Source organism: Notolabrus celidotus, chromosome 23 (assembly GCF_009762535.1).
Source record: "Notolabrus celidotus isolate fNotCel1 chromosome 23, fNotCel1.pri, whole genome shotgun sequence".
Lineage (NCBI taxonomy): Eukaryota > Metazoa > Chordata > Actinopteri > Labriformes > Labridae > Notolabrus > Notolabrus celidotus.
In genome coordinates, this window is record NC_048294.1 from 12087898 (window position 1) to 12153198 (window position 65301).

The window sequence follows — 65301 nt, forward strand, 5'->3', positions numbered from 1 at the left end:
GTTTTAATGAATGTGACGAGTGATGTGATAGTTATTTCTGACTCGCAGCCTCTTAATGATGTGCTGGATAATTTTATTAGCAGGAAGATGATCTGCCATCACTGAAAAGACATGATTGATGTGTTAGTTATGACATGTAGTGTGAGTGGGTGTGGTTGTTTTGACGGGCAATGTTCAGTCTTAACATTCATGGTTATGTGTGGGTTTTAATGACCTATGCAGATCATTCCTCCATCTCTCGCCCCTCCCCCGCTCATCGCTCATTATTCTTCCAGGAAGAAATCAATATATGAAAATGCTCCTGCTGCTGCTGCGGGTCCTGCAAGGATCATCCCGTCCAATCGACCTGCTGCCCTACATTTAACATCCAAGGAGGGTGACTAGGGGGCGTTCAAATGCCTCAATCCATAGCTGCACACACACACACACACATTCTCCTGACCTTTCGACCCAGGCCTTTCCGAGTGCCGTCCAATCAGCCGTCATTATGACTATGTTCATGTACGCTCTGTTCCACTGCCTTGGAGACCAGAGGAGGAGATCCATCCAAACAAACCTCCCTCCACACACACACACACACACACACACACACACACACACACACACACACACACACACACACACACACACACACACACACACACACACACACATAAACACACCAAGTCCATCCTTCCATCACTCCCACCTACTCCAAGTGAGCCCTCACTCGCCCCTCACATAAACACATCATTCTTCTCCCATATTTAAAGCATGCATCGAGCACCAAAGCAAACAAGACGCGTGTTAGTGTTATAGCTTCAAATGGATATGTTCATTTTCAAGTCACAAGATATTTAGATACATAACAGCTGGTTTCACAGTATTAAGGGTCTACATGAGGAGACGCTTTTACCAACATAACATTATTACACGTATATCGTATCCAGTGGTGGACAGTAACAGAGTAAATTTACTGGAGTACTGTACTTAAGTACATTTTATGAGTATCTGTACTTTACTTGAGTATTATTTTTTGGGGGAATGTATTACTTTTTCTCCACTAGAGACAATTATTGTACTTTTTACTCCACCACATTTCTATCAGTGCTCTAGTTACTCACTACTTTTGCTTTGAAGTCAGCAGATTAAGTTTCTTTTCTTGTGTTTGGTTTGTCTCAATGGTGTAGCCGTACCTCGGTTGAGAGCAGATCAAATCAAACATTACTCAGATCAGTCCGTTCATTTAGTCGTGGTGATGATGGCTATGGCCGAGAAGGATGATGATTCTTTACCTACGCACCATGGCCATATTTTAAACCCATGTTTGAGGTTTTAGAAATAAAGAATGATTTGTATTGTTGTAAATCTCTGATATGTTTACCTCACAAACAAAACATCACCATATAACCTGAGAAAGCATGTGGAGGTCTGTAGCTAACACACTTGTTTTATTCCACATCAACATTTTAAACTTGTCTGTGCTTGTAGTAACTTAGTTTTTATTTCATGGTATACTTTTTAGATATGAAATCATGTTTTCTAGATAAACAGAACGTAGTAGAATGTACTCCCATGCATTCTTGACTTCACTCATGCTTTGTGAAAATAAGTTTTGAGATATTTTAAGAAGTACTTTGAATACTTAAGTATTTTTAAAATCAACTACTCCAGGACTTCAACTCAAGTAATAATTTTACAGAGCAAGTTTCACTTGTATTGGAGTAATATTTGACCAGGAGGATCTATACTTTAACTTAAGTAATGAAGATGTGTACTTTGTCTGCCACTGATCGTATCTAAATATAGCGTACATGAACACCACCATTAGAGTTTGGGTTGGATAGCCAACCTTCTCTGCGGGTTCCCCAGCCAGTCTCTCAACAAAGGGGTGGAACTGACTGAGATTCCCTCCTCATAGAAAAAAAAACTATCTCCCTTTATAGACAACAACATGAAAACATAGTAAGTAACATGTTCGGAAGCAAGCCACTTTGGGCTTCCGTAAATTGAGGTCGTGTAAGGTGAAAATAGCTTTATTTCTACATGGGAACTCCAGCTGACTTCTCCCAACAGGGCCCTGCTAGCTGTGTTCTACTGTATATGGTGCACTTACTGTTGATGAGTGCCTCATAAAACCCCATCTTAAAAAACCTGGACTATTTCTGTAATTGGTGACTTAAGTGCTCTTGTTAAACCTAAAGAATTGTGTGGACTGATGTGTGTTGATGACATTTATGTGTGGACAGTTTCACCTTTTTCATTTTACTATAAATACTTCTAAAAAAGAGAAGCTTCCCACTGCTCATACCTCTGCATGAGCTGTGCTGAGTTGTATTGGTTTATATAAAGGTCACATTCCAGTATGTTTGAGTAAATACAGTCCAGTATCAAAGGAAACTGTTCCAAGTCACAAAACAAATTCCTATTTGTCTAGGAATAGGTTTACAGAAATCAGGGTCATGCTTCTGATCCAGTGGAAAACTATGTGAGCTATGCAAACAAACTGTCTCCTTTAAGAATGTGTTTGTCTTATAAGATATCTGATACGAAGCAGCAGCTAATGCTACCTCTTGTTTTTCCGCATCGACTAAAGTAGAAAAACATTTTCTTTTCTAGGTTTCTGAAGGTTTTCCAAGACTCAATCCAAAGAAGGAATTCTGAAATCAGAAGAGAGGGCAGAAGGTAAAACATTAGCACACAGACAGAATAACTCCCCATGTTTGAAATCTAGGTCATGAAGAAGTGGCTGCCTCTGTTTTTCTAGCCAACAACTTTCTCCGTGTTCCCCTCATCTTTTATTCATCAGGTCACCATGGGGGTGCGATGTACTGTAGCGTCTCCAAGACACTATTTTGAATGTACAGATGTCATCTCTCAGCACATTGAGCCGTATAGGACTGCCGACACCTGTCAATGTGCAATGAATTCTATTGTTCAACAGAAGCTGTCCTAGAAATCTTTTTTTTGTTAGTCATATGTGAGGGAGGGGGGCAGGGGGGGTAGCTACATTGTTTTTTGGGGCAATATATAAATCTACGGAACTGAAAGTTTCCAGTCCTCTTATAAATGTATAGTTCTTTCAATTGAGGGCTCACTAAGCCAGATGCTATGCTAGAAAGCCGGGGCGTCGTTTTGGAGGAGCTCCGAGGGGAGGGGTTAGACGGCGTCCTGAGGAAACGCTACATTCAAATTCATGCTAGTTTTCCGAGACTACCAGCCCTAGCTTTAATGGCCTCAAAACATTTCCTCATGTTACCTTAGCATGCTAACCTATTACTTATAAAAAACAGAATCTTTTTAAAGACTGTTGAGCATTTGCAATGCAAGAAAAGTAGGCATATCCTTTGTTGCCGTCTGATTTGGCATTTTACTAGCTGTAGCAAATCAAGCTAACATTAGCTGCATTAATTGGCTGAAAACTTTTCATCTGGTCTAATTATTAAAACACGAATCTTTCTAAAGACTGTTATATCTGTGCTAAAAAAAACTTAGACCAATATGTTTTTTTCAGGGCTGATACCGGTTATTAGTAGGCACAGAGGCTGATAACCGATATTTGGAGCTGATATTCATTCGCGGTAAAAGGGGAAATTTTTGGCGCCAAAATTTTGAATAATATAAACTCCAACAGCATATGTTTATTAAACACCTTTTCAGATGTGCAACATGTTAAAGGTTTTTTTTATCTGAGACAATAGACATCTTTGTTTTAAAATTCTAACAAAAAGTGCAGTGAGCTCTCAGGCTCAGCAGCATATCTTCTATAGTTCAATGAAAACTTAAACAAATAAATAGCTCTAAAGTTTTCTACAGTAAATAACGTTTTCCAAAATGACAATATAACTGAAATGCTAATCTTTGTTTTATGGGGATATTTCATTTTTTTTAAGTGGGGTTGTATGAGTTTTAAATCTCTACTAATTGTAGGCGCCATAATGGATGCTGCTCAGCTCGTCCCGTGTTGAGAAACTGCAGAAGAAATGGAACACATGCTAGGCTACGGTTTCTGCAGACGGTGTCATTTCTGCAACGTGATTTAGCGAATTTTGAGCCAAAATAACCTAGTTTTAAAAAAGGCCGATGTAGATATGCATCAAAATGCCGAATATCAGCGCCAATAATCGTCCTATCCCTAATAGGAAGTATGATGTAATGATGTTGCTTGTATGAACTTTTCCAAACTCTGTTCTTGAACTTCAAAAAGAAAAAAAGTTCCTTGGAGGATTTTCAGAAAACACAGAAAAGCCTTAAACACTCCTCAAACCCTTTCGCCCTTTGGGTTTGATAAGTCGAGGGTGAAATTCTCATCCAGGCTCTCGATCAATACCTCAAAGCCAACAAGTGGATGGTCAGAGCAGATAACACTCTTTGTGGGCTTCCACTCACAGAGTGTCGTACTTACTGTACCTGCAGGAGACCCCACTTCATCTCCTCCTCTCCAACCTCCCCCCTTCACCTCCTCAGACCTGGGTGACTCTCAGAGATAAGGGGGTTATCTGCGGTCTCTCTAGCTGTCCTACCTGGTGCTCCCTCAGTGTGACATTTCATGAACCAAACCCTGCAGAGAGAGAGAGAGAGAGAGAGAGAGAGGGAGAGGGAGAGAGAGGGAGAGAGGGAGAGAGGGAGAGAGGGAGAGAGAGGGAGAGAGGGAGAGAGAGAGAGAGAGCTAGAGGGGGCTTGTTTGCGGGTATTTCCATTTGACATTTAATTTGAAATTCAAAAAAGTTTGCCGTCGTGCAACACCAGTGGAGAGCTGCCAAACATGGATAGCACCTCTTCTTGCTGGAAATAGACAATACACGCACATTTCAGCTTCGACCCAACTCTCTTATTAACACTGCGTTAAAATTAGAACTTAATTAATGAGTGCAAATATAAAGCTGTCAGATCTCAAAGTATCCATTTATTAAACCTGAACTAGGAGAAATCTATTCCAACTGAAGTCTGATTAACATAAAACCATAACAATTCCTTACCGGCTGATCAAAATATGGCTTTGCCGCCACTTGTGAGCCAACAAACTGAATTAATATTGGATGAGGTTTAAATCTAATACCGTGTTATGTGTTAAATCGAACGCCTCACACCGTGCGAACTCCCACTCTCCTTCTTCTACTTTCCTTTCCCACACCGCTAATCTGATCAGAATATAGATTCCTTCTTCATGCACTCTTCATATTGCTGCCTCTTTGATATTTCATTTGCATGTAAACACTGAGGGATGAGGAGGACACATTTTCAGCAGTAGAAGGCTTCAAATTTCCTTCACCTGAGTGAACTCTGGTGGTTGCATAGCCACAGGTTCTGCTTTGAATGTCTGTCGACTGTGCATATTGGTGCTGCAGTAAACTTTGAAAGGTTTGTAAAACAGTCGGTTGTAGCTTAATGTGTAATGAAATTTCAACATATAACCAGCTTAGCAACTTACTCAGACATGCACATTTTACATGGATACTGCCATTTTGCACCATCGTGTTTCTACCATAGCACAGAACAGACAAATTACTAACATATGCATTATTAAATTTGTGGTTTTGCAAACTAATTTTTTATTGCTCAAAGTTTTTGATGGTAAAAACTTGACACATGGAGGATCATACTTATTATGCATCACATGAGCTTCTTGTCCTCAAAGGCCACCATCGTTTCACCGATTCAAGGGGTGAGCAAAGGTGTGTTTCAATCTACAAGCAGACTGCTAGATATTGCTAATATTTCTATTTCTACACAGTTCCTTAATAAAAAAAAAAATACAGACCTGCATTGAATACTCGATTCTGATTGGTCAAAACCCCATAGCAATGGTAATGAATTCTCAACAGTAGACGGGAGGAAAGGAACAATCTGATCACACTCGTTATATCAACTCAATCCATGGAAAGGAGTCTGGCACATTTCACGGCTCAAGTAACTTTTACCTTGAAATAAGCAAAAAAATCTGCCAATAGAAAAAGTGAAAATTTGCTTGGTTAGATTTCTTAAAATAAGACGTAATATTTAGAAAACTGTGATCTTAAAATTAGCAGGGAAAACTTATTTTAAGCAATATTTTACCAGTATTTTAAAGCTTAGTGTCTCAGAATAAGACAGGAATTCTAACAATTAGTATTTTTTCACTTTTGCACTAATAAATTTAATGTCAACTTCTTCATTTGAGATATATTCACCTTAATTTGAGTTGTATCATAGCAGCACTTCTCTAGGTTTAAGACAATCTTGTAAAAAGTAGGTGTTGCATTGTGTGCATGTAGTTTGTGGATGTATAAGAAGAAACAGAGCCTGAAAACTGTAACCCACCCTTAAAAAAACAACAAATTTTCTTTCTTTCTTTTTCTTTTATCAATGGAGCTGTTTTCTGATAGATTCTCCATTAAAATGCATTTACTTAAATCAAGATTATCCACCTTCTACAAATAAGATCTCAGCTTGAAAAATGTATGAAATGTAAAATAAACCTTGTTTCTTCTAAATTACAACTCAAAACAAGATCATTTCAAGATAGTTTGACTTAACAAGATATTTAAGAAGTATTAAAACAAGTCCCTCTATCTTGCTCAAATGTTACTTGTTAAGTAAATTTATCTTAAATTAAGTGGGTTAAGACATTATGACTAAAAAATGAGACAATTTCACTTGGTGAGATTTTAAGTTTTAAGAGAGGTTGGTATTGCAAAGAAATGAGTAGCTCTAACAACTTGGACATCAGTATGTCTGATATTCTGCAAATCATTCCTCTAAAAGCATTATTCTTTATTTAACTTTTCAAAAAGTAGTTTGAATTCTGTTTAAAAATTAATAACTGTCTGCCAGACTTTGTCTGAGGATGTGTGAAAATTGTGAAAAACAGTGACATGTACAAAATGTCCTTTCAGAAGAACACTTACTAAAAGTGTCTGCTGCTGGCTGAGCCGGCTCATTAACGTCTTGTTGTGCAATCTCCTTCCCCAATCAATTAATCACATTTACTTCCTTTAAATCAGGGGTTCAAGAGCATTTTGGCTGCAGTTAGTGGCTCACAGGAATCAACTTTAAACATTCCCTTTTTCTGTTTCCAGTAACATGGCATAATGCCACATAAAGATCTTCAGTATTTTAGTTTTAGCAGTTCATCATCATCATCATCATCATCTGAAGTGCAGTGAGCATCCATCACAGACAAGTAAACACCTCTGTCAACAGATTTATCAAAGTAAAAAAAAAGACCTGACCACCGTTGGAGCAATGTGACTGGATGTGAAGTGAAAATAGGGGTTACCACAGAGGCAGACCTGAGAGGGTGTCGTTACCATAGGCGACAGGCCGAGGTGACCCAGATGCTACAAAATCAGCTGAGACTACTGGACCACCGTGCTGTGACAACATCAGTCAGTCTGTCACTGTATCACCCCAGAGGCTTGTTGTCAAATCATTGACATGTCACAGATTGAACAGACTGTACTGTTACATGATGGATGACCCATCATGCATTTAGATTATGCATTTAGACTTTCAGTGTGTGTGTGTGTGTGTGTGTGTGTGTGTGTTTTCTTGTACATCGGCATCTCCTGCATACAAGGAGAATATTTGAACTATTCAAAATGTGTGGCTGATTTATTTACCTTAATGCTTGTGCTGCAGTAAGATTACATGAGAGCTTCAGTGTAAACATAAAGACCTGTAAAGGATGGTTTTGTGACAGTGGTAAATGTGCTTTTTTGTAGAGTTAGACCAGGAGAGCAACACCATCCTCGTGTCTTTGAATCATTGACTGTGCATGTAAAATCCTCCCTGTGATTCCTCCTTTAATCCCCCTAATCAGCTGCACATGACACAGCAGGAGCTGCATTTGTCTACAGAGCTGTCAATCATGGCTTTAAATCTTTTTTTCAAAATTACATTAAATAACTAATTAAACTGAACTTTTTAGAAAAAAATACATTTGGATAAAAAAATCAGCATGATGAGAAATAACTAACTACAGAAACCATGATTGAGAAAATTGTATTTGATGTGCATTTTGAATTTAAAGTGTGACCATCTGTTTAAATGGAGGATGTGTGGTTTAGGACTTACTGCAGCAAGCCAATAGAGTGAGCACTTTGTGTTCCAATTAAAAAGCAGGCTTATTATCATCTTCTTTAAGACCTCAGATTTTAATGTCTGAACTGGTCACGTATTTTGGTAGCTGTAGCTAGCTAAGGAAGCTAACATTAGCTTCATGAATTACCTGAAAAAGCTCATCTTCTGTTGCCTTAGTGGCATTCTAACCCTTTACTCATAAAACAGAGAACCTTTATAAAGACTGTCAACAGTGATGAGGATTAATATTACAGTTTTGAGTTGTAAAACCAAAACTATTTTCTAAAATACGCTAAAATGTCCACAGAGCTGTTGGGATCAGTGGAGTCTGGGATCTGATTTATGCTCTGCACTAACTATTGAGCCGACAGAGAACAGAGACCCAACATCAAGACAGGATAAGGCTTATCCCCCCTTAATCCATCATGAGCATTGCACATCGCAATATTTAGCTAGTTACAGCGGCGAGGAAAAACTTCCTTCAACAGGCAGAAACCTCAGGCAGAACCAGACTCATGTTAGACAGCCATCATGCCTCGACCGAGTTGGGTCTGAAGAGAGGGATAGAGGAGACTAAGAGACAGAGGGATCGGTGATCGTTATGAGAAGAGTAGTAGCTGTTGCCACTGGAGTCCAGCACGTCTGTATCAGCTGGAGTCCAGCACGTCCGCAGCAGGAGGATGAATATGGCAGCTCAGAGGAACCTACGAGACAATGGAGCTCAGAGACTCCAGAAAGGTCTATGGTTAGTAACTTTTAATGGGACAGGCAGAGTTAAAGTAAGTGTTGGGGGGTTGGGGGGAAGGGGGGAAGATAGGATCCCAGCGTGTCAGTGCTCTAGTTCCCCCGGCGGTCTAAGCCTATAGCAGCATAACTAAGAGCTGGTCCAAGCCTGAGCCAGCTCTAACTATAAGCTTTATCAAAAAGGAATGTTTTAAGCCTAATCTTAAAAGTGGAGAGGGTGTCTGCCTCCCGGACCCTGACTGGTAGATGATTCCAAAGGAGAAAGGCCTGATAACTGAAGGTTTGACCTCCCATACTTCTTTTAGAGACTTTCGGGATGACCAGCAGGCCTGCATGTTGGGAGCGTAGTGTTCTAGAGGGGTAATATGGCACAATGAGTTCTTTAAGATATAAAGGTGCCTGATTTTTAAAGGCTTTGTAGGTTAGAAGAAGGATTTTAAATTCTAGTCTAGATTTTATGGGGAGCCAGTGTAGAGAAGCTAACACTGGAAAGATGTGCTCTTTTTTCCTAGTTCTAGTCTAGGGCTAGCATGCTGGTCATAAGATAACACTCTCATCCTTGCACTGTGAGTGAACCAAGAACTAAGAAGGGAGAAGAAAGCCTCCTGTAGGTGTGTAAAACACTGAATTTCTTTCAGGCTCCTTCTCTGTGTATTACTTGTGAAAACTGAATAATGTTAAATGTTGGTGTTTTACAGATCTGTCTGAACTTGGTACACCCGCCTAAAACCAGGAAAGTCCTGGATCATCCCAGACGCTGTGCTCCTCTTCTTAACACTCTGTGGACTGGCAAAGCCAAATAAGAGTAGCAGTGCATGTCCAAGTTTATGAGGTGTGTTTCTTTGACCTTTTTCTTAATGGACACTTACTACTTACAAACCTAGCTTACTTGAGTTTGTATCTCTGAAGTTTTTACACCCCAGGTTTTTTTTTAACACTAATAGAAATGTTAAATGAAAATTGCCCATACTTAAGTGGATTTCGAACAACTCATAAAACTACACACTGTCATTTATATTTGTGGATGGAGCAAGATTGGCAGGTTCTAGCTGCTAAGTTGCCTAGCTTAAGCTAAATGAGTATGAGGCATCTATTCACTTATTTAAGTTTTGTCAAGAAAGAAAAACAAATAGTTCTCAAAAACATCAAACTATCTTTGTACATTCTATCTTCAACTGCACATTTAAGTCAGATCTACTCTGTGATTTGTACTTTGTGAGGCACTTGAGCTTAAACATATGGCTGGGCCTCACATATTCGCTACAGCATCTAGAAGATAACTTTGATTGAATATGAACCTTTCTAAATCTTGAACATAATACCGCAACACCACAGTCACATGTAGAGAACACTTTCTAATCGTGCTCTGACAGGAACGTTTGGTAGCCTCTTCTTTGCTTTTAAAGACTTGCTCTGCCTCCCCAGAGAGGGTGAGAGTGGGCGACAGCGGCTGAAAATAGCACCCGTCGAGAAAAGCTGAATCTACACTGCACCTTATGCTTAATTAAAGATTAACGAGAAATTGCTCGCTGGCGTAGAGGTTTCTCAAAGCCTCACTTTACTTTCCTGATTAGGGTTACGTAACACTTGTTAATACTGCATAGACCGAGCTGAAAAAGTAATGACATCTAGCAGTGCCGCCGAATCAATCCTGGGAACATTTTAAGCTGACGTGATTCCAAGTCATTGATTAATTGGCTCCACAGAGCTGCTAAATCACTGAAATCCGACTGATTTCTACAAACTGGGTCTGAATTAATGATGAACTCCACACGGTGGTCCCAGCTCTTCTCTTTGTCTGAAACACTCATGGATGGATGTCATGGGGGGAATTTAATGCTGCTTCAAATGACCTAAGCAGATCACGGGTTTGTATGTTTTAAAAGCTGAAAATCACATAGTTTTAATTTTTACCCAGTGTCCATATTTCCAAAACAGGAACAGAGACCGCTCCTGATGTTTCTCTTTTGGTCAGCCTCAAGCAGTTCAACCTCTTTGTGGTCAAACTTGTGCAATGAATTGAAACAAAACACACTTACCCTTTGTTCTGACCAGACAGAGGAAAATGTTGTCCTTACCTCAGATACTCAGCTTGCATAAATATACTACACAAAATAACAAACATATGACAACAAAAGCAGCGACCAAAAACAGCAAATTCAACAACAGGAGGAAAAAGATATAATCACATAAAAAAAAACCGGCAACAAAAAAGTAAACAGTAAACAGCGAGACAACAGCAACAGACAAACTACAAACAACACAACAGACAACCAACACAAAAGCATAAAGTAAAAGCAAATAGCTTTGCATCACAAACAACCAATACAAAACCACACCAAAAACAAACAATAACAAATAAAAAGACAGCAAACAAGCTAACTAGATAGACATTAAAACCAGTAATGTTGGCTTAGAGCCAAATAAACAAAAACAACTACAAAGCAATGCAGAAAAAAAACCAAGATAAACAAGAAAAAGAACAGACTATAAACAAACAATCAAACACAAAAGAGCTGAACAATGAAAACAGAGAACAACGAAAAGTTTAGGACAGAAAACAAAGCAAAAAATAAATAAACAATGAAAATCCAACAAAAATAACTACAACAAAACAAACAAAAAATGATACAAATAACAAACAAACATCAAACAACAAAAACTAAGCAATCAAAATTAAAGAATTGCAGATAAGATACATGGAAACTATAGCATAACCAAAATTAAACAACCCCCAAAACAACAAAAACCAAACAAACAAATAAAAGACCCCAAAAATAAACATTGAAACCATAGTAACAATGACCAAGAGAAGAGAACAACCAACATAAAAAAACTGTTAGCAGAATGACAGAAAATAAACAATAAAAAATAAAAAGACAGCAAACTAACTAACTAAATAGACATTAAAACCATTGCTGTTGGCCTGAACAAGCCAACATTAAATTTAGAGGCAAATAAACAAAAACAACTACAAAGCAATGCACTTTACAACTCAAATAAAACATCCACATATATAACTAAATTAAGTAAACTACGAATAGTTACGACTAAACAAATGAAAAAATATCAGAAACGAGTAAACAAACATGCAGATGATATTGTGACATTATTGCATTAAAAGTCTTCCTCCTATATGGTTAAAAATGGAATCATTATTTCATTTTTTTTACCCAGAATGGACGCCTCCTTCAGGTTCTCTAAAAACATGAACTAGTTTTTGGACACGGCCAGTGGGACTAGTTGTAGAGCGAGGAATGATAACACACTCATATACACACACTTGGGAGCTGCCTGGTACATGTGGTACAGGTACAGTCTTGTACTTCTGACCACTGAGCCATAAAGCTCACTCCTTTGATGCTTGTTTTTTTTTAAAGGGGAGGAGGAATCTTTTGTTCAATGCAACCCGGTAACTTCTCCAGGGCTTCATGGTTCCTGTTGTAACCCCAACATGTAGATGCAAGCTTCCACCAAGCAGCTTTTAACTTCTTATAAATATCCAATGGCTGTGTGCCTGTGCTGTGTCAGAAATCGTAAGGTGTCTACAGTGACTTCTTTTGTGCTTACTGACTCATGCGACTTATTTGCCATGAGTCAATGCCCTGAAGTCCACACCTTCAAGATCATCCGAGCCTGTAAAAGAAAAAAAGCGTTTAAGGATGGATGGAGCAGATGGTTGGGGATACAACTTGTTCTAGGGGAGCCAGAGTTGTGTCCTTAAGACTGATGGGTCACAGCAAAGACGAGTCCAGGATGAGTAAAAGCAGAGGTAGTGACATGCAGGCAGGACAAACTGCTGCCTTTGGGAATTCAGTTTTGGATCTTTATGTGTGTGTGTGCTGGGAAAGAGAAGAAGAGGAGTGAGTCAATGCTTAGACTGTGTGTTTTCGCAAGGCAAAACAGGGCTTGGACTGGGGGGGTGAACTGGTAAATTATAGATCCAATGTATTATATAAATTATAAAACTGCCAACAAAGCCCTGCACTACTACAACTGTCAAAACCACAATGTGCTGTATTAAACTTTGTTAAACAGTGATGATTAAGTTTATTTTTACATATTTGGTAAAAATCAATTACACAGATGTGTTACATCAGCCAAGTGTTCTGGTCTGGTTACAATAGTAACGGAGCAGATATTTTAAATTCATACAACTTAATACAATTTTATCAATGTGACACAATAATGTCATTCATCAGATACAGAAATATACAACACTACTTTGTTTTGTCTGAGAAACAAACTTTCCTGAAACCTGGGGACCAAAATCTTCCTGTTTGAAAGTTCGAAAGAGATAAATCTGATTTTATTATTTATTAGTTTATTTGACAGGGGCCATGCAAAACAAAAACTGTCAAGCCAGAGTTAGCTATAAGCTAATTTTCATCTGTGGTCCCTGGGCAGGAAGATGTAAACAAATGTACGATACAAATGATAAAAACATACTAGCATTTAAAACAGTACATACTCAACAACAGTCCATCACTAATAACACATTTAAAATTCAATTTCATTGTCTCTAGTTTGATGCATTCAGAGGATTAACTCAGTGATCACATGATTGTTTTTCCTTGAGCCATAATTTCAGTTTACTTGAGGCTTGTACAGTCTCTAGTGTGGGTAGGAGTTGAGTTCCATTTTTCTGCTGCTCTGACTGAAAATGCAGACTGTCCAAATGCAGTCTTCCTAAGTTTAGCTGAACAGTCTCCACTTGCTGATGCCCTGGTCTCCCTAAGATTGTTCCTGCAGAGTAACACACATTGTTTAAGTGGTGGTGGGGCCTGATCATGAATTAATTTGTTACATCAGACACATATCTGCATAACAAATGGCCATTGAGTTATATTTCGTAATGAAGTTACAGTGGTGGTAGTTCCTTGGTTTTTTATCTAGAGTTTTCAGTGATTGTTTGTAGAGGGTGTATAATAGTTTTAGAGTGGTTACTCCAGCCTGAGACCAGCTCGTGACACAATAAGATAAATGAGAAAAAACATTGAGTGCGTGATATAAAAGTCATGTTTCTCTGCACTGCATAGTAAAAGATGTAAAATCATGTTCGTATATTTCATCTGCCCTGAGAGGGGGAAAGAAGACCCCAAGCACTAGCAAGACTGGGACAGTAGGTAGCTTGTTTAGCTGTTAGGAAACATTTTGGGATGATAATAAGTGATTTATTTAGTATATTTTCATAAATTGGGTTGCACAATTTAACCTAAGAAGATAAATGTAACTTGGACCTAGCACTAGCACATAAAAAACATAACTGTATCTCGGTGTGAATATCCCAAAAACAAATAAAGCAAAACTAGCAGCTAATGTTAGCCAATACTTGAGAAATTCACTTTTCACTCATAGTAAGAAAGTATTATACGCTGAATGGTCAATTTGTAAAAATTGATATTCTTTTGGCTTTAGCTGTAATATCACAAAAAGTATAAAAAGGAAAAGGCTGTTTTTTAGCACTCTGTACAGTTAGCTTACTGCTGTATAAAGCTAGTTAGCCTCATACGGAGAAATTCTCAGATTGGTAAAGTTCAAACATTTCATCTTGGTTTTGAAAGAGTATTGTTCCTGCTAAAGCTGTTAGCTAGCTAGCTTTTAGCTACCTAATAAAATGCTATCTATAAATGATTGCAATTGCTATTTGACAGCAGTTTTTGTTAAGCTGATATACTTGGAGAAAATCTACACTTCTGCTTAACCTTGGCAGTTAAAATATCCTTCTTAATCTCACTGTGTGTTTGAGAATTGGTCAGTAATCCTTCAACTTCCTCTAAACTTCAAAAAAGTAAGCAGTACCTTCACAGCAATGAATAGCAATGAACATTTAGTGAGATGTACACCATGAGATCCATCTCTTTCACAGTGTGACGGTGTAATGGTACAGTGTAATTGCAGAGGGTCATTAAACTGTGGGGTTTGTTATGGATGACAGTGATGGGCTGAGTCATTTACAAGCTGCACTTTACACTGTGTATCATTCTCTGTACCAAATGCGTGGCACTTATACTAAGCCAATATGACACTTACTGTCCTTATTCCCAGTGTGCCGTTTTCTTTGCAAAGTAATGTTTGTAAAGTCTTAGGCTGTCACATTGCCACATGTTACACCACAGTGAGCGTGAAGTCTTTCACGTACAGTCACACATTAATCTCATAAAGCCATCGTGGTCCCTGCACACCACCATGTCTGAAGGGTCTGTGTCTGGTCATCACACCCTGCCTGTAAAATCCTGGTTAAGACGTGTTTTCTTCATCAGTGTGCCCGCACATTTTTTTAAGAGGCCTGCTGCAGAAGCTGTAATGCTGATGCGTCACGTGCCTGCTGGCCTGCTCTGTCTGCCCGCTGAAGCTCCGGCTGGCTTCAAAGCGCTCCTGTCGCCTAATGATAATGAATGCAGTGTGTCTGCTGGATGTGCTTAGTGGCTCCCTGTCAATCTGTTCCACTCAGACTCAGGTTACACTCTGCTCTCTCTGCACTGTGCTCGCTTTTCTGTTGGAGCGAATGCTGCCAAGAAAGACAAGTTTCTGCTGCGGTCAGGGACCTTTTGCAGCAACAATGAGTTTCTGAATTAAAGGAATGCTTCCAAAAATCCAATATAAACACTAGTGGTCACAACTTGATACAATGCTGAACTCCAGTTTCTTTTGCAAAGGCATCCAAGAGGCATGTTAATTACATTTCAAAGCTTCATCATAAAAGTCCTCGACTGTGTGAAAGGATTGATGAGGAAATCAATAAATAGGCCGGGCACAGCCTACTGGGTCATTAATAAAACACTAAAGGAGTCCTTTATGTGCTCTGTCCTCATTGGGTCAAAGCAATCTATTTATGCTGCTTCCTCACCCCTGCTATCTCTGAGTCCAGTCCTTTAGGTCTGCAGATAAAAGAGGGCTCATTGTGAACAAAGCAAAGGGTCTGACAGAGGGGTCTGGACACCTGCAGGGGGGCCAATCCGCTTTTCTCTTTTCTTTTTTTTTGCACAAGCTTGACAGAACAGAGGCTATCTGAGGATGGAAAACACCTATAGATTTTATGGCATGCAAACACAATGTGACAGGCATTAGAGGTTTAATTGCTGCAAAAATATTCCTGCAGCCTTGAAGGTTCTATAAATAGTGCACAAAAGGATTCCATTAGCTCTCTTTAAAGTGTAATTTTAAACATGCAGCAGATAATAGAGACTTCACAATCACTTTGTCCTGTAATAACAGCCCCTGTGTAAATGATATTTACTTCCACATCGAGCAAGAGATGGTGCGATAACTTCCCAGACTGAAGGGTTGCTATGGGAACATGACTCATCACAAGTCTTCCATCCTCACCTGTGGCAGCTGCACAGTACTCATGGAAGCTGTTTCCTGCCCCCCTTTTGTTTACCAACCAGCAGCGCTAAGCCTTCAATTTTCAATAACATCATATCAGATGTCTGGGAAAACACCCTGTAATACGGGTGCTACAAAGGCTTTCTGTAGCTTCTTGTTATTGGGGTTTTCTTGCAAGACATGAGTTTGAGCTTCAACAGTAATTGAGTGAATGTCAGTCAATCAATGAGTCATTTTAGACCAACAGAGAAAAACGTTTGTCAATCTACTTAGCTGAGTATGTAGAAATGCTGATTTTTTATTGTTTTTTTGGCAGATAAAATAATCACATGAGCTGAGTTATAAATGTAACTGAAGTTATTGGAGGGTTCATTACATTTTTGCAATTGGTTTTAATTGTTTCCTGCAGCATAATCACCTTGAAAACACAATTTAGATAGAGTTTATACTTCAAAGGTACTATGTTGTAAAAGTAAGGGAAATCCATAGACTTAAAGGCAATGTGTAAAATGTGCTCAAAGCAAGTATTAGTAAAGTTGATTGCACTGCATTGAACTTTGAAAGAATTTGCATTATATGCAGGTGTCAAGGAAAAAATTATGGAGGTGAATGGGCCTCTTTAGACTTCCCTGCATTAAAGCTAGGGTTGGTATTCACGGAAAACTAGCATGAATTTGACTGTAGCATTTCCTCAGGACTGCGTCTAACCTGTGTTATTATTTCAAGGAGCTTTTATAAGCCAGATAGGTATATGAATGTGAGTATTTTGAATGGATTTTTTTTTTTACAGTAGTTAGTCTAGAAACACTGAGCATTAAAAATGATTACATAGGCTACAATATAAGAGTCATATCAACCTTCTACAAATAACTGCATATTTCTAATACTAAATGTTCTGGTAGCATCACAAGAAAGAGAAGATAAAACATGTATTATTAAATACTACAATAACAAAATGTGTTCAACATTTATCTCATTCATCTCCCCCTGTCCCTCTTTCCAACCCCAACTTAGCCAAGGCAGGTAACTGTCGACCATGAGTCTGGTTCTGCTCAAGGTGTCTGCTATAGAAATGTTTTCCTTGCTAAATGCTGCAAAGAGCTCTGCTCATGGTGGATTAAGATGAGATAAGACAGAGTCCAGTCTGTAAGATGGGACTGGATCTTATCCTGTCTTGATGTTGGGTCTTTGTTAATAATTTAACATAGGCTACGGTCTAGATCTGCTCTGTTAGTCTTGTCTTGATTGATTGATTGATTGATTGATTGATTGATTGATTGATTGATTGATTGATTGATTGATAATATAATGAATGCAACTGTTACGAATAAATATGCAGAAATAACTTTAACTTTGCAAGATAATAAAAAAAAAACTTGTGCTCTAAGGTATGAAGACAACAGGCTTTAAAGTCACATTTTCTTCTTCAGTCGTGTCTGATTATCCACTGTATCACACACACACTGTTAATGTGTAGCAGATGTTTGCGCTCACTTTTGTCTCTGTGTGGATGTCCTTCTGTGTGGTGCTGCAGGTATGTTGTCAAACACTGAGCAGTGTGGAGGAGGCCCATCTGTCACACCTCCACTAACCCTGTAAACAAAATCCTGAGCTGTCATTCACTACAGGCCCACGTCTTTTTATCCTCGGCGGTTACAGCCCAGCAGGGTGAAATACAGCCGCAATAAAAAGCCGAACAAATCATAACTCACTTTGTAGGAAGTGTCCTTAGATGTGCTACATTATGATGCCTGTGATAGCAGCTGTGGTGCATTACTTCAGGTGGCCTATGAGATGGAGATTGTTTTGTAGTTTTTTTAAAGCCTCACTAACCTTAAGATCAAATATTGATCTGTACATGATTGATCATGGGAGTATAAGTCTAAACACAGCGTGCTGTAAAGGTTAATGACTCCTGACCTGGTTTTTAACCCTTTTTGTATTCCATCCTCACATTGACTCAATCTGAGCAGACATGAACAAAGTCTCATATAATTGGGTCCACATCAGTAGATACCACATTACACCAGGCTGGGTTACACAAAACAGAGGACAAGATGAAAACAATTGCTGTATTTCATCACAGATGGATTCACTGAATCAACACGTGAGAGAAGATAAGCGTGAGTAGCACGCCTCGGGGCTTCGGGGCTTTTGAAAAGTACTACCCCCCTAGCAGGGGCGAGACGCACGTAGTTCCGGGGTGAAGTTCCTCTGGTTGAAACGCCCCTGATGACTCTTTTCAGGTCTATCCCAGGGAGCAAAATCATTGTTCCAATGAGTTGCAGCCACAAGCTCAAAGGCACAGCAATGAAAGCACGAACCAGCATTTCTAACTCTGCGTGAGAAACCATGGATTTAATTTTTATGCTGTTAAAGATGGAGTAAGGTTTTTTGTGAGCTGAAGATGAGAGAGATTTATCTTTGGTGCTTTTACAACTGCAGTGACTTCATACAACAATATGCTGCTGAGAGGCTGAGGTCAGGTCTGGAAAATGTCGACATGTATGATGCAATTGACCCCCCCCCCCCCAAAAAAAAATAAAATAAAACCACTGTTATCCGATAATACATTCTATGTTCTGTTGCATTCAGAGTCCATTTGTCTCAAAGTAAGTCGGACAAAAGTTATCTTATATTGTTTTTTGGGGGGGAATTGAATCTGTGAAATTCTCATTGATGTATTTTTTTAGTAACCTAACATGGAAAATCAGTGTAAAAATCCATGGCATCCACTAGAAAATGTCTGACAGCAGCCAAAAAACACTCACACTTTGTATAAATGGGCTAAAAGACACAACATATTTGGTCTTTTGTATGAGTGAGTGGTTGATGAAGAGTAGTAAGGATCTATTCCACTCAGCTGTCCAAAGGCATCACGTTACCCCCGACTGTTTCTTTTGTTGTGACTCACAGAGAAGACAAACTAAAGCCAGGTTACCTAATGCCTAACCTGAGATCCACCCGCCCCCTCCTTACGGGCCACGGGTGTAGCTCTGTGCTCAGGGACGTCGGGGGCTGTGAATTGAAAAAGCGCAGGTACAAGCTCTGAGTGACATTCTGAGCACCTGCGGGGTACCGTTGGGGATTTCTTCCCCGTGCTGAGATCACACTTTTTCTGAACATCCAACCAAGCCTGAAGGTGACCGGGTAGTTCTTTGTGTGAAGGTCAGGCGCTGTTATGTAACAATATATGTTACAATAGAAAATGGAGAGATTTCAGATCAGGCTTTGTGATAGAGCTGAGGTCGTGAGATGCCCACAAAGATCCACTTTGCCCTGTGTTCTGTTTTGTGTCCTGTAAAAAAACACTTATTGTGCTTCTTTAATTTCCCTCTGTACACCCTCAAGACTCAATTTCATTTAACAATCTGAGTTTTCTATTAAAAGTCTGTTTGTCATCCTGAAGGAGATAGGAGTGACTGCAACACAAGATTTCTGCTCTTTTATTCCACAGTTTAGTTTATCTGTTCCTCTGTGACTTGTTCAGTCTATAGAAAGTCAGATGATATAAATATCCCAAAAAGAGAAATACAATATGCTCCCTAACATTACATCTCACATACACCCAAACAAATCTTGTTTTTTGTAACCAGATTAATTTAACCCTGACTGTATGGACAGATATCATTCCTCCAGATTCAGGGTTAGAAAGGATTAAGAAAATTGTTCCAAGCTAGGAGTTTCCAAACAAATCTAACGCCTTACGTTAGCTTTAGCGATTTGGTTTCCAAGTGAAGATGGCCAGCACAATCGTAATCTCTGACTAACATCAGTATGTGGTTGTCAATGGCAGCTGTACACCATTTAAAACAAGTGGTTTTAGCCACTCTGGAGTCACTTAATGGGTTGTGGACAATGTTTTTAAATACTCAAATTTGACGTTTTTGTTTTAGTTGGACTATACTATGAAGACATGGTGAATATGCATTGTTAGCTTTATCCTAGATGATAGGCTCCTGGTGTAGCACATTATCAAATCACAGGTAGCCACCATAGACTGTATAAAATATGGACGTAGTATCTGTGACGTCACCCATCTGTTCCTGAATGCTGTTTTGAAGCCCATCGACGGCGGCAACCATATTGGAAATGAGGAACTCAACCAGACATAGTGTGACGTAAAGAGGTGGAGTTTGAGCCTCCTAGCCAACAGTTATGTGTTCCCGACCGGGAGTCAAGTCAGTCATATCCTTATTTGGGCAAAACCTGCTAATCTTAATATCTTCTGAACCATCGCGTTAGAAAAAAATTCACCCCCATACAGTGTGTGCAGATAGAGAAATTAGTGACGTAGACCTAAGACATTTTTCGAACCCGGCTGTAAACATGTTTCTTAATGCTGCAAAGATCGTCTTTTTTTTAAATTTAATTGGTGTGTATGTGGTTTCTGGTGTTTCTGCAGCCAGCCTCAAGCGGATTCTCGATGAATTGCAGGTTATAACACTTCTGCATGGTTTTAATACCCTGCTTTATCATCATCACATTTAATTTATAGGACTTGTTTTCAGAGACTAAAACCATAAACTTATTACGAAAATGTGTCCTCAGGAAAACATTAAACTGAGAAGTCAGGAAATGTACTCATCTGGTTCCATGTAGTCCAACTTCATTTTGCAGCTAGTGCAGTTCCCTCCTGCTGGACGAATGCAGGGTTAGACTTTTCTTATTGGTTTTACATTTGGAACCAAGAAGCAATGTCCACTTCTATTGAGTAAGTATGTCAACATGCTTATGCTAGCATGCTGATGTTAGATTTAGTGAGCAGATTATTAAAATAATTCTTTTTCATGGCCTTGATGTGAAACATCGGTGCATATTAATTGTATTAAAAATATTTCCTCCTCATTGCGCCTCCATATGTAGCTTCCTGTCTATTCAGGATACCTCAGTCTACCACCTTAATTTCACTCAATGCTTGACTCTGACTTCCAATCAATTGTAATTTGTTGTTCAAACTCAAAGCTGGAAATCCAATTCTCCTGTCTCTTTCTAGTTTATTTTTGGATTAAGACACTTAAATTTAGTTTGCCGGCTTTGCTTTGTAATCTATGACATCTCGCAACATTTCAATTAATGTCCTTAAAGCGCTCCAGGTGCTTCAGGCATTTTGGAGGACACCTAAACCTGCTCTGGCTGATTACTTGACACACATGAAAGCTTCCTCTTAAAGCAATCAGTTGTAAAGCTGTGTTCAAAGCTTTGGTACTTCTGTTGGGTAATTCACCATCACTGAGTCTCATATTGGAGGTGACACCCCATCAACCCTATAAATAGCTCTGCACTCCCCCCACAGGAGCCCAGCTGGAGCTCTTCTCCCCGGCTTTTGATCACTCGTTTGTAGGGGGTACTGACATCACCCGCTGCTGCTTTGTCGCTCTGACTTTCTGACAGAAACACACAAAAGGAAACGCACATTCTCAGAGATGGAGTAGTTTCATTACAGCTGGAATACAGAAAGACGGTCATCATCTGCTGTGATTATGGTGCGTTTAAGAGCCAGTCACTTCACATTTAGTTCGCCTTAGGGCTTCCCTGAACTGCATTTGATAGTGACTCACCTAATCATTATAAACTCTTGATCGCCCCGAGCACAGCGGGTCTGAGAAGAGTGAAATTTCTGATACTTCTAACTTCTCAATAACTAAAACAGTTAATTGGAGGGGAGGGGGATTCAGGCTCAAGCCCTCACACATAGTGGGAGTATGGAGCGAATAAAAACCCTGCAGGCTGTGTCTGACCTCAGTGAGTCACTGTCTACAGCGGCTCCTCCAGAATATGACATGACTCAGAAACAAACATTTCTGAAGTGCACTTCAGCCGCTGTGTACAGTGTGTTGCTTCAGTTTGGATTAGGTCCCATTTAAATGCTCACTGTCAAGCCATGATTGAATTAAACAGTGATTTGTTTTATTTTTCAGGGCTAATTTGTTTTTGTTGTGCAATTACTTTGCAACTACTTCTTTTGGTGGACTTTTTTTTCTCCATGCTGGCGCTTGAAGAATAGGAACAACGTTACCAAAGAAACCAGAAAAACTTTTAAAAATTGTCCCCAAAAAAGTAGAGCCCATTTTTTGGGGAAAGGAGCATCTCTTCTCCTTAAAGCTCCTGTGAGGATTTGTTTAGCTGGTCATGAAACAAAGAGAAAAACATATTGATGCCACTATATTACCCCAAAAATGAAAACAAGACCATCAACAAGAAGAGCAACAGTTTCTAACTAGTTACCTTTATCGTTTGAAACCATTGGTGGGGGTAGGTGTAGGAGAGAGTGATCAACTGTATGCTGATGATACAGCCTTTTACCTCAATTCTTGGTCAGTAATACATTTGACCGTTAAAAGAGAGCAGGATGACAGTTATTCAAGAAAAACTAAGAACATAATGTACAGAACAATGGCTGCTTTGTCTACAGTGGGCGCCAAATCCACACAAGCCAAGGAGCTTTAAGTTTGTTACTATGAAAGAGAAAACAAATAAAAGGTAGTGTTTTGGTAGTTTCTTTGACATTGGTTTATTAATAATTCACTTATGTTCCAGTGAGTTATCATCGATATCAGGTTAGACTTGCCTTTCAAGAGATTGTGAAGAATGTTTTGACCAAAATGTAATGATTAACAGCTCAATAAGGTTTGGAATTTGCATACTGGGTGGATTATTGTGGGAAAATGCGAATCAGTGGCATGGTACGACAAGCCGTGTCTTTTTAAACTTCCCTTAAAAGCTATGGTTTGAACCTGTGGCCTACCAGCTCTGCATAGGATGAGTCCTAAGTTAGGATGTAAAGTCCACCCTAAACCATACTTTGAAACTAGTTAGTATGAAACCAAAACATTTATGACTGCAAAAAACAGAAAAGATAAAGAACAAACATAATGATATAGCTTCAAACTTAAATTTGCTTTTTTTTTTTAAGTGAAACTGACCATTTCCAAACTAAATTACTTGGCACAAGATCACAAATATTAACGTGGTTTTTGATGAAAGTGACACTCATCAGGAGTTAAGACACTAAAATAAAACAAGTGTTACATCTACAGTAAGTGTTGTCCTTGGTTGATATCTCTTCTTTCCTCTGTCTGCAATCCACATTTTTTACATTTTATAAAACAAAATTACATCAGCAAAACATTTTTACCAAGGCCAAAACAAATTTACATTTAAGGAAACAAATTTACAAAAGATGAAACACTTTTACCATTTCTGAAACAAACTAACATTTCATTTTTACGGAAAGGGAATCTACCAAATACTGGAAGTGATCGGGAAGTGATCGAGTGAGGGGTCATTTAGTTTGTTTTGATGGAGAGAAACCAAACAGAGATGGACATGGTTTACATATTCGGACATCCTCGGGTCTCAGAGAGAGGTGTCAGACCTCAGATGAAAAATCATAATGCCTCCGGAAAAGCTCCGTCATATCTCCGCAAAACCTTTATCATGTGTCAAAATTCAGATGAAACGGCCTCAGACCACATAACCTCAGGCTAAACGGAGTCAGGCTAAAAGGACTCAGACTTAACGGTAAAAGCGTGTAAAAGTTTGTAAAATTGTCTCCAGCTTTGTAAAAATGTTTGAGCTTTTGTAAATTTCTTTCCTTAAATGTAAATTTGTTTGGGTCTTAGTAAAAGAGTTTTTCCGAATTTAATTTTGTTTCATAAAATGTAGAAATGTTTTCCAAAATCTCTGTTTCATCTTTTGTAAATTTGTTTTGTCCTTCAGGGCCACCGTAAATACTAATAATAATTCATAGAATTTATAGAGCGCTTTTCTTAGTACTCAAAGTCGCTTTACATAAGATGAAAACTAAAGAAAGAAAATAAAACACATAAATAAAAACAAACAAAACATGGACAGAGGTGCGTAGTTAAGACACTAAAATAAAACCACAAGTGTTACATCTACAGTAAGTGTTGTCCTTTGTTAATATATCTTCTTTCCTCTGTCTGCAATCCACCAACATTTAAATCTGAGTAAACACAAATGAATAAATATAACCCTGTTTGCACTCTCCCGTAAATGACGCTCCTATTTTTGCATAGCCAACATAAATTGTGATAGTGAATCTACTGTATAGTCACGGTGGCTATAAATAATGCATTTCAGGAAAAGGGATCTATTTGCCCTCGTGCCTCTCCTGCGTTCGTGTGCACCTGCTTCCATTCGGTCACGGCAGAAGCGCCTCCAATTATCTGTGAGCACATCCCTGAATTTACCTCCAGACCCACATTGATTCCTGATGGAGGTGTGATCAATGCGCCCGACACGTGAAAGCCTCATGTGAATATATTATGCGTGAGGGGGGATTGATTTTATTTACGAGTGTGCACAAAAGAATCAAAGAGCATCTTTCAAATGTAAGAAATTTAGCTTTACTTGAGACGTTTTTGTGCCTAGGACAAGTTGTTCCCTTCTTCACGTGACATGTCAAAATGATCGTTCACTTCAGTGGGTACGCTGCTGCTCTCTGTTCTGGTCCTCCTCAGTCCCCTTCAGAACTGCTTCTGTGTGGCTGTTAGGAGGAGGTAACCGATGATGGACATACTGCACGCTCCTTGTTTCTTTTTGTAAAGGTTTTCTCCTTCAGTTAACGGATTGTAACTGGAATTAAAGACTTCATTTGACGGGAGTAATGTTGGGGGTGGCTGCTGGCTTTCAGCACTCTGGACAGCGCTCCTGAAGTTTGAGAGGACGGCGGCGCGCCAGGATCTAATTGAATTTGGATGAATTTTGGGCGCTAGTTCAGAGGTGAAAATGGTTGATTTTGAGTGTTTATTTTCAACAAAATGTGCAGGTAACCTAAGGGTGCACTTCTTGGAGTGAGACATGGACTTTGCTGAAATTATCTTCGCTTTGTTCATCGTCGTAGTCGCCGTCGTCTCACTGTTGTCAAACTTGTTGGTGCTGTTATGTTTCGTCCACAGCACCGAGATCCGCCGTCAGGTTCCCGGTGTTTTCACCATGAACTTATCCTTCTGCAACATCCTCATCACTGTCCTGAACATGCCGGCCACTCTGGTGGGGATTGTCCGGAACCAGCAGCCTTTTGGGGATTGCGTCTGCCACACGGTGAGCTTTTTGGAGACTTTCCTCACAGCCAACACCATGCTGAGCATGGCTGCTCTCAGCATAGACCGGTGGATAGCGGTGGTGTTCCCGCTCAGTTACTCCACCAAGATGCGCTACAAAGACGCTCTGATCATGGTGTGCTACTCCTGGCTGCACTCCTTTACCTTCTCCCTCACGGCGCTGCTCTTCTCCTGGGTGGACTACAGCCACGTGTACGCGTCCTGCACCTTGCAGCCACGCGATGAGGGCAGCGACAGGATTAAGTTTACAGTGTTCACGGTGGTTTTCCACGCCACGAGCTTCATGCTCTCCCTTCTCATCCTCTGTTTCACCTACCTGAAGGTGCTGAAAGTGGCCAGGTTTCACTGCAAGAGGATTGACATAATCACCATGCAGACTCTTTTCCTGCTGGTCGACATTCACCCAAGGTACAGTCCCATCATGCCTCATGTTTTAACATCTTTTTTGCATTGCCCCTTTAAATCTACAGTTCATAGAAATGTCTTTGTTGTGTCTGCCCTTTTCAGCGTGAAACAAAGATGTTTAGCTGAGCAAAAGAGGAGAAAACAAAGAGCCACAAAGAAGATCAGCATCTTCATCGGCTCCTTCATTGTCTGCTTTGCTCCTTATGTTATTACAAGGTAAGTCTAGTCACTGCAAAACTCCTGCATAGCAACCTAAGGAGATTAAACCCACATGTAATGATACAAATTCAGCATAATACAGTATCAGCATAATCTTAACTTGAATAAACATGTGAATAATTGGATTCTGATTTGGAACAAATGAAAACAAGGAGAAAACAACCTGCAGCTCATTTCCACCTAATTATTTTAATATCTCTGAACCATGAGATGCCTCATTAGTCACCTGTGTTGCCCTGTAAACAGGTGGCTTACCATGCTGCTGCCACAGACACCCTCCCTCTCTCCTCCCAGCAACCACACACACAATACAGTGCACAGGACAGCAGACACAGTCCGCATGATAAATAATGGCCCGCTGAGAATAGAAAAGCTGCTCCAGGGACCCTATTGTCAGCCAGATGTGCTGCTGATGATCCATCAGCTTGATGTGTGTTACTGCACATATGAGAAGAAAGAGGGAGGACACTTTAACAAGGAGAAGTGTCAGACAGAATTGGAGTAGCCTCCTGGCCCAGCTTACACACACAGGAAGTAACCTGAGTGACTGTTGGAACCAAAAATCCAATTAAAATAGTACCTGCTCGAATATCTGACCTGCTTTTAAATCAGCTTTATTTACATGATTTACAGACAGTGAAACATTTATCACCCTCTGTGGGGCACAAACAACATAAACAGTCATTTAATATAATATAGGTGCTCAATAGAAAGCAAATAACTTAAAGAACATAGTTGAAATACCCTTCACTTTGTTACATGGAAGATTTAAAAAGCTATCTTCAGGCATATTTTAATAATAGCAGGCTTAAGCTTTTCACTGAGCAACTGAGGAATACAATACATGTCTCACACTCTGTGATTGGATATTTTAAAATTTTATTTTGCATTCAAAAAGCTAATAATTTGGCCTTTGAAATTGTGCTTTTGTCGAATTGTCATGGCTAGCTATACAAAAAATGAAATACATATAAGAGTTAATTAAAATTTTCACTTTGTTTGAAATTGAATCTTCTATACAAATAATTAGGGATCATAAAGAATTTAATTTAATTTTTTTACAAAATCAGCTGTTGATTAATTGACATTAATGGCCTCTTTGATGCCCATATGATATATTAAATACAGTGAGGTGTGACATATGTTGGCCCAGTGTGCAGCACAATGTGTTGCCTTAAACAGGAAAAAGACGATCCAGTAGGTTGACTGACTTTTAGCAACAGTTACCCCATTGTAATGTCTTGCCCCTTGGAAAACCTTTTTCCACCATTAATATGTGTGTTAAAGATGGACAGAGCCAATTGGTTTCAAAAGTAAAAAAAAAACAGAAGTGAATTAAACCTGCATTCTTTCTAATCGCCAGCAGGGCTCAACTCCACAATTAATAAGTCGGATCCTGCAGAGGCAGAAGAGAAAATTACTGAACTTTTAAGCTGATTCATTAATTTAGTAAATAATTTCTAATGTGATATTGGTTGATATTTATGGTAAAATGGAAGATAAAACATAGCATGATTTAGGTCATGGCTATCTGTCTTTTTACCACCAGTGGCAACCTCTGGTGGTAAAAAGGCAGGCCAATGCTTGAGTACAAAGAACTGCAGTTCCTCAATTGTCCACTTGAGGTTGGCTCCAAAAGCTGAGAAATCCCTATTTAGACCCATGTTAAGATTAAATTTGAATCCAAATTTGACAAAATGTTTTTTTGGTCTGTGTGTATAATTTCTCTCTTCATACATAAAATACAAGGGCTATTGTTTTACTTTTTTATACACCTGTCTATTTTATTATGCATAATTAGGGGTGTGGCTGAGTTGTCTGAGAGGGGGTCAGATTGTAACTGTTTATTGAATCTTAGGTTGAGTCATTTCCATTATGGAGGCTGCCATCTTTGGGCATCATTACTCTTCTTTAGAAACCAATGAGTGACGCCACTGAGACTATGTCAATATTGCATGTAGTCTATGCTAATAAGTAGCTACCATAAAACAAACATGGTCACCTCTGGCTCGAATAAAAGGAGTATGCCCCCAATTATTACCACCATTAGAGACTGAGCTCAAATTATACCTGAAGGGTTAACAGAAATAAAATATAAAATCATAGCTAAGTCATTTTGTAAAAATCTCTCTGACTTCAGACAAAAGCAATAATAAAACCCCCACTCTTCCTCCAGTTAACAGTCTCTCTTTTGTCTTCCTTAATCTTCTAACCATTCTGCACTTTTATAAAAGCTGCACAACAAAAGAGCTTTGAATGCCATCTTTGAATAAAATGTACGTTTTTCATCTTTCACCTCTTCAGGCTGGCTGAGCTTCTTCCCTTCGTGGACATCAACCGCCGCTGGGGAATCATCAGTAAGTGCCTGACCTACAGCAAAGCTGCATCCGACCCCTTTGCCTACTCCCTCCTACGTCAGCAGTACAAGAAAGTCCTGGTTACTGTCGTCAACAGGCTGCTCCGTCGTGACCTGTACCCCTCATCTGGCCATAACAGCTCTCTAGACACCGAGAACGACTACTGTCTCCAGAGGATCAGCTAATGGCAAACGCACAGACATGACAGATACTCACCATGGGCCAAAAATAAAGGTTGCCTCGTGGAAGAAGGTGGGTGGAGGAGAAGAATGAAGAAAGCGACAGGGAGGAGAGGAAATTGTTAAGGAAGGAGTAAGAGAGCAGACAGGGGACAGATTTGTGGGTGGGGGTTGAAAAGAGAACTAAAATAAGAGAAACGGTGGGTGGAGAAGAATGAAAAGACGTAACAAGGGGGGAGGATGAATGGGTCAAGAAGGGGAAGACATTAAGGGAGTCAAGTGTGGAAGACATTTACCTCGGACAGTATCGGCAAACAAGTGATATGTATTTCATCAACGCACAAAACCACACGCATCTGGTGAATCAATTTCATTGAATAAGTCACGGGTTCAGCTTAATATCAAACGGAAGGCCCACACTGCTGGAGACAGACTTTAAAAGAGTTGCCTTTCGTGCTGTTCCGGCCACTTTGTAATGACTTAAAAAAAAAACACGTGTTGTGACCTTTCTACTGCCACAAAACGCAACGACACAGCCAGAAGCTGATGGTCGATAAAGGCGCTGGAGCTATGATTTTTTAAAACGCTTGTACCTTCAGTTAATGGACGTACTCTTAGGTGTGGAGACTGACCAGCTTTACATTGATGCCATGTTCTGTTTTGACAATGTTAGACTACTTTGCAGTGTCATGTCAGTCACTGAATATTGATGCACTTTGTCTGATTCTCTCAGAATGACTGTAGTTACAGGAGCCAAAGGCGGGTAACGTTTGATAATGAACTATAGTGCAGGGGATATTCTGTGTTTCTGTTATTGCCAACAATTTCCAAGAAAATAACGAAATCAATAATGTGACCTCTTGTCCCACCATTATACTCAAACTTCACAATTAAGACTATCCTTTGGAGGTTCTGTCTTTTTAAGGGTGTAAATAAAGACAAGAAAAGCAACATGAAACAGTCCTGAATCAAACCGGGAACATTGTGTTCTCACTTCATGGTATGCACCCAGACTACAAGGCAAAGAGATGCTAATAAGATGTAAATCCTAGAAACAGGTTATGGATTTATTTTTCAAATGTGGAATAAGCTTTATTAAATTTCTTTAACAGTGATTCTCAGCACTCACAACTCAAACTGGAGGATTAGAACACATTTCAGTGGACTATTTGCAGACGTGGATTAACACAGTTGGTAAATTAAAGAGAATTCATGACACCATTAAAACAGAAAATAAATTAAGGAGAAACATACCACCCTTCACCTTGTTTCACTCTTAACTCATCTGAAATGTAAGCTTGGTAAAGGCCCAATGTGTGAGGGTAAGATGCTTTGTACATGTTGGTATCGTTTCTGGTCACTAACCTTGAGCTAGTTGTTTTGTCGTGGCAGGACGTGATACATGTTACTTGACATGTGAGACATGGACGTGAAAAGCACCAATGTCTGCTTGTGGTAGCCATTGGAGACGATCAAACAAACGCAGTACTTTCATCTAAAAGACTGAATTCCATATAGGCGTGAAACCAACACTCATTGTTGAAGTCTTTGGAAAATGTTCTTCTTTTTGAAAGAGTAAGCACACTCAACGCTGGTTTATACTTTTGCATTGACCCTATGCAGGAGTGGTTGACACAGACGTAAGCATACATACTTGTGCGTCGATGTGTCCGTGTCGTGCAGCAATTCTCCACCGAAACGCTTGAGGGCTCTCTGACAGTCATGTTGCATGTTTCCAGCCCCACTTCATTCTCTGTTTACTTTTTCACAGCGATTCCGAGCATTTTATGTTCATTTAGAGCTGATACATGTTGCTGTTTATCAGCTGTTTAGACATGCCTAGCTCCATTGCATTAGCAGTACTGCATTAGTGGGAGAGTCTAAACTAAATTTTCCACTGTACACTTGGTACAACCCTAGTGCCAGTTTCTGATCGGCTAAATGAACGATTGTAAAGAGAGGAAATGTTTGACTAAAATGTAATGACTATATCTGGACTAATATTGTAGAGGGCAGGAGGTTAAAGGCCCACCTGGCCGCAAGAATTGAAGCCAATGCGGAAGTGTTAAAAACTGCAGTTCTTTGAGAGTGCGCTTGAGGCTGGCTCCGGAAATACCAGAAACCACATTCACACAAATTTAGTCAGAACAGCTCATGCCTTGATCAGCACACACTGTACAGGGGGTGGATTTTTTCATAACGCAGGAATTTCGAAGATATTAAGATTATGAGTTTTCCATTATGAGAGGCACAGCTGACTTGATTGACAGGCGGGAACTCTGAAGCTGTTGGCTAGGAGGCTCAAAGCCCGCCTCTTTACCTCACACTAGCTTGATAGCAGTTCGGTTGAGTTCAGCATTTTCAATATGGCTCCCGCCGACAATTGTCTTCAGAAACAGATGGGTGACGTCACTGATACCACATGCATTATTTATACAGACAATGATTGACATGCAAAATTAGTAGGCACAGGGTTAGAGCTTGGTATCACAAGTGTTCTTGTTTCACTTGGTCTAATAGGGGGTATTGTCTGCAAGTGCATAAGAATGCAGCTAACAGTCAAACTCCAGTCTCGCTTCTTAACCTTCTTTAACTGTCTTGTTTCATTTAATTAAATCGAACCCCCTTGAGAATGAAACCAGCTTAGAACAAGTTCAGATGGAGAAAAAATTGAGATTGCTGGTTACACAGTCAATGCCTGTCAATGGGATCAATTCATTGCTGGTTTTGGTCTTTCATGGAATTTGTTGCCATCACAGAATATCACCTGACTCCTGCTTCAGATTGTGACTTTGTAACTGAATGTACTAGAGCTAGCTCACTTTTGTACAACTGTGCTTTGTTCTGCCAGTTGACTGAAAAATGTTTCTATGTTTCTATTTAAATGATGTTATTATATATTTTGCACTGTACAGGAACAACTTTTGTCTAGATAAACAGGGAGCAATGTGATGTAGCATACGACAGCTTTCAAAGTGCTTTAAAGACACTGTTTTGTGTTTGTGCCAGATCTGAATATGTGATTTTTTCCAGCTGTACCAGAATAGCTGCTATATTATTAAAAATCTGTTTTTGGATGTAATTTACACACATTTATCATTCCTCCTGTGAGCCACTCGCTGTTTTTTTGGCAGTGTGATTAGCTTTTAGTGGAATCTGTGCAATAAAAGCTGTCAATTATAAAGCTATTTAAAATGTTCATGTTTTTAAAGCAATGTCATTGAAGCTAGGTAATAGCTTTTGGTTTCATCTGTCAGAATGTAAATTGAATTCAAGCAGCCCAGTTAAAGTCTTACATGCTAAATGGTAAATTGTAAATTGATTCAAATTATAAACTGAGTTATGGAAATATGTGAAGCAGTATTCAATATTCAGTTGATGGATACAGGGATAAATGAAAGAGAATAAAACTCTTTTGGTTGCTCACCCCTCCACCAGCTACAAGCCTTTTTCTGCATCACAATGTTTTGCTTCCATCTGACTCTTGGCCTCAATTATAATCATTGATGATACACTGTATTAAAATGACTCTGGTGTCACATGAGCAATCTCTTCTGCAGCAGCATTACAGCTGAGTGTAATTAAACACAGAGGTCAAAGGAGACTCTGTGAATTAATGATCCTGATCCATTCTGTGATTCGGTCATGTCTCAGGCTTAATTTGAGGCATGGACACAAACCAGCTGTCATTGTTTGCCACCTTAAAAGAAGAAATCTCAATTTTTGTAGGATAACTCACATCTGAATTCAAGCAGTAATTTTACTGGAGCTTGGGCTCGGCTTCATTATTGCTTTAAGTAATTAACCCCAATCACCACAGAATGATTAATGACAAAAACTGGTGATTAAAACTACTTTAATGAAAAATGTCACGAGAGCTACAGAGCCAGCATGAACCAACACTGCAAGTCTTTCTATATAACAAAATATTCTTCTGAAAATCAAGCAAATTTTCAGTATCAATTTAAGTTGAATCCCAGAGACAATTTAAAGATGTTCCTATTTTAGGGGGAAGTTACCTCAACAGGCTAAGACTAAGCGGCAACCTCTTGTCTAAAATCCAATGTGAGTCCAATATGGAAGTGCTAAAAACTGCAGTTCATGGAGGATCCACTTGAGGCTGGCTCCGGAAGTACTTGAAACCACATACACACCAATTCAAAAAAGACGATCTTTACAGCAGAAATAAACATGTTTACAGCCTGGTACAAAACACGAGTGTAATCTGGATAGCTCATTTCTCAATCGGCACACACTGTATGGGGGATGAATTTTTTTCTAATGTGGCAATTTCGAATATATTGAGATTACGAGTCGTCCAATGAGAGGCCCGGCTGACTTGATCGGCAGGCAGGAACACTGTAGCTGTTGGCTAGGAGGCTCAATGCCCGCCTCTTTACGTCACAATCGCTCGACAGCAGCAATATGTCTGCTGCTGCCAATTGGCCTCAAAACAGCGCTTCAGAAACAGATGGGTGACGTCACGGATACTACGTCCATATTCTATACAGTCTATGGTTAGGACCCATCTCTTCACTTTGAAAAGTACAGAAACACAGTGATGAGCTGATGAATTAGTATTGCTAATGTATGGAGGTGGATGACTTACAAAAATATTACTCCTGAACAATATTTGTCAACAAGAAATGTAGTCCACAGCCGTGCGATCAAACCTGTGAGGATGCAAACATTAGCATCAAATATGTGCTAAATACACACTAATGTTAGTCACTTAAAAATATTGAAATTAGTGTAATAAAAAATGCTGACATCAGCAAGCTTAAGTGTCACTAAAATATGTGATGTCAAACCAGTGAAATGTTTTCAATCTCACTTTAGGGTGCTACATTGCTAATGTTTGCTAGTTAGCAACAAAAACATGGAGATGCCATTAGTCTTCAGGTATGTGGTCATTTCATTATATGCAAAAAGTTGTTTTTTAAAGCTAGTTTATTGTTTTGTGTCCACCTGAACAAGTATTCACTCCCTTTTGCTATTTTGGTAGCACCTCCTCAGGACACAGTACCCCACTACCACCTAGCTAAATGCCAACTTTCTGTACACAGTCTGGTGTGGGTAGTACCAGCACTGTGACGTTGTCAGACCTTACTCCCTGGATATGGTGTCCTGGTGAAGCCGAAGATGATTCTGCCCATGGGGGAAATTCAATTTTTCCACTTGTATTATTTTTTTGGTCATGATATACACAGTTTTTGGTATATAGATACATTTTTTATGCACAAACATGCAGTGGAGATGCACTTAGGGAGAGATGTCAGAGTAAGGATGCTGTCATCAACCAGCGCACCCCGAGCAATTGGGGGTTTGGTGCCTTGCTCAAGGGCACCTTGGCAGTGCCCAGGCAAGTGAACCAGCACCTCTCCAGCTACCAGTCCACTTGCCAAACTTCGTCCACACTCAAACTGGCGACCCTCCGGTTCACAAGCCAAGTCCCTATGAACTAAGCTACTGCCGCCCCCAGAGAATTGAGAGAGTGAATGGCTACACAAGCATTGAACACATCAACACAAAGTATTGATTATAGCTCATGACTCTTATTCAGCGCATTTCCACTTGTTAGTGCATGTTGTATCCTGCATATTAATCTTCCCAACCTGTGTTGACAGTGTGTTTAGGGGTTAAGGCCATTAACATAAACTGTAGTTGCAGTTTGTCTTCTAATTCACACCCAGCCAGTTAAAACCAACATACTGTATGGTATGATAAAGCTCCCACTCTGCGCTGGTGTTTGTCCATCACAATAATCTGTAGGTGGTAAACAAATTCACTGACTCACTCTCATGCACACGGATGAGTGGCCTTTTTCTCCATCAAGCTAATGATCATGCAATCTTTCTCCTTTCCTACATTATACATTTCCCCTTTACTATCTTATTTATAAATTCACATCAGGATATGTCAAAGTCTTTTTTTAATGCACATATCTAATAGAGTGTCATCTCCTCTAGAAGAGTTTACATCTGTCCTCTTATTTTCTAGGCCATGTGATAATCTGCATAACAAACGACCATGTTCAGGAATAATTAGCATATCTCTGATTTAGCTGACAGAAACAGTAGTATTCTTCCTCCACTCAGGTTCACACCTCCGTCTGCTACACTCATTAGAGGGCCAAGCTGCTGTCAAGAAACTCTTTCCAGTCTTGAACCCAGGGGTCCTGCGGTTGCCTGGCTGCATGATGAATAATCATACTTTACATTATGCTAATCCAGATCAGCTCAAATACAAGAAGAGAGTCGCCTATAATTAGTTGGATGAGTAAAACAAGCTCGCTACCATCACTAATTATAAAATTAAGGTAACCAGGACATTTTATCTGTGCTTGGTAGTCTACAGGATCTTATGTGAGTGCGTGTTTGATTGTTACGGAGAACATGAAATTAGGTCAGGGGGCAATTGCCTCGGCCAAGCCTTGACGCAAATTAAGTTTCCTCTTGATAATCACAGGGTTTGCTCCATCTCATGGTTGTGTAGGTGGTCATTTTGAGAATCATTGTTCTATAATGGAGAACATTGAGGCTTAAAGGTCATGTTTGCTTGATTGACTGGTGTCTTAGCCTTTCGTAGCGGGGGGGCGGGGTGATTACAGCTCCCACCTCCCATACTGCAATCAGGGTTCCTCTCATAAAATATATTTTGACTTAGTCATCAGAAATGTCTTAACAAAACCAGACAGTGTCACCACTGTGAAACATAAAACCTTTTGAGGTACAGTATGTTACCAAGGTTACCTTTCAAATGCCAAACTATGAGAAATGTATGAACTTAAAATACAACTTAATGCTAGTATAAGTAGCAGTATAACTGAACATCAACCTGTACTGTAACGCTAAGCCCGACATCGATCTTTACTTTTATTTACTCACAATAATTTAATATTAGTTGTTTCCTCAAGATCACAATGATAAGAAAACCATCAAAACATAACAAAATAAAAAAAAAGTGGAGATCTTGAGAAAATAATGTAAGTTCATTGTTCAGGTAAAACCTAGAGCCCCTGGAGTCCACCTCAAAACATATTTGTTATATTTTGCACACAAGATAATTATCTTTTGGGCACAATATAACAAATATTTATTTTTGGGACTCCAGGGGCGCCGTGAAAACAGATGTAATATCTTGAGACAGAAAAAAGAATTGGTTAAGATCTTGAGAAACTAACTGGGAATTACTTGTTGTCCAAAGACCGGAGTAGGGCCTAATTAAGACGTATGGATGCATGCACGCTTAGAGCTTCCATACATTTGCATATATTTTGGTAATTAATATAAAAATGGAAAACTATTAAATGGGCATCTGCTAATAAACGTATTTTTATGTTGTAGTTACCGCAACAAGCACCTTAAGCAGCAATGCTCATGGTTGTCTTGATCAATCAATCAATCAAGCTTTTACTTATATAGCACCTGTCATACAAATCAAATGCAACCCAAAGTGCTTTACAGTGACTGAAAAACAAGAAAGAAGCAGAAATCAAACAATAGCATGACATATTAGGGGAAAATAATAATAATAAAAATAAAAATAGAAATAATATAAAATAAAAATAGAGACTAATGCACACCAGAAATTAAATATGTGTAATTAAAATAAGTTAAAGCACCAAAATTAAGAATACAAATAGTTAAAATAAATAGATTTAAAAAGGGTAAGGATAAGAGTTAAAAAAATAAAACTAAGGCTAAAAATATCAATAAAATTGAGTAGATAAATAAAATAAATAAATAAAAGTAGAATAAGATAACAGTTAAAATTTCTAAAATAATAAAGCAACATTTAAATCTATGTTACAGTAAAGGTAAGTAATACAATTATTAAACCCTACATAAAAGCCAGGCTGAATAAATAAGTTTTTACTTTACACTACCAGTCAAAAGTTTGGAAACACCTTCTCATTTAAGGGTTTGTATTTATTTTAATTATTTTAAACACTGTAGATTAAAATTGAAGACATCAAAGCTATGAAAGAACATATATGGAATAATTTAATTAACAAAAAAGTGTTAAACAAACCACAATATGTTTTATATTTTAGATTCTGCAAAGTAGCCCCCTTTTTCCTTCATGACAGCTTTGCACACTCTTGGTATTCTCTCAGTCTGCTTCATGAAGTGGTCTCCTGGAATGGTTTCTAATAAACATGAGCCTAGTCAAGAGTTCATTTGTAGAATGACTTGCCTTCTTAATGTGTTTGAGACCATCAGTTGTGTTGTTCAGAGGTTAGTACACAATGGATAGCCCTATTTGACTACTGTTGTAATCCATATTATGGCAAAACCAGATTATTTCATAGTTTTGATCTACAATGTTCAAAAAAAAAAAAAAAAAAATTGAATAAGAAGGTGTGTCCAAACTTTGGACTGGTAGTGTACGTTTAAAGTCTCAATATGGATGCTAATAAGTGCAATATTAGCCAATCAGGGTCATGTGACCGAAGAAAGCATGATACGGATATCAAATAAATAAGCATTATTCAGAAATATACTTACATTTTTAAAACACTTCATTCAGGGTCCAAATCTTCCTGAAACATGTTAATAATCAAGGTTACTCAAAACAAAGGGATAAAATTAAGTATGCCAACATGCTGACTTGTTACATTGATTTCAGCGTGTAAACGAGCGACGCAATGTCAGCTCAAGTTTTAATAAGTACGTATGTCCCGACTTCACCTCCGCCGCCGTTTTCCCTGTAATATGATATTTGACCGTAATACGCCTAATAAACTCGCTATGAGAGAAGTTGAAACTTTTGCACACTTTGGAAACTTGACGCACACACCCTCTTTCTCTCTGTCTGTCTGTGTGTGAGGTGCCACATCGCAACGGAATATAAACATCGGAAAAATGAGCATCATGCTGCTGTTCCTGCTGCAGGCTGTGGTCCTTGTGTCTTCTACTCCTCGACGGTGTGACCCACTTGTTAGAGGTAAAGATTTCTGGTTGTTTCATGCTAATACAAGCTTTATTATCAGATGTGCATTATGACCTGCTGCATGAATAAGACATGGCATCTTATTGTGAGCACTGTGGGTAGTTTTTAGAGAAGGAAGCTGACTTTTTTCCCCAGCAAAACATGTGCCAAATGCTCAAATGCAACTTTTTTAAAACTTTAAAGCACCAGCAAGTTCATGAATATGATCAAATAGTGGCCTACGTATTGCAAAGTAGATGCAATATTCCAGTTGTAAGCATGATTTTCATTTTACTGATTAATATTCATAATCCTGTAAATAAAACGGCAAGCTGCGGTGATTTATGAGACTTTGCAGACAGACAGGCGTTTCAGAAAGCTGCTGAAGCAAGACCAGAGGTTTACCAAGCACAGTTTTTCTAGGCCACATTCGGGCTTTTACAGAAACCACTCCTGCCATCTAGTGTCTGCCACAGTGTCAGCTAATGACATGCTGCTGATGTGTCTTACAGGACTGTGCAGGCCAACAGTGGAAGAAAAACGTAAGTACCCTTTGGGCTTGGACTGAGGAAGGGCTGTGTCTTGTATGAGCATGTTATAAAAGCTGATCATCTCTTTGGCTTATTTGATTCACACATAGAGGCTTTTATTGTGACTGTGTACCCCTGAAACCCACTCAGTTTTCACCCTAAAGCTCTAAATCTTGGGTTAGTCGAGTTACGTCCTTGAGGATTTGGGCTGAGTCTGTGTTTCGACAACAGAAAGGATGAGATCATGGAAGTCACACAGGCTGTACTCTTAATGGAGTCTGAGCAAAAAGCAATAAGACCATCGTGTGTATTTTTAGATGATCAATGACGCTATGAAATATTCAGATTCTAATTTCCAGAGATAATAGAAATATTTGGGGCTGGTAATTAGGTGTGTGACAGATGGAGATACATGCTTCGACCCTTCAAAATAAGACTGATACATTTAGATCCTTCATGAGTGAGCCCTTTAATTTGAATTTCTTTTATCCACCTCAGCAAAATGCACAGATCTGGTACTCTCCTACTGCGAAGACATGCCCTACACTCAGACCATGTTCCCAAACACCCTTGGACACAAGACCTGGGAGGACGCTGAGGCCGGGGCCGAGTACCTCCTCATGAGCGTGGTGGAGTCCTTGCTCGGAGGAGATTGCAACCCTGAGATCCGCATGCTGGGCTGCTCTGTGTTGGCCCCTCGCTGTGAGAAGGCAATGGTGATGAAACCGTGTCGCTCCACCTGCGAGACGGTGCGTAAAAAATGCAGCCATGCTTTTGAGGCGATAGAGATGGCCTGGCCCTACTTCCTGGACTGTGATCGCTTCTTTGTCAGTGATGAAGAGGGGTGTTATAACCCGCTGGAGGGCCTTGCAGGTAAGAGTTAGGATCATCATCATTTGTAGTCACCTGAAGTACCTGAAGTTGTATCAGCTAGCAACTTTATACATCCTAAATTGGTTTAATGTGCAAAAGAAAGAGAAAGATTTTGGGGCATTTTTCAGCAAACATCTGGTTTGCACACATGTGGCCAACCTCAACACACATTCAAAACTGGATTCCCTTTTTTCATTCCATATAAACTCTCACTTCAGTAGGACCTGTGGCTATTTTCCACGGGTTTGTATTAACACACCATCCTCGTAAGGTGCCATAAAAAAAAAGCAAAGATTATCTGACAGCATTTCTGAAAAACTGTCATGAATTCTTCACAAGATTCTAAAGTTAGGCTAAAAAAAGACTGCTGCCATGTGTGAGCCATATGAGAGCCGGAACTGCAAGAATCTGCAGGGCAGGAGGAGCTGATCAGAGCAACGAGACATGAAATTCAGACATTATTTTACAGTAAAATGTGAACATGGCTGTAAAAGTCTTAAAGTCAACTTAGAAGGAATTACTGAATCACAACATCAGACTGGATTTCAGTGCAGAACTTTTCAGATGACTTTCAGCAGGTTGGATCAGTGAGGTTATTCCTTTCTTCATGTTAATTTAAAACTGATGTTCTGGTTTGGATATCATAGTCTTTCACAGAGAACTACTGCACAGTGTGTGCATAATCTGGGAGTATACAACATAAATACTTACATAACCCTCAGACCTCTTATTTAAATGCCTATATTTAGAATGAGGAAGTGTTAGAGGTTAGCTTGACAGGTTCAGAGCTAAAGAAACAGTCAGTTATTAGGATCATCTGGGTCATTCTTGTGAAAGGTCCCAGCTTGTAAAATATGTGCTGTTTTTCTGTCCTCCCTGAGAATGAACTGAATCTCTTTGTGGTTTTGGACTTGTGCCAAACAAAACTCAGCATTTAGTAAAGTTATAACTGGTTTGGAAATAAAATGAGGGTGATTGCTCACTATTTTCAACATTTTAGAAACTACTGAGGTGGCAAATAGGTCAAAATTGAGAATAAATATTAATTTGACTTTGAAGCTAGGGATGGTACTCACGGAAAATTAGCATGAATTTGAATGTAGCATTTCCTCAGGACTCCAACTAATCCCCCCCTTCGGAGCTCCTCCAAAACAACGCCCCCGCTCACATGCACGAGCGCCGCTGATTCGCGATGGTGACCGGTCCTCAGCACATTGTTTGTGTTTTGCACTACATCAACTCATGTCTCACTCAGCGGTAAGAAAACAGCAAAACATTATCATAGTAAAAGTTAAAAACACAAACAAACATGAAATGTTCGTGCAGGAGGCGGGCAGAACGGCAGGACGGGACTTGATTGGTTTCATATTTTGGCTCCTGATGGCAGGGATTGGTTGGTGTTTTCCCAGGTTTACTCCGGCTGTAGATAGCAGCTTTTTTTCACTCTTTTTTAAGAACACATTATGTAATGATTGCCATCAGGACGTAAAGATCATTTTAACCAGTATAACAAAAAGTGTATCTAAATCTGACTACCAACCTGAACTTTAAAGCTGCACCAGCTCATGTTTTTATTTTGGAATTACATTAAAATACTATGTGAAATATACAAGGCCTCATTTATAATGACCAACCCACAAAAAAAAAAAACCTATCAGCTAACTGCTGTTTCCCACAACTCTGTGGAACATGTTAGCCTGTTTGGGCCAACTGCTTTGGCTTTTAGGCCCTCATCTTTTATTGTTTTGGGTTTTGCAGCGACTGTTTTTAACAAAAAAGCTCTGGTTTACCAATTTTATGCTACACATTTGGCTACAAGCTGTATATTTTTAACAGCTTGCCTGTAACTCCCAATAGTAAGCTGATTAAGAACCAGAAAGTAAAGAGTGGAGACCAGAACAGAGGCAAAATGAATGAAAATACTGGACCTAAATTCACAATTGTAGCAATAAAACCTCAAATACCTGCTTTTGCTCTAGGAATTCTTAGGCAACTGCTAAGACAACACACACCTTATAAGTGCCTAAGTTGGAACACTTAGGCACTTAACCTGACCCTTCCACCCTTTTTCTTCAGGGGTAGAATTAATCAGAAGGTCTAAAACCCAGCTCTTATTGAATACTTAGCACTGAATATTGAATGCTGTTGAATGTCGAATGATATTGTTGACTTGAATTATTTGCTGTGATTAGCTGTGGCTACATTATCTTTAAAAAAAAAACCTGGCACTTCTTGGCAGAAACTGTGGCCAATGAACTTGAAGCACTTTGTCGCACTTACTAAGGTTTTTCCCTCCAGTCTAAATTCTTGCTTGTGTTGTACGTCGCTTTCTACAAAAGATGCTGTTAAATGAAATTGTAGATTGTAGAATAAGGGAATAAAGGAATCACTGCTTGGATGATGTGTTTGCAGCTTGTCACACTGCCCCCTAGTGGCAAAAATCTTTTAGCCTGCTTCAACATGCCAACGATCTGATTGAATGGGTCTTGGAACTCTTGAAATACATGAAAAGCACAAAGTGGAGGAAAGTTACTGCTTCCACATACTGTGGCTGCAGGAAAAGTATGTTAAATTTGCAAGAGTGAACTTGTCAGAGATGACAAGGATGGGGCCTAAATATAATATCAGATTTACACTAGTGACAGTTTTGATGGATACAATTTCTTCTCTGTAATTTCACTCTGGTAGCATGAGGGTATAATGTGTTCCACACGTTCTCTAAGCTATTATTAGTTTCTGCAAAGTGTGAATACAAAAATAAGGGCCGGCGTCAGCTGATTTGAAGCTGAGAGAAACACAGTCAGGTGTTTGGTGGTGCATTGACTTTCCACACCATCTTTTTAGCACTCACCAGACTCTTCAAATATTACTAATAGCCTTGTATCCCTCAACAAAACAAAGCCTTTTTATGCTTGATCTAAAGCATGGCAATCACTGTCAGAGCTTGAAACACACTGAACTGATAAGACTTTTTTTTTCTTCACAGCACAGCAGGATGGAGATGACTATGATGGTATGGAAATGCTTCCTCAAGAAGAGCCGGCAGGGATTATAAGGTTCACCTATTCCTCCAACGCTCAGATGATCAGCATCCTTAAGAAAACTGAGGAGCAATGCTCTGATATAGCTAAAACCTACAGCATAGGACGCAGCATGGAGGGCCGGGAGCTGCTTGTGATTGAGTTCTCCAAGAACCCGGGACAACATGAGCTACGTGAGTAAAATAATGTTGGAGTCTGAAGAAATAGCAGTACAATAATAAAGTAACAGTTATCTAGTTATTCAAGAGAGTTAAAGGTGTGAAAACACAGCAGAGAGGAGACAAAGATGTGATTTCAACATGTTCACAAAATAAAAAAATAGGACCTAGCATTGAACCCTGGGGCACACCAGAGCTGTAGTCTTCAACATATTTCATTATAACAAACCTGAGACCTGGTTTCTATAAATGTGATCCTCAACAGTCGAGCCAGAGATAAAGTACATCGGAAACATGCATGGAAATGAAGTCCTGGGCCGTCAGCTGCTGATCTACTTGGCTCAGTATCTCTGCTCAGAGTACCTGCTAGGGAGCGAACGCATCCAGACCCTAATCAACACCACCCGCATCCACATCCTGCCCTCCATGAACCCTGACGGATACGAGCTGGCGGTTTCAGGGATCCAGGACAATAATGATGATGATGAAGATGGGGTCAGTTTTCACTATTACTTGGGCTTACAGCTGTGTACTTTGAGTCAGACTTCATTAGTGTTTGTTAAACTTAGAAGACAAAGCATGAAATACGTCAAAGTAGGTGACACTTCAGCTCAGAGTAAACAAGTCTTCTGCAGCCTGAAATCCAAATATCATGAATCATTATTCCACAGACTCATACGCATGATGCATGGAACATCGGCAGGAACAACGCTCAGAACATCGACCTGAACAGAAACTTTCCTGATCTGACATCCATCGTCTACAGCCGCCGCAGACAGAAGGGCTACCGCACCGACCACATCCCAATCCCAGACTATTACTGGTTTGGTAAGGTACAGGATCAATCCTTATCTGTATCTGTTGTATCAGTGAATAATACTCAATGACATGATCTGTCACTTTAAACTGAGAAAACTGGATATTTTAAGAATATGCTAAGTCTTGATGCTAAACACAGGTGGCGCCTGAGACCTACTCTGTCATGAAATGGATCCGCTCCATCCCGTTTGTGCTCTCTGCTAACTTCCATGGTGGAGACCTGGTGGTGTCTTACCCCTACGACCTGTCCAAACACCCACTGGAGCACAACCTGTTCTCCCCAACACCGGACGAACAGGTAGACACACATCCTTCACTTTAAATCCTTTCTTAAAACATACTTTTATTGCAGAGCCTTCCCGGATTTTATCTGAATTTTATTTGACTTTATTTTATATTAACCATCTGAAGAAATATAATTTAAAATAATTGTAATCCTTTAGAGTTATTTAGGGGAATTGTATGTTTTTTAAAATGTTTTATTTCTTTATCTTGACTTGTGTGTTTTTATGATCTGCCTGTTTTTTTGTAGTGATCTTAAAATAAACTTTTCTAACTTTAAAAAAAAAAAAAGTAAGACTTTAACATAATTTTCAGAGGTGATCTTTATTTTTTGGACATATTTCTAAGCTCAATTTTCATTTATTTTCATCATAATTTATTTTATTTTATGTATGATAAACTGACAGTTATCAGGAGTGCAGTAAAATTATCTTCATGCTTTTATTTTGTAGGTTTTCAAGCTTCTGTCAAGAACCTACTCAACCGCTCATGAAAGGATGGCAAATGAAAACGCTCGATGTGGACCATCCCGCAGTCACAGTCAGAGAGGGATCATCAATGGAGCTCAGTGGTCCAGCTTTGCAGGAGGTGAGCTGTGAGAGTTAAATTAAATGCTAAATGCAGCCACTAGAGGTCACTGTAGGATCAAGTACTGCAATGAGGGAAGCAGTGAGAAGCAGCTCTGGTGATGTGCAGGAAAAGTCAGCTAATTTTCTCATGGGATTCTGGGTAAAGTGGTTTCTATTTGTCTCCTCTCAGGAATGCAGGACTTCAACTATCTCCACACTAACTGTTTGGAGGTGACAGTTGAGCTGGGCTGTGATAAATTCCCCCCAGAGGAAGAATTATTCATTGGCTGGCACGAGAATCATGATGCTTTACTCACATTTATGGAAGCAGTAAGAGCAGCACTACACTTGTCACACCAAAACTAATCCAATACCAGGGTTCTTTTACCCCAAACATATCTGTCATTGTTGAATAAATATGAGTTCATCTTGTATTGCTCCTCAGGCCCATCGAGGTATCAAAGGCCTTGTAAAAGACGAGGAGGGGAACGCAATCAAAGGAGCTCGAATATCAGTCAGAGGAATCCGACATGACGTCACCACAGGTAGTCAAATAACAGCTGCTTACATTACATGCTTTTTGACATTACATTAGGTTACCTAAAGTTATGATTTCGTTCTGTTTCTTGGTCATTCAATTTCACATTATTGTGGTAAGTATCACACATAATGTTGTGATTGGGCGTGCTCCACACCTTGATTCAGTTAGGAGGTGTAAGAGAGTCTGAGAGAGCAAGAGTGGAAAAAATCAAGCAACAAAAGCTGAAATATCCAAATTTTTGGTCCAATGTGGTTCAGTTATTAACTCTGCATCATACTCATTGTCTAAATGTTTTCATATGTATGTTGGATAAAGTTAGCAGTCCGTTTGTTCTGCATGTCTTTATCCATATAGCTCCCCAGAAATCCGAGAGTGACGTCACTGACACCTTGTTCAAGTTGAAAACAGTGTATGGATTTGAGATTGTGTTGACGTCAACCACATATCACCCTAATGTCAGGGTTTGACTTGAAACCAACTTCCTGTTGAAACCATGGACTATATAAAATATGGACGTAGTATCCGTGACGTCACCCATCTGTTTCTGAAGCAAAATTGTTGGCGGGAGCCATATTGCTGCTGTCGAACGCTTGTGGCGTTAAGAGGTGGGCTTTGAGCCTCCTAGCCAACAGCTAGTGTTCCCGCCTGTCAATCAAGTCAGCTGTGCCTCTCGAGGAAGACTCGTAATCTTAATATCTTCGAAATTGCCTCGTTAGAAAAAAATTCACCCCCCTACAGTGTGTGCTGATTGAGAAATGAGCAATCCAGACTACACTCGTCTTTTGTACCAGGCTGTAAACGTGTTTATTTCTGCTGTAATCATCGTCTTTTTTGAAATGGTGTACTTCCGGAGCCAGCCTCAAGCGGATCCTCAATGAACTACAGTTTTTAGCACTTCCGCAGTGGACTCATATTTTTAGACCGGAGGTTGCCGCATGGTTAAAACATTAACCAATCCTCAGGGGATCACATCAACCCAATATCAGGTTATGACATGACCCCAACGTCAAGTTTTGATGTTAGTTCAGGTTATGATCAGCTCAATATCTGGTCTTAACGTCACCATAAAGTCAGGTTATGATGTCATCCCAACATACCTGAATGCTATCAAACCAGCCTCAGGTAAGGGTAACCTTAATGTCAGGAAATTACTAACACCAATGACTGGATATTATGTTACCTTAACCTCAGGTAATGACTTCATAGCATCAACAGGTAATGATGGCATTCCCAATGTCTTGTAATAAATGAATCCAAACAACAGGTCATAAAGCTAACCCAAATTCAGGATATGTTGTTAACTCAACGTCCGGGTATTTAGTCATCCAAACATTTGGGTAATGACATCAAACTAACGTAAGTAATGCAACCCCAATGTCAGGTAATGGCCTAGTCCAAATCAAGTATTGACGGCACCCAATGCAAATTTAGTTTGGAGGATTCTGGCACAACTTCACCTTCTTCCAAAGTGCACGGAGAGTGAAAGGAAGTCTAAATGGGTCAAAACTCCAGCGAAACTTGTAGCATAAATAAACAACTTTATTCTGTATTACAAACTGGATGACAGGGTCATGACTCTGATGAAGGCCACAAGCTGAAACGCATTGGTCTAGTGGTTCTTGATACTTCAAGTGTATGTTGTTTATTTTCCCACACCATGTAAATCCCAAGACTCTAGAAATAAAACTACTAAAATCATTGTCCTAAAAACTCCAGTTAATCTGAAGTTCCTTAAAATCAAACAAACGTGGATGCCTGAAATCAACAGTTACCTCTGTAAAAAGCTAAACAAAAACAAACACTTTCTCTTTCCCTGTCCAGCTGAAAATGGAGACTACTGGCGCCTCCTCATCCCCGGCATCCACATCGTCTCTGCCTCGGCCCCCGGCTACACCCGAGCCATGAAGAGGGTCCACCTCCCTTCTCACATGAGCACAGCAGGCCGTGTGGACTTTGTGCTGCAGAAAGACGATGCAGAGCTCGACTTGCAAGAGGAGGACAACACCCTGCCGTCTATGGGCACCTACGACAGCTTTGATCCCTTCAACCAGTACGAGCGCTACACCCAGATGGCCGACCTGAGAGTGAACCAAGAGGAGAGAGTGGAGAAGCCATGGTGGTGGAGCTACTTCGTGCTGCCGGGAGGACCTGCTCCAACATGGCTGCTTAAACACATATAGAGGTTTAATGAGAGGGATAGTATCTGCTACTACACTATCACATATATAGAGCAATAATATAATAAATCTGCGTTCTTGTTAGCTTTTAGCTACAGTATGTGTGCTTTGTTTTAACCCAAGTCCAATCTTAAAATAACACTGCAAAAACCCTTAAACCACTTAAAAAATATTACAAAATAAAATTCTGGAAAAACGCATAACTATTTCACTGCAGAAATAAAGAGCTTTTCTATCAATAAAACTATCTGTGTATATAGTCACAATGTGAGTCCTTACAGATGCACCTGACCATACTTCTATGTCTCTCAAACATTCAAGAAACTTTATTTAAAGGGACATAAACATGTTTATGGTCCTGTTACATTTGTGGAAGGTGATGAAACCGTGCAGCCACTAGAAGGCAGCCTGAGTCAACTTGTGTCTTGAGTTTCTTCACACCCTAGAGTCTACTTTCCCCCCACACAGAACACAATTTGAGAAAGTGTGAAGAAATACTTTGATTTTGGGCTGAGTCACATTTAACTTAGATTAATAGGCTTTTATTCTGAAATGATTTAATGTTTCTAAGTTTTTATGTGAAGCTTATTGTAACACATGACACAGACAATTATTTTAGAAGGCGATATTGCCAAATATAGGCCGGAAATATAACTACTTCTGTTCGTCTTAATTAGAACAAATCTCCCGGGGTTATAGGAGATTAAGCTCAGACTTATGCAAGAATCTACTTTCTCAAAACTCCATTGATAAAACATGTAGAAAGTATCTAAACACACAACTAAATGAGACCTTAAAATGACGCAAAATCTCTTATAAGCTCTGATTACACTGGATACATTCACAATTGGTTAGAAGGCCTACTGAAGAGTAAAGATACCGTATGTGAGTTTTGAATCTAAAGAAGAAACCACTCAAAAGCACAATTTTGCGTAACAAAAACCCTCTTTTTGGTCCTGTTAGTTGTCCTGTAACTCCCTTCAATGACTGAACAACACGCTCAAAACATGAGAAATATAAGTCTCTATACAACCCAGTAAATCTAGGACAATCACCGCACTTCTCTGTCAGTGTATAATTACACACCCACCAGCTCCCACACAGACTTGTTATTTTGTCAACCTAAGCTTAATTTCTGTTTGTGTATATTTCCTAATGTCTCATTAACAGGGACACTAATCTGTTCTTTAAATACTTCCTGCTTTAGAGAGCATGTTTTGACTTGTTAAATTACCTGAGATACCTGCATAGCTTTGAAACCATGACATCTACACAAGGAAACATGAGTGGGAATAAACATAGGATATAACTCATGTTTGTGGGTCTCGACAAGAGGAGTGGAAAGCTTTGAAAAAGCTGGTAGAATGATCATAAAACTTGAGTAACTACTTGAAAGAACATATATAGTATGACAAGGACTAAAGAGCTTATGGTAATTTGTCACATTTAGCCTAAAAAATACACAATACCGTCATAAGTTCACTTTAATAAAAGCACTAGTTGGACAAAAGATTGCTGTAATAAAAGCAGTAAAAAAAAAAGGAGTGAGGAGTGGAAGAGCACGGCCAGCCTCAGGGTCCACTGCAGTACCAAATCCCATAAACAAAACAGCTTTTTTTTATGTAAGGTCATGAAAGCAGCATGGGAAAATTAAATTACACCCAGCACAAAGGTCGAAGAATACTCGTACAGAAATGTAGAGAAAGTCTGCTTAGTGAACGAGTTGACCCATGACAAGCAGGTGAAGAAAATACCAAGCAGGCTTCTCAGGGGATTTCTGAAACACAAACACATGATGTGGCATCAAAGTCAGTGAAGCAAACAGCAGAGGAGAGAGACCTCTGTCCACACTGTAGATCTTTAAAATGCAATTTGTTATCAGCCTTTGTTTTGTCCGTCAACTGTAAGCATCCAAAATATCTTTAGATAATCCAGAACATATTAAATATTAGATTTCATTATGTTAAAGTGATTTTAGATCATACTGTGACTTAAAGTGATTCACTGATTCAGTTGTAGTCAATTAAATGTCAAACCTATGGCGGATGATGAGTGCCACATTGAGAAAGAAGACAAAGCCGTATGAGAAAACAGAAAATAAAGTTGTACTTTACAAAAAACAGTCATAAATGTACAAGAATTAAGTCGGAATTATATGAGAATATATTCAAAATGTCAACCTATGGTTAGGCTATGTTATTTTGACTGGGAAGATTGTAAGATTAGCCAGCTGCCTACATCAAATCGAGGAACATGGAGCATCTTGTGAAGTAATTCTTCAGTATAGGTTTCATAAATAACTAATAGGCAGCCAGTCCATGCTTCTGCAACGGCTGTTCGTCCTCAGCTGTTGAGTGTAACTTCACATGATGATCCACGTTCCTCAATTTAGTGCAGGCAGCTGGCTGCCCTTCTGTGATCCTCCTATGTGTTATTTTACATATAGATCAACCATAGCCTGTAAATATGACTTCTTTCTCTCATGAAACTACAGCTTTAATCTCATAAGATACAACTTGATTCTTAAAACTTACTTTAATTAGATTCATTGGAAAGGGACTATGTACAATATTGTACATAATGTAACCCATTTGTAACCCAGTTACATCTGTAGTTAGACGGCAAAAAACATTGCAAGTCATTAAAGTCGTGAATTTACGATTTAATTCTTGTAAACGTATGCAACTTATCTCTCCAAAACTCTCTTTTCTTTCTTCTTTTAATCCTCAATTGTACATACCTAAGTGAAAACACCTAAAACATACAAAAAAACAGACAAAAGGAAAATTTGCTTTGTATTGAATTTTGCGCCCCCTGTTATTTTTCATAATAGATCAACAATAGCCCGTGAATATGACTTCTTTCTCTCATGAAACTACAGCTTGAATCTCATGAGGTTACAACTTGATTCTTACAACTTACTTTAATTAGATTCAGTGGAAATGGACCATGTACAATATTTGTACATAATGTAACCGTTTGATGCATCGTATCAGAGTTAGCTTAAAGCTGTCGTTTAAAGTTGTAAATTTACGACATAACTATATGGTAAATATAAACAACTGTTTTCACAAAATCTCTTCTTTCCTTTCTTCCTTTAATCCTCTGTGCTACATGCCAAAGTGAAAACATGTGAAAAAAAAAGAAACCCCAAAAAATGTTCACACACCTGATGATGTCCCTGTGGACAAAGCAATACCTACCTCTCTTTACTGGCAAGTGAAAATATTTTTTATTTTGTAACAATTATCCTGCTTTCTTTTAATGGTCAAATGTATTTTTTAGAACAAAAAAAATTGGCATGGAAAATGTAAACAAATGCTGTTTCTGAAACATGTTGTTTATCACCTTGTCAGACACCTACCCTGCAGCAGCAGTTTCAGTCATAGAAAATAACAATGTGTAAAAAGTCAGTCTTTATGATGATGGTCTCGTTAGATTTTTGAGGTCAAAAAGAAACATCAGTATTAATTTCAGACTGTTTCACAACCAGCTAAAACTCCTCAGAGGAGCTTTAAGAGAAAACATATAGTACATGCATGTTTTACGGATTAAGGAGAGTTGAGAGATCAGCTGTGACGTCAAAGACAGCATGACTTTACAAATCTGCACGGGTCATGAGTGACAATATCTGAAAAAGTAGTGGTTTTCTTAAACAGCCAACAGGTGGATATTTATGACATTTGTAGAGTTTTTAGTTGCTTTAAATATTTAAGATGCAAGTTAAGCAAATGTGTCCCTCAGATATAGTGTTTTAGAAAAGTCAGAATCTGACATTAATCCTTCAGTGTCTCCCCCAAAATAATGGGTCTGAAGTCTAAACCACACCAAACACTGTCTCCATACGCCTGAGAGACTGACTGCTTTTCTTTGTCACATGCTCTTTAAATGTGAACATACGACACTCCCACGTAGGATTGACCCTGTTTGCTTTTCTGGGACCGGTTCCTCGAGTCGCCCATGTCAGGTGGGGTGCCGGGTCACCAATTACGCGGTGAGGCTGAGAAAGTCTCATAGAGCTGCCCCGAGCTGCCACGTTGTGTTAGCATCATGCTGCTGGAGAGGAGGTAAGAAACGCCTCATTTCAGCTCAGTGAAGCTGCTCTCTGTTCTCAGAGGAGCTTTAATGTCACTCCTCAGGATCACTTTGTAACCATGACTATTTATGAACGCTATGGCCAATGTATTTCAGCACGTTTTTTTTTTCTTATTTTCATTTACTGGTTTTATTTTACCAGACTTAATATATGGATTTAAATGTATACAGCTGTCATGTATTTATATTTGTCCTTTTTTTCCAGATGTTTTCACACAAAAGTAACATTCACACTTTGAATCTGAGAGCAATAATGGGCCATGATTAAGATTTAGCGGGTGAGCCATGATCCCTTTTAAGAACTACCTGAAGGGTTTGGGAGGAAACGTAAGAGAGGGAAGACAGAGAAAGGAGACAAAATGCTGCGAAAAACATAAGAAAGGAATCAAATCAAGCAAGAAGGACAGAAAACAAATGGTTTAACTAAGAGGTTCTTTTTTGAAAGATGATGCCCCAAATCTTACACACCCCAAATTCACAAGTAGCTTTTTTGTCAGTGGACATTCAATTTGATTATCGCGTGTGTCTTTGGAGTTAAAACATCTTTGGAATGAATTTGATAATGTAAAAACACAAGTTTCCAACCTGACAGTCAGAATCTCTTAAAGGTATTTAATGTGTTATGTGAGGAATATAATGTGCTCAGATGAATTTAACTGGTTATGGAGGAGGGAATCACTTTTAATCTCATAGGTGCTTTTGAACTGTTACAAGAGTTCTGCGACACCCTTGTTTTTATTCAAGGGGTCATCACCAATATTTTTAGCCCTTGCCCTTGAAAACCCCCTCCAGCTGATCATGTGTCCAAAAGCACACAAATACATCCGCAGAGTTTAACTTCTGGAATGAATTATGAACTTTTACTTCCAAGAATGAAGTTATCTTAAAAATGTTTGCACCGAAATGCCAACACAGATTTTGGTGCTTCAGATATTTGATGCCGCCTTTGATCAGCTTAAGGTAAGGAAAGATCCATCAGGGCCTGTGTCCACTGATGACATTTTTTGCACTGGCAGTGCCCAAAACCTCACTTTCAAAGCTCTTCCAACCAATGTTCACTGTTGCTGGGTTACAAAAGCTGTCTCATGGCAATCCTAAATTGCTCTGCATGCTTAACACTGGCTTCTATTCAAGGACATTTTACAAACATAATGTTAAAAATGATGGAAGGATTTATTTGTCCCTTGCCATTGTGATGGCAAAGCTGATTTTGGAAGTCCTTTCTCTTCTTGATGTTTGATTGGTCATTCTTGTGCGAGAAGTTGAACAGCTGAGAGAGTAGTGATAAAAAAAACCATCTGATGTAGAGGGCGATTTTGCACTTTGAACGTTGAGCGCTGAAAAAACGTTGTTTTTTGCAGATAAATACGCTACCATTGCAAAAAACGCCCTCAATGGACACAGGCCCTCATGCAGACAGTTGGTTTTTTTTCTTCACAAAGCCACAAGAAGAGATTCCCTGCAACAGGTGCATCTGCAAAAAAAAAAGGAAGGATACCTTGCCATGAAGACATGCTGTCTCTGATCCTTGAGTGACATTTGAACATCAGGATGTGATTAACTTAGTCCCTCTTGAACCTGTAACAAATAAACTAGTGGAAACAAGATGTAAGAAAGGAGTGTGATCCCACTGCAAAGGAACCTGAATGAGAACATTGCAAAATCATCCTTTCATTCATACATTACCACCAGCCTTTCAGCACATCAAGAGGAAATCTTGTAGCATACTTTCAAACATATCAAAGTGCCCATTTGTCTTTGGGGATAGTTCCATTTCAAGACTCTTCCGGGAGATATTCACTGGGCCCTGCCAAACTCCCATAATTGCAAAAACAGCATTTCATTTCCTAATAATGGCTCAATGTCAAGTCCAATTCAGTCTGCTTGTTAAGCGGCGGCAATTACCAGAACGTACATGTGCAGACAACTCCTCCGGTGGGTGATAATAAGCTACTTTCTTTGTTACAGACCCTGAACAAACTCGAGGGGGGAACACGTGAAGCAAAGATAATGCGGGCAGTCGAGCGTGAGTGTATACAAAACCCCACCAATCGTTCTTGTAGAAAAGCCCTGAGCTGTGACAAAAGCAGGTCCAACTGGGTTAAGGTGATTCCACTTTAATAGTGTTGGGATCTCTAACCACAACAGAATGTAACAATGGAAAATACAGCTGCTCGTTGGTGAAAGTCACTTCCTTTTGAAAATAAGAGTTAGCATCCGGGCTGATTGACTAGCCATGTTTATGGACTTGGGAGGTATGTTGGGGATTGGAGGGTTTCTTTGTGGCATGTTTCTGTTGCTGTATTTGGGGTTTCTTCTTCAGCGTGACGGTCAGAGGTCACTGTACAACAAGGCCACACAGGCTTTAATTTGACCTGCAGGATCAGAGGAAGAATCATGTTTGTTGTCATGTTCCTCTTTAGTTTGATTGTGTTCATTTGTTTTCATGCATTGCTCAAACGCTCCAATACTCTCTTATACAGAGGGATCAAAGGGGAGACATGTTTGGTGATGACATGTTGTTAAGTCCCTTGTCGAGTTGAAGGCCTTTGCCTGCATGGAATAAGAGCAAAACACCCTCAAATTCACAAAAAACGTTTGCATGTTTTCTCATTTTGTTTGTTGTAACAAAAGCAGAATTTCTGTTGAAGGTTTGAATCTTCTGTTCTTTTTTTTATTAGTGTAGGAAAGGTCCTGCTAGTTAAGAACAAAATGTCTGTAGAAAAGCTAGGGGAGCTGCGTAGCTCTACCTGGACACAGTGATGATTGAGCAATATGCTAACATCAGCATGCTAACATTCTCACGGCATAGTGAGAAAACACAAATGGTTTGGGTATTGTTGATATGACTACCAAATACTTTTAATAGGTTTGGTCATTAGCATACTATTACTTGCTATAATTAGCAAAAGCAACTTATTTCTCAAGCTAAAAGGAGTTTTGTTGGTTCTGCAGATGTCTGGTCATAAAAGAAGAAGAAGACAAGTATAATTTTGACCTGAAGATGGGGCTAGATGAAAAGTCAGGGCTTCATCAAAGTAACAAGAATTCATCCGGACAGGATTGTATCACGACCAAACAGGCAGTGTTGCCAATTTAGCGACTTTGTCACTATATTTAACAAGTTTTCAGACCCCTCTAGCGACTCTTTTTCAAAAATGCGACAAATCTAGCGACCTTTTCTAGCGTTAATGGAGACTTTTGGAGCCTGACGTGAAAGCATGTATCGTTCTTACTCTACTCAACGAGCAGTGGATGCTGCAGTGAGTCCGTCCTAGCTGCATTCAAAGCAGGAGGCGTTCATCCCTCAGCATTCAGACTGCAAATGTATCATGCATGTACGAAGACACCGCTGGCTGATCCCACCTACTGTCTCTTTTTGGTCCATTTAGAAAGTTAATGTAGATTGTTAACAATAAAAATGTATAAAATGTTATAGTTGAAAAATGTCATGTTTTAGTTTCATTTGCTGTAGGCTCCTAAAGTGTAATTATAAACATATTTAGTTTTTTTTTAACATCTCTCCTACAGCGTCCATTACAATTAAAATTATGCAAATTAAGTGATGACATCATTTAGCCACTTCTAGCGACTTTTATAACAGCCAATAGCTACTTTCCTCACTGAGGAGTTGGCAACACTGATCTCGACCAAACAGGCTAGTTTCCAATAAATCTTCAACTGTAAAGGACAAATGTCAGCCTTAAAGCTTGAGAAAACAAAATACTGAATACAACTACAAATTTGTGGGATTCATCTTCAGGGGACAATGAATGTATGTCCCAAATTTTATAGCAATACACCATGTAGATGTTGGAATCTGGGCCAAAACATCCAACTAGCTGATTAACCTAGCCATCGGTAGAGCTGTTTAGCTAGCATGGGTAGGAAAATAAATATTACATATAAACTAGCCTCAGTTTAATCAATAGTTGAAAGTCATAGTGCTGGTTAATCATACTAACTTTCAAAACAAGCATACAACTTTGTAGAAGTATCTAGCAAATATGAATCACTTGTGGAGCATTGGATGCTAGCTAGTTTGTTAGCAGCAGCAACTTATCAGTGTCATTTGGGCTTTCACTTTGCTTTTAATCTTTTTAAAAAGAGATGTAATGATAACCATGTGTCTTTTCCAAAGCTTCAAACATGGCTCGCCTTTAAAAGTCAAAGAAAAAAATGCAGCTATTTCTCTAAGTAGGTTTCAATTCACACAAACCTGTATTTCTTGAATAGAGCTATCAGTTACCACAATCCTTGTTTTTGCTGCACTCACAGAATTAAATCTATCTCTTACATCTCCTGCTAAACCGTCCACAAATGGTTTGTATTCAGGCTAGATGGGATGATGTATTTGTTGTAGTTCACCCGAGCCCATGCAGTGATTTATTGCTGGATCTAAATTCACTACCTTGTCTTATCAAATTCCTCTGAACTGAACAGAAACAGACCGAGTTTGTGTCATAAAGATTTGCTCTGACAGGTACTGAAACATTAGAGTGACTAATACTGGACAAAAGGTGAATAATGCAGATGAAGAAGAATGTGATAATTTGCCTGACTGTAATAACTTTTTGTGTCTGAACACAGACATGCTTTGAAGAGTTCAGCAGTGAACAGTCACATTGTATGTTTTTTTAAAGTTGTATTTTTGGAGCTTTTACACCTTTATTTTATAGAGGAGAGGACAGCGGATAGAGTAGGAAACTGGGAGAGAGTGGGGGAGTGACATGCAGGAAGGAGGCAACAGGCTGGATTTGAGCTTGGGTTAGGCTAAGTCTGTGCCCACGTTGTACGTTTTGACTAAATAATAAAACGCTAAAGAATAAGTACTGATGCCAGAGACAGAGGCCCTAAGTGAGATATCCTCTTAATTTTTTCATTATTATGAGATGATAAAGCTTGCTGTAACAGATTGGTCACTGCGATAGGCCACTCTACAACATACCATGCTGGGATTGTCCACACTAAAGAGGTTTGTTCAACCTATTCCTATGTTTGTTTTGTGCTTTTGCAACTCTGGGGATATGAGTTATGATCATCTGATGTTACAGGCAGTGCTTTCAGCGGGATGGCACTCTCCAGTACATAGTACCCCCACTTCTAAATTTAACCCTTTGGTATACCTTACCAGCTGCCAGTACCTCTTCCTGTTCTCTCTCTATACAGTCTCTCATGGGGATACATAATATACGGTGGCTGGGAAGGGCAATGCAAATTTAAAAAGGATGAAACACTTTTTACAAAGTTGGAGACAAATTTACATTTTGGAAAACGTTTTGACATTTTATAAAACAAAATGACATTGGAAAAACACTTTTACCAAGGCCAAAACAAATTTACAGAATCAGAAACACTTTTACAAGCAGTGAGACAATTTTACAAGCCACAGAACACTTTTACCATCCCCAAAACTAATTTACAAATGGTGCTTTCTGACAGAAAAGCTATGTACCAAATGCGGGAAGTGATAGAGTGAGCGGTTTGTTTTGACGGGGAGAAACAGACTGTCATTCTCAGGTGTCCTTTCAAAATAAAATCCAAATGAACTTTTAAAAAATTGTGATAATCCTGGATATTTTTAATTTTCGATTGCCTGTGTCCTTTCTTGTCTGTTTTCAACACAAATTCACAAATCTCTACAGTGTTGGATTACCAAGGAAGTCTGTGAAGGCTTCCAGTGAATGCTTGATGACCACTTAGCTCCACACAACAAAGTTACTGTATGTAGTTGATATGGCCTGATGTAAAATAACAGGAGCTGATGATGCAGAGATGCAAATGTTCTTTGTTTGTATGACACTGCAGGAGTTTTTTCAAAAGTGTATGTTGTGAAAATGAACATTATATTCATATGTTTTTTATTAAGTGTAGAGCTGTAGAAATTTAGAACATGATACAAATGATTTACTCAATCTGGCCACACAATACACACACCGACATCTGAATAAGTGGGGTACTAATTTGTCCCCCTCAAAGCTCGTTGCAGTGGTGCAAGAAAATAAAACACAACTAGGAAATTACTTACTACCAAAAGAAAATGTAGATAGATAGATAGATAGATAGATAGATAGATAGATAGATAGATAGATAGATAGATAGATAGATAGATAGATAGATAGATAGATAGATAGACTCTAGAAGGCTCTTGAAGAAGATATTTCAGTTTGTAGATGCTTTGATTGATGACTTTTGATCTGAAAACCCACAATGTGTTGTAATGTTTTAGAATTATGTGTTGTTTGTCTGCAACTTTTCTGTAATGTGCTGCTACTGATCTTGGCCAGGACACACTTGAAAAATAGATTTTTAACCTCAATCTCCTAGTTAAATAAAAAAAAAAAAAAAGAATAAAAAAAGAAAAAATAAGGGCTACCAGTCAATATCCAGTACATTTAAACAGTATAATGATATATTGTAAGTTTTACCATACAGAGACAAAATACTTTTGTGTGAGGGAGCCAAGAAGGCCAGCTCAGTCCTGGACCCTGTGGAGGTGGTGGCTGACAGGAGAGTTATGGCCAAGCTGTCGTCTCTGATGGACATTTTTTTTCTATATATATTCTTGTTGAAACTCTTGTTTTGTACACCTTCTTGTTTGCCGCTGTAACTCCATGGATTTCCCCGTTGTGGGACGAATAAAGGAGTATCTTATCTTATCTATCTTATTTCCTTTTTTTAATTCTAAAATCCTCTCTTACTTCCTCTTAGAAAGGATTTAAAGGTAGAACTTGATTTTAAGCTGTAAATAAAGTAGTCTAGCCTTAAAGAGTAGCCTCTAGTTGTTTAATCCACTGGAAAGGTTAGCAGGGTCAAACCTTATTTTGGTAACTCGTTTGTATGGCTTCCTGTGTTGTCAGACTCTACAGGAAGTGAAACAGCTCTCCAGGAAGTATACATTTCAAATTTCTTTTCACTCAAACACTGCACTCTCTGGGAGATCCTCCATGTTTCTTGATCAAACAGGTAAGATATGTTATCTCTTCTTTGTAGCAGCTTGGTGAACTTTTATTGAACTGTTTTGTTTTGGTTGTGTTTGTTATCTTGTTAGCTATAGCACACTGGGCCTGTTTGGATGGCAGAGTGAGTCTGCTCAGTTCAGGAGTCTGGTTTGGTGTAAAGCATGAAATATCATATTCCTGTGGTGAAGGTGTGTTCCAGTTTATAAATATTAATGGACGGCTCTTTCTACCTGGAGTTAAATCCGCTGTGTCAGGTTGTTGGAATATATTGGCATATTGTTGGGTTTTTTCAACACGGCTGCCGTATTGTGTTGACTCTGACTTTCTTGTGAGTTTTTCTTATCAGTGCTCTGTCTTCAATTATTTATTTTAAATATGTTAACCCAGTCCTTTTAAAGTAACAAAACCTGCTGTTTTGTAAGGTAGTTATAAGAATATTTTATCACATCATTTTGCTCTCCCTCTTTGATTCGCCTGTGTGGTCATCAGTGTCTGCAGGACTTCTTTTTGAGTCCACAGTGGTGGACAGTGTGAGTATTTACATCATCTGCATTGTTTGTTTCAAAGAGTAAAAACAGCTCTGTTGGGCCAAACCATCACCATAATACAATTAGACACGTCCATGTTGCATTTTACAATACAGAGTGTCCTTGCTGCTTAAGCTAACACTGCTCATGATTGACTTTGCCGGGGTTTAGTGTCAATGTAGTTTTATTTTTAGTTTGTGGTGTGTTCACAGTGGACTAGTGACAGAGTTAGGGGTACAAAAACAGAAGGAAAAAAAAAGTCTTGGCCTTCAAGAGTGCTGTAGAAGTAATGTTCCCACAATGCAATGCACAAAGTTAACTGCACAGAAACCCACAGCTGCTTTTACACCTGGATTGTGTAGAGTAGTTGTTCTGAACCAGGGGTCATTTTCCTCCATAGTTCATTTGGACATATGTGATCACAGCAGGCACACTCTTCTCAAGGATTTAGAGCACAACAGCAGGGGCGTGTCCAGAGTTTTTGGACTGAGGTGTCCCTACTGGGGTGTTGACTTAGGCAGGGATGGCATAAAGTACAGAATGTGTGCCCACAGACATGTTCATTTACTTACCTTTTAAAGAATGAGTCTAATACAATCGAACTCAACTTCCAGCATTAAATTAGCATACAAATTTTTATTCATTTGTTTAATTTCTTAATTTAAGAAAAAGCAATGCCTGTTTTATCCTTCTGCGTCGTATCAACGCCGTAGCCTTTGCTGAGGTCTACCTACGTGTCCGACGCGCACCTCTTCCGTAATGTAACTACGTGTTGAATTAATGTGGACCGCAAGCCCTGTGATTGGTCCACTTGACGGCACAGAGCTTCTAGGATCCCCGAACATTCATCTCCTCCGACGGGTCCTCTCTTTTCTTCCCTGTAATCATTGCTCTATGATAAACGGCAACATGTATCAGCTGTAAATTAACATATCATGCTCAGAACCACTGTCAAAAAGTGAACAGAAAAGGTAGCAAGGCCCGAAAGAGGCAACTATCAGGGAGACCACACTGCCCTCAAACGTTTTTGGTAGAAAAAACATCGATACACAAGAATGTGGTGCTCATGCTCGCATCTACCACTGCTGCGTAGGGTCTACGCAGAATTATAAACAAGCCTTAACACAGCAGAGTGGTGAGGTACAAATTTTCTAAGCTTAGTCCTTTAAGAGCCAAAACAGAACATGTGTCTACAAAGTCACAGTCACTCTAAAGTATCAACAAAAGTTGAGATGCTATTTTGAAATGCAGGGAAAGTTACTAGTGCTGTGTGTTGCAACACAGCCTAAATATCCTCTGGCAAGGCAATTTTTGGGATTTTTGAGAACCCTGTACCTGGGGTGACCAATCATTTTTCAATGGTGGCCCCTTTGAACACGCCTCTGTATCATTTATTTTTAACATGCACTCAGCTTCTTTTTTTTATTGTGAAATATTGCATATGTTTTGAATCAATGTAATTTTGACTCAGTGTGGTGGACATTGTATATGTTTCATTTTAAAGCTAATAAAGAGCCATTTTGGGACTCTTTATAAGTCAACCATTTGCTGTAAAATATTATAAAATATGGACGTAGTATCCGTGACGTCACCCATCTGTTCCTAAGAGCTGTTTTGAAGCAAATCGACGGCAGCAGCCATATTGGTAATGCGGAACTCAACCAGGCAGAGTGTGACGTAGTGTGAGTCTCTTAGCCAATGGCTGTGTGTTCCTGACCGGGAGTCACGTCAGTCAAGTCCTTATTTGGGCAAAACTCATAATCTTAATATCTTCTTAACCGTCACGTTAGAAAAAAATTCACCCCCCGTACAGTGTGTGCCATTAGAGAGATTAGCGTTGTAGGGCCAAGCCGTTTTTTGAACCAGGCTGTAAACATGTTTATTAATGCTGCAAAGATCGTCTTTTTCCCATTCATATCTATGTGGTTTCCGGTGTTTCTGCAGCCAGCCTCAAGCGGATTTTCGATGTATTGCAGTTTATAGCACTTCCGCATTGGCTTCATCGTTTGAGACCGGAGGTTGCCGCTTGAATACTACTTATGCCAATACGAGTCTCGGTAGCTTTCACATGACCTTCCTAATTGTTGATTTTATTAAAAATGGCCCTTAATTTACTGATTGTAAGTCAATAGATATGCAATACAAACTCAAATCACAGCTGATGTTTGTGTCTAACTTCCATTCAGAATATCACATTACAAGCATTATAAGTCACATTGAGCTGACAAGTCTATAACAATCTTATTTCAAGATAGTTAAATCTAAAAAATAAGTCTTACATTTTACTTTGATAAAGGTATCGAGAACATTTTGGTTATAGCATCCATTTTATGCCAAGAACTTAATGTATGATGTTGTTAGAATTGATATTCTAACATGAAAATTCTAACATTTATCCTGTAATCTGATCCCACAACAAGTAAAATTTATATAACCAAGATAGCCCCTCAGTAGTATTGTGCTCCATTTTCCTCTATTATATTAAAACACATCATAACTACAGTATGCCTGGGTACCTTGTTCATTCATTAAAATAAACATGGTAACTGTTTTTTAATTGACTCACATAAGCCATCCTGTAGCTGTAAATACTCAGCAGAGCACTAATCCACTGCTGAAAATAGAGCACATAAACCCACTATTTACTTCTGTGAGAATAACCAGGAGTGTGCATATGTTTGAGGAATTATTCAGCCTGTTTTGAGGAAATGAATTATATATCTGTGACCCTTTTTTTTTTCTCTGAATTTACATCTGGAGTCAATCCAACAGGCCTGAGGAGGAATGGTTTGGTATTTTCAAGCAGGAGTGTGTCCAGACTTTTAGACTGGGGTGGTCAACACAGTCAACAACTCATGCAGAGGGGGGCATGAAATAACACAATATCCAATCTTTACTTTAAAAAAACCATTTTCTGTCCATTATTTATAGGAGAGACAGGAAATGTAGGGAGCAGAGAGAGGGGGAGGACATGCAGTTAATGGTCGAGGCTATATCAAGGCTTGAATTGAGCCTGCGACCTCTGGGACGAGGGCTCTAGCCTCTGTATATGGGGCAAACGCTTAGACCGCCAGGCCAAAGGTGCCTGGTAATTATTATTTCTACTATAACTAATAATGTTTAAAAAATCCCACGATTTATTGCTGGATTTTTTTTTAACTTTACTTTAAAAAGTAACTCAGCAGAGTAGCAACAGACAAATCTTCTAAATTAATTCTTTAAATCACAAGGTTTTTCAAAAGGTGAAAGCACTGAAACATTGACAATAAATGTGTTTTTAACAGTATGGAGGAGTTTTCTTGTAATTTGTGGTGGACTTATTGCTTTTCTTCTCACCTGCAAATAGGTGTGTTAAGTACTTCTCTACTCTCAGTAGAAACCAAGCGGCAACCTCTGGTCTAAAATCTAATAAATCTAATCTAATTGCTAAAAACTGCAGTTCATCAAGAATCTGCTTGAGGCTGGCTACCAGAAACCACATACACACCAATTCAAAAAAGCCGATCTTTACAGCAGAAATAAACATGTTTACAGCCTGGTACAAAAGATGAGTGTAGTCTGGATAGCTCAGTTCTCGATCGGCACACACTGTAGGGGGGGATGAATTTTTTTCTAACGTGGCAATTTGGAAGATATTTAGATGACGAGTCTTCCAATGAGAGGCACAGCTGACTTGATTGACAGGCGGGAACACTGTAGCTGTTGGCTAGGAGGCTCAAACTCCGCCTCTTTACGCCAGATTCGCTCGAAAGCAGCAATATGGCTGCCGCCGCCGCCGATTGGCCTCAAAACAGCGCTTCAGAAACAGATGGGTGACATCACGGATCCTAGGTCCATGTTTTAGACAGTCTAAGGTAGAAACACATTTTCTGTTAGATATTAAAAAAATGCCATTGTCAGACTGTGACACAGCCCAAATAGTTGATATTAACATAAGTCCTGCCTCTGATAGCCAATCATAGTTTAGGATTTGTGGTTGGCACCTGGGGTGGCCAATCAGCTAAGCAGAGCCATGCCTCCCCTGACAGTCTTTCTAGACACGCCCCTGTTTCAAGTGGTTCATAGAATATAATCAGCTTGTGTTTTGCACTGCAAACACATATGATATCACTTTTTTTTATCCAGTAATACAATCTGTGCATTTCTGCTTTTAAACGTATGCATATGTGAGGTGTCATCTGTGATTAAATTAGCCTTTTTATCCCTTAACACTAATTCCTTCTTGGCAACAAAATAATAGTGAAGCCCAACGTTAGCATACTTAAAGTAACAGCAGGGGTTTCTCCCTTGCGAGCTATTCTCAACAAAGCCCAGTCTAGACTCTGCCGACTTTAAAGCCAGAATAAAACATAAAGCACAATTGAAATAAGTGTTCTTGATCTTAATGCACATTATCGTCGTGTCCCAGGGATAAAACACTTAAAAGTCAGTCATGGAGAAGAGAAAGCCCGAGGGCTCTTTAGGCTGGGTACATGTCCATGATGCACCCGGCTACTTTAGCTGTCATGCTGCAATATCTGGGAGCCCTCGCCGGGTGCACTGATGCTTGGCTTAAGCCATTTAGCAGCGCCCTGGTTAACTGAAACCGACAAAACTTCTGATTCCAGCCTGATCTTAGAATAACACCCCTGGCGGTTGTGAAGCTGTCTTCGCCCATTTCATCCGGCGTGGTCCCACAACTGCGTTTGTATCTGACAGAGACGCAGAAGAAGAAGATGCCGTATGATGTTACAACTGTTACCCAGAGAATTAAATTAAATGGAAAACGCTGCGATGAAAAAAGACAAATAAGATCTGGCTGACAGCTGTAGAGAGGAAAAAAAGAGAGGGTGAGGCTTTAGCTTGGAGAGAGTGCCAGACTGGAGGGTGCAGAACATGAATAAAATAAGATGGCATTTGGCCACTTAAAGCCAATGGGCGCTCCAAAGGGTAAAGTGTTCAAGATTCCAGCTGAATATTTGCTAAAAGTTGCTCTTTGCTCAGAGTGTTTGCCCAGAATCACACAGAGCAACAACACAGGCTGATGAGATGTTTACAGCTGAGTAGAAATGTGAACACCGGCCATGTGAGGAGTCAAATTTGCTCATGACACCGGACTAAATTTCACTGAACATTAAAGAGTACAGTGTTACGGAGTGTGGGGCTCAAAAACGGCTGCTAGTGCAACACATAACCTCTGAATTCAACACATAAGAATCAGTGGAAGCTAGAAATGTTCTTCTTTTAAGTCACTTAATTATTCCTTCAGTTTGTTTGTTTTGTACGTCTCTTGGATATTTGTTGTTGTTGTTAAATACATAAATATGGACAAGTTTTGCATTGTGGTGTATATCAAATACACAGGCTTTATATATACAGTGCCTTTGAATGAATACTAAGGTATATAGGAGGAAGCTATAAAGTTATCATAGCTGTGCTAGCATAAATGCTATATGTGAAGTTTCATGACATGGAATCAACTGTATGGCCCTGCCCTAATTGCATGCTACATGCAAGTGGGGCATGTAGCATGAGCAGTGTAGTAAACTACGTATTGGATTATTCTTTTAGTTGACTTACAAGAGATTAGTATTACTTACTTAGCCTTAAAAATAAGCCTAAACTTGAGGTTTGACTGACTGGCTTTTTCAGATCTTTAAATCCCATCTCATAATCTTAACTTGCAGGTAGGGTTTGACTAATTAGCATCGATGAAGGACCTACAGAGTTGAACCAAGATTCACGTTCCAGCAGCCAATGAGAGCAGGGCAGTGACCATGATACCATCCGTCATTCCTGACTACAGATGTGAACTATGGAAGGATGATGGGATGCAGATTAACCTGCAAAATGAATATATAAGTATACTACGAGATGAGAACAAGCGGCAACCTCTGATCTTAAAATATGAAGCCCATGCGGAAGTGTTATAAACTGCAGTTCATCGAGAATCCGCTTGAGGCTGGCTGCAGAAACACTGGAAACCACATAGAGACACCAATTCAAAAAAGACGATATTTGCAGCATTAATAAACATGTTTACAGCCTGGTTCAAAAAACGGCTTGGGTCTACGTAGCTAAAACCAGGCATAGTGTGACGTAAAGAGACGGAGTTTGAGCCTCTTGACCAACAGCTATGTGTTCTCGTCCGGGAGTCAATTCAGTCATGTCCTTATTTGGGCAAAAACTCACAATCTTAATATCTTCTGAACCATCGCGTTAGAAAAAAATTCACCCCCCGTACAGTGTGTGCCGATAGAGAGATTAGCTACATAGAGCCAAGACGTTTTTTGAACCAGGCTGTAAACATGTTTATTAATGCTGCAAAGATCGTCTTTTTTGAATTGATTTGTATGTGGTTTCCGGTGTTTCTGCAGCCAGCCTCAAGCGGATTCTCGATTGCAGTTTTTAACACTTCCACATGGGCTTCATAGTTTGAGACCGGAGGTTGCCGCTTGACCTGGAAAGCCATAGAATGTAAATACTGAGTGAATCGTCAACATTTTTACTCATGATGTTCTTCATCTGTTTGTCCCATCCAGCAACACAACATGTGCTTGTAGCAGCTTAAATAGACTGTTTTCGCACCAAGGTTAGTTAAAGTTACAGTCTCTGTAACGTTCAGCAGATCTCAGACATCACTGTGCTGCACAGTACCCAGACGATCTGTAAAACAAATGCAGTTTGTGGAGGCCAGCGTGTCGTCCCAGTATGCTCATGCTAACAAGTTAATTAAGCATAGTCCTATGCACATGAACTTTAAGCTTGTATTAGTAGTCAAAAGAGATCTGCCGCTAGCTGCACCGAGCTAATTATGTGATGATAAATCTTCTATGGCATGAGGTAATTTCTCAGTGCTCTTTAAAGATAGTAGAGAATATGGCAGATAACTGCTTGAAGCCTTTGCGAGTCAGCGGCGGCTAAGCTAAATGTGGCAGCAAGTGTCAGGCCAAATCAATACACGCTTCCCAGGATTCCTTTGGTGCCATAATCCAGGCTGCGGTGGGCGCTGACCCTGGGGAGGCCTGGCCGCTTGTTTTCTTGCCCTGTTTTTTCAAAAGCAGTTGCACTTCTGGATATGACAGCATTGAGCACAAGCTAATTACCTTAAAAAAGCAGCCCAGTTTATGCTACAAACCACTTAGCTTCTATCTGAAACCTCTCGTCCTCACACTGGGAAAGCTTCCTGCCCTCAGGAAGTTTGATGTGGAGGAAAAATGTGAAGGTGTTAAACAAAAATGCTGACAACTTAAAGCTCCAAAGCTGTGTTGTTTTTACTGAACTCTAAATGTGCAGCGCGTAGACTCTTTCAGTGTCAAACACTCCCTTTGGATACAGACTTTCGGTCAAATATTTCACCTCACCAATTCATTCTTTGACTAGCATGAACTCTGTTTTGCAGATATTTCTTTGAGAAAGGCCCCCGGTGTTTTCCAGCTGATTTCACAGATC

General features: G+C 39.4%; 2 protein-coding genes across 2 annotated transcripts; both read left to right on the plus strand.

The window, feature by feature from the left end:
- Positions 1-24253: 24253 nt before the first annotated feature.
- gpr78b (G protein-coupled receptor 78b) lies at positions 24254-31796 on the plus strand. The gene is made up of 3 exons (XM_034676205.1): positions 24254-25610; positions 25710-25823; positions 28131-31796. Exons 1-3 carry the CDS (start codon positions 24940-24942, stop codon positions 28366-28368), a joined length of 1023 nt encoding a protein of 340 aa, XP_034532096.1. The 5' UTR covers positions 24254-24939; the 3' UTR covers positions 28369-31796.
- A 5201-nt stretch (positions 31797-36997) lies between these two features.
- On the plus strand, positions 36998-46533 carry LOC117806986 (carboxypeptidase Z-like). Its single transcript, XM_034676000.1, has 12 exons — positions 36998-37034; positions 37195-37311; positions 37809-37838; positions 38325-38699; positions 41686-41913; positions 42164-42393; positions 42570-42731; positions 42857-43015; positions 43452-43587; positions 43759-43898; positions 44014-44113; positions 45931-46533. Exons 1-12 carry the CDS (start codon positions 37013-37015, stop codon positions 46287-46289), a joined length of 2058 nt encoding a protein of 685 aa, XP_034531891.1. The 5' UTR covers positions 36998-37012; the 3' UTR covers positions 46290-46533.
- Positions 46534-65301: the final 18768 nt, after the last annotated feature.

Coding starts and splice junctions, on each gene's coding strand:
- gpr78b (XM_034676205.1), top strand. CDS start 24,940: ATGGACTTTGCTGAAATTATCTTCGCTTTGTTCATCGTCGTAGTCGCC. Junction 25,611..25,709: donor CTGGTCGACATTCACCCAAG/GTACAGTCCCAT, acceptor TGCCCTTTTCAG/CGTGAAACAAAGATGTTTAG. Junction 25,824..28,130: donor GCTCCTTATGTTATTACAAG/GTAAGTCTAGTC, acceptor TCACCTCTTCAG/GCTGGCTGAGCTTCTTCCCT.
- LOC117806986 (XM_034676000.1), top strand. CDS start 37,013: ATGTCAGCTCAAGTTTTAATAA. Junction 37,035..37,194: donor GTCAGCTCAAGTTTTAATAA/GTACGTATGTCC, acceptor TCTGTGTGTGAG/GTGCCACATCGCAACGGAAT. Junction 42,394..42,569: donor ATGATGATGATGAAGATGGG/GTCAGTTTTCAC, acceptor ATTATTCCACAG/ACTCATACGCATGATGCATG.